This window comes from Bicyclus anynana, chromosome 27, assembly GCF_947172395.1.
Source record: "Bicyclus anynana chromosome 27, ilBicAnyn1.1, whole genome shotgun sequence".
Lineage (NCBI taxonomy): Eukaryota > Metazoa > Arthropoda > Insecta > Lepidoptera > Nymphalidae > Bicyclus > Bicyclus anynana.
Window position 1 is genome coordinate 968,361 of NC_069109.1, and position 72,089 is coordinate 1,040,449.

The window sequence follows — 72,089 nt, forward strand, 5'->3', positions numbered from 1 at the left end:
TCCATAATGTATTCTTTGTTAATAAAAAAAAGAATCTAATATTAAATAGAATGTATTACATTAATTTTAAAACGTCAAAAAATACATTTGGAAGTTAATGAGCGCAACGAATTAATATATAATTAATTCCATAACTAGCTATGTAAATTATAGCCACCATAACAATTAATTATCATGTTCTTTGTTAACCTATACCAGGGTTTCTCAAACTTTCGACTCCACGAACCCCTGTTAAAATTTCCAAGTGACAGCGAACCCCAGCGAAGTAATAAAAACCCCTTACTAAACCCCTCCCAGGATAAAAAAAAACACTGTTGAAGAAAATAAGGTTTTTATTTGAATAAAACACATAAAGTACCAAAAGAAATGTCTTTGTAATATTAATGTGAAGGGTGTGCTTGTTTCTTCACGCAAATGGATTAAATGTTAGGAGTAATTTTGGACAATTTTAACCTTCTTTTATTCTGACTCGATATCAGTTATCCAGCCACCATTACGTAAATCTTGTCGCGAACCCCCTGCCGTCGAAAAGCGAACCCCTAGGGGTTCGCGTACTCTACTTTGAGAAACCCTGATCTATACTAATTACTAGCAAATGTATACGCGTTTTCATCCGCATAGTTCCCGTTACCGTGAAAATACAGGGATAAAATATTGTCTATGTTCATCAGGAATAATGTAGGATTATAATAGTGCAAGAATTTCCTAAATCGGTTCAGAAGATAGTGTTTACCTTCTACAACCTCATGAACTTTTTTCACAAAGAAGTTTTCGTTGAATGTAATATATTATAATATGATATAATACAGGGTGATTCGGTCTTTAGTGCGGATATTTTTTTTCGTGGTTCTGTATCAATAATAGAATATAAATCTACAAACAGTTCGATACATTTTATGTAATTTTTTTTTTAATTTATGTCTCTAAAATAACAAAATAATGTACATATTATTACTAAACAAGATATATTCAGCTTAAAAGTGATCTGGTGACGTCCTTTAGGTATCAAACGAAAATAAAATAAACGCACAATAGGGTGACCCTAAAATTCTGTTCAAAAGTAAATAACTTTAGCTAACGTTAATTTTGTTATTTTTGAGTTAAAAAAAAAAAAAGAAAAAATACGTGATCATTAAATTTTGTTTATGTACAAAATATAAAAATATCCGCACTAAAAAAATTTTCTTCCTGTATATTATTACGGATTAGGCTTATTAATAGGCTTCAAAAACTTTAATATCTTGTAAATTTTAACATTCCTGCTTCGGTTTAGCAAGGCACTAGACGGGCTTTAGATTTTTATGACAAAATAATCAATTTAAAAAAATTTGAATTAGTAATTAATATAAAATAAATTTAATAATAAAAAAAAAATTAGTTAACCCTTAATTTAATATTTGTTAGTTACTTCATGAGGTGTTACAATGTATACATACAGACAGGTTAATTGTTTGTATTTAATTTTAAAAATAATCCAATAGTTATCTAGAGATTTCAAAATATGCCTATGTCATTTTGAGTTTAGAGTATTGAACCTAACAGTGAACCTTGCGGTACACCAGCTTACAAAGGATAAAACTTAGGACTATTCATCTTCTTTTATTTGGAAGATTCTATCAATCAATCCAAAGAAGCTAGCTGTATTTTAGTTTAGAATAGTAGCCCTGTATGATCTACCCTGTCGAAGGCTTGCTACACATCTAAGATTGCAAAAAATCAGTATTCTCTATTTCCAAGAGTTTTCCTATAATGGTTTTGCATATTCTATGATTATTTTCTATCTTTTTGTTGATTATTAAAATAATTTTGTTTTCTAAATTGCAGATTCTAGCTCTGGGCACTATGACATTAACATCTATATCAGTCGGGTTTGCGTACGGCCACTTGTCGGGCCTGGTCCGTGCTCTGCAGAAACATGAAGATGGAATTACGCTCAACGAAGGTCAAATATCTCTTATAGGTAAGCTTGAGCAATTGTCAGATAAATATTTTGTGCCAAGATCTTATAATTTATCTTTACTAATATTATAAGAAGGAAAGATGTGATTGTTTGAAACTATCGAACCGATTTCAAAAAATCCTTCATTGTGGGAAGCTACGCTGTCCCCGGGTGCTATAGGCTTTATTTTATCCCCGTATTCCTACGGGAACAGGAACTCGCGGGTAAAACAGCGTAGCATCTGCTAGTATTAATATAAAACAAATATACTCGTATATACTCGTACAATAATGAGATAGGTAGAGAGACAATAAACGATTGTTCATGACTTTTCATTCTACATTCATTTTTTTTTATTTTCAGCTGCCTGTATGATATTCTGCTGTACAGTGGGCATCACATTCCTCGCTTTTTGTGGCGACTCTATCGGCAGAAGATGGTGTAGCACACTCTTCTCTATCCCATTGCTGTTAAGCTGGATACTCGTGTACTTTGCAAGAGGATTCATACTTTTGATAGCTTCTAGAATACTCGCTGGAATCGCTGCTGGTGCGTTGACTGTACTCAATTTAGTGGCGGCAGCAGAGCTCACCTCACCGAAATCTAGGGCATTCTTCCAGAGTATAGTGTCAATGGTTGCACCAGCTCTGGGTACAGGATTGGGGCATGCTTTTGGTGTAATAATCCATTGGAGGACTTTAGCAATAGCTGGAATAATTCTGTCTGCTATCCATACATGTCTGCCATTATTTTGCGTCGAATCACCCCACTGGTTGGCATCTAGAGGTAAATTCGACGAATGTGAAGTCGCTTTCCGACAATTACACGGTCCAAAGCGTTCAGAAGCCGAATTGAGAATGTTAATAACATTTGAAAGCAATAAACAGAAGAGGACGACAGTTAACAACGGTTTCAAGAAAGTTGTTGCTGCGTTTAGAAAGAGATACTTATGGGGTTTGATTTTAATGAATTTCTTCATAAATGTGTATTATGCTGCCGCTGGGAAAGTAGTTTTTACTAATCTAGCGACTGTTATGTTGGAAGAAATGACTGGGACGTCTGATATTTTGTTATACACGCTATTGGTCGACGGTTTTATTGTAATAGGCACATGTATATCTTGTGCTTTGATAAGAAAGTTATCAGTACGTGTGCTTTTATTCTCATCTGGTGTAATTGCTAATTTGTTGTTAATTATTTTAAGTGCATGCTTATATTTTAAATCTAATGATGTTTATTTCCAATGGATAAACGTTAGTATTCTTGCATTCTATTATATTATAGTACATGCAGGTCCCTATCCTGTAATGGACATTTTGTTGGGTGAGATGTTCCCTTTGGAGATCAAGTTATACTGCTTCTTGTTGTCTACACCAGCGGTTGTCTCTACTGTAGTCGCTGGAATAATGTTTATGCCAAATCTAGTCACTGCTATCGGCTACCATGGGCTGTTCCTCCTCAATTCAGTCATCTCCTGCATCTGTATGGGTTACTTTTGGGTAACTTTACCAGAAACTAAGGGGAAGACGTTGCAAGAAATCGAAATTTACTTCAAAAAGAACGATTTTGACGAATGTAATGTTAGTTTTGATGATCAAGTAAAAACTTTTATATGATTTTTATTTTTTATTGTATATTTTTTGTGTTAGTTACCTCATAACTACGTGCTTTATTGACCAACTTTGAAAAACTGTTTTTTTTTTCTGAAAGAGTGATCCCAAATTGGTCCTATTTAATTTTGATTTTCATGAAAGTAAAGTACTTTTGTGTTAAAATTTAACTGAATAAAATCTTTTTTACAAAATTTACAAACTTCAAACAAAGAATTATTACTGATTAGCGTAATGTGATCACAAAGCGTCTCCACTCAGCAGTTAGCTGAGTCTGTCAGAAAACCTAATTATTCTTCCGTTATTTATGTGAGTTATTATCGAAAATTATCATACAACCATGGATATTATATTTATAGAACTTATTAATATTTTTTTCGTTTCTAATTTAAATATCTACTAGAAGTATTTAAATTAGAAACATCACATTCTTCTAACTGCCACTAAGCTTTAAGGTTATAATAACAGACACAATAAAGCTTAATTTGATTACGGGCCTGTAAGTTGCGGATGCTGATTTGTTCACATCCGCAGATGCGAATGCGGATGCGGATGTTGAAGATTTTATGTAAATAAAGTCTATTAATGAAGAATTAAAACAATGGTAACTTAATTATTAATATATTTTTATTGTAATAAATCAAACATAAGTACTTATTTTTATATTAAACGCCTACTGGTTCTTATATTAGTTGTGAAAATAGGAGCATTATACTTAATTGACAATGTAAATAGTTTCAAGAGTAAGGTTTCTAAAATGCTTATAGATAAATGTTTCTATAACTTAAATGAGTATTTAAATTACAAATTTTAATGATATTCTTTTTTTTTTTTTGACGTATGATAAATATTTTGACATAATTTTAATTGACATGTGTGTTTGACATAATTTTAATTCACATTTTAACATTTCACTGGTAATAATTACTTGACTTTGCACTAAATTTAACAAGGTTTAATAATTTTGACAGTATATATTATGACTATTATTTTATTTTATCTGTCACAGTAGTTTTGAGTTACATTTGTCATAATCATTGAATCTTAAAATGTTAAATTGTATAAGCTATTACATATGTTTTCTTTTTTTATTTGTTTGCTTTTAAATTAGGATTATACAAAGTCTATTTAAATTTTTCATACACCAAATTATTATGGTAGAGAGTATCAGGGTCTTATTATATTTAAGTAATCTTTGTAAACCTGCTTTCTGATGAATAAATAAATTATTATTATTATTATTATTAATAAAACATTACAGTAGTATTGCCGCTTTTTCTGATTCAAGGCGATAACGCAGAGGTTCCTAGATCCGCGCTACTAATTATGAGCTATGGTCCTAAAATAGGTAAATACGGTAGCCAATTAAATAAAGCCTCAATAGCTCAACGGTCAAACACTCATATTTTACCATTTTTAACAAAAAATTACGAGGTTCCTAATTCGGGTCTGTATTTTATATGCTATGCAATTACTCAAAGACCTGACCTAAAGGCTTGGACCGATTTGATTATATTATTTTTTTGTTTCAAAATATATACTCCTGTGGTGGTCTCAGTGTCATCATGTCAGGATTTCATGATGGGATTCAGGAGGTCATGGGGAACTTTAAAAATCGCATGGACGTCACCGCCTTCAAACTGATCTGCAAGGAAAACATATCATGGGTGGTGGTTCTATCCCCACCCCGTTGGTCTATTGTCGTACCCACTCCTAACACTGTCTTTCGCGACTAGTTGCACGGGAATGGGATGTTTTTTAAAGCATCTAAGCCTATAGTTAAAACGCCAATTATCAAATAAGACTTTTTAATTGTTCATTATTATTCAACACTTCCTCAATATCGAAGTTCTTCGTCTTAAAATACACCTCGATCTCTTGTAACGTCTTCCCTTTCGTTTCTGGCAGCCTTATGTAGAAGTACAGAAGACATACCGACATTATCATGGCATTTAAAAAGAATAGACCATGATAACCCATTAGATTCACAATATATGGAACCAGTAACACACATAAGAATATGGTAGCCATGATCATTGGGGAGGATATGAAGAAGAAAAACAATTTGAGCTCTAAGGGAAACAATTCACCCAAAATAATCTCGATAACAGGGTAAGGGCCAGCGTGGATGACTATGAAATAAGCAGCGAGCAATGTCACGTTGATCCATCTAAAATACGCTTCATCATTCTTGAAATACAAGCAAGCACTTAAAATTAACAGAATTGCAATCGAAACCAACGAAGATCTAAACAACGTCACCCTCACTGAAGCTCTTTTGACTAAAACACAAGATATCAAACTGCCCAATAAGACAAACGCATCTACTAATAAAGTAAACAGCAATATATCGGATGTACCGGTTACGTCTTTCAAAATAACAGTGGCTAAGGTACTAAATATCACTTTACCGGCCGCAGAATAGAACGCATACAAAAACGTAGTCATCAGCATCAAATCCCAGAAGTATCGCTTCTTGAAAACGTTTATCAGTTTCCTCAAAATGTTTTTAGACTTCATCTCCGTTGCTACCTTTTGTTTATTCTTCTCCACCTTGATCAACAAGCTCAACTCCTTCTCTGTATCAACGCCATTGCCGTGGAGTCTTCTAAAAGCTGTCTCACATTGTTCAAACCTCCCTTTTAACGCCAACCAATGTGGACTTTCATACCAGAAGTATGGTAGAATGACGTGGATTATAGCTAAGAATATTCCTATCAATGCTGAAGTTCTCCAATGCAGTAGTATCCCCAAAACATGGCCAAGTGTAATTCCCACTGTCGGAGACACGACGGTCGCTAAGCTGAGATGAAAACCACGTGTTTCCTGCGTCGCAAATTCTGCCACAACAGCCGTGTGTAGCACCATCAATGGACCTATAACAAATAAATGAATAATAATTCAATATTTATTGATTATACAAGCTTTTAATAAAATCCTACTAATATTATAAACGCGAAAGTTTGTATGGATGTTTAGATATATGTTTGGATGTTCGGATGTTTGTTACTCTATAACGCCGCTACTACTGAACCAATTTAGCTGAAACTTGGAATGGAAATAGATTTTACTCTGGATTAATACATAAGCTACTTTTCATCCCAGCAAAATTCATGGTTCCCGCGGGATTTGTGAAAAACTGAATTACACGCGGATGAAGTCGCGGGCGTCTAATAATAAAAAAAGTAATTTTAACCGACTTCCAAAAAGAAGGAGGTTCTACGTTTGGCTGTATGTATGTTTTTGAATGTATGTGAAGGGCGGCAAAGATTATCTTTGCCCGGAGCGTCAAAATTACTGGATCGGTCCCTATCAGTAGGCCTGTGATGGGTTCCACCACAAATTCGTGAAGAGACAAGAAAGAAAAGACAGTCGACTAACAGCAGCTGAACGAACCTCTGAAGCCATCGCGTCAACATAAACGCGAATTTCTAAGGAGTTGAAACAGCGCCATCTAGTGGCACTACTGCACAACTGTTTCAATTCCATATAAATTACGTTAACGCAATGGTAACAGTATGAAAATATTGAAAACTCCCACTAGGCACTATCTATAACTATTATAGTTTTAAAAAAATGCTCCTTTCTCACCTGTTGACAGACCTGCGAAAAACCTGGACAGTAAGATTACAGCAAAACTGTTCGCATTGTAAAGAAGTATCCAATTAAGGATAGAAGGTGTTGAACAGATGATATAGACCCATCTTCTACCAACTCTCTGGCCGACCATAGCCATATAAAGCAGACCGATTATGAAGAAAAGGTTCAGGAACGATGCTGAAATGGAAAAGAAAGCTGTTAAAGAGAAATCGGTTTTCGTATACATTTGGACCTGAAGTTACAAAACTGAAAGTAGGCCATAAATTAGTGCATTTAAGGAGATTTCATAAGGCCAATTTTCACGGAAATCTATAATGGCCTAATCGGTTAAAATTCTTAATGGCTTTTCCTGTAACATCAGTTAGGCAAATGGCTCTGTCTACGTCCTTTTATTCCGTGGCTCTATCCAATCCTGTGACGTCAGCCCATGCTCCTACCCATAGATATACTAGATGCTTCCATCCGATATATAAGAAGCTAAATCTATGATTATTTACAAAAAGAAAATGAAATTTTATTTATTGAATACCATGTCATTGTAACACATGTAAGTCGCATCCAGTAAGCTCTAATCTTTGTTTTATTAAAACTTGTCGTGTATTCTACGCAACAAGCATGTAATTTTGTAACTACCCGCATTTATAGCATTATTTGATTTTTTGTATGTAAAATTTAAATCTAATTAGTATGTACACTCGTAAATAATTATCTTAGTTCAGTTAATTGTAATTCTTTTGAGAAAATAAAGATCTGAAACCAGAGGAGCATCTCCATAGGCTAGTATCATAGCCGATTATGGAATTTGTTCTGTGGTGACTTTGGAAGTTAGCGGTTTTAATAGAAACTCAATATTGTATTAGTTTAAAACGTAATCTCATATTTTCTGCTGGATACCATTCATCGAAATCATGTTTCCAGTCAGACCCAGAGTCATCACAGTTTGTTCAGGTTGAGTAGATCGAAAGCGCAAACAAATATGGCCGTACTGGTGACGTCATAACACCTCTAGGGCTTTCAGTGAACGAAACCGGGAACGAATTATTGAATAAAAGTCTGATGCAAGAAGATGCATTGGTGGACGAAGGGGTGAATGTGGGCACATACCATCAATGCCCGTTTTTGAGATAAACCGTACTCACCTAATAAAGACATCTGTCCCTCAGTGAGGATGATACCATCTGCTTTACTCTGTAAAGCCACTATTAGTCCACCTACTTGTCCGTGTGTGTATCCGAAAGAGATGCTGGTCCAGTTTAAAGTGAATATCACTAGGAACTGAAAATTATTAATATATTATTAAAATAATGTATGTATGCTTATGTTACAAAGCACAATAGTTTTTATTAAGCAATCCGCGGATAAAACTGCGAGGCACAGCACATCTATTAAATTAATTACATAAAAAGCGTAGACAGAGATAACTTCGTTAATGCTTTGATTTCTAAACTGTTTGTGTCATTGTCAAACTGTCATCTTCGAATGAAACGTCAAATTTGATTTAATTTGACATTTCAGTGGATCAATAATACAGAAATTCTGTGTTGCGATTTTTATTAAAAATCTACATTTAACTGTGTATTTGAGGGGCGTTGGTTTTCCAAATCGATACGGAAACAGTTCACGTAAGTATTTATCTCCATTTACCTACTCTTTATTATGTTTTGGATGAGTTTTAAGAATCAATTTAAGTACAATGATTTTGACCTATTACACAAACTTTTCCTCCCCTTTCGACTGTTATCAAGACTTTTCTCCCCTAAATTGATGATTGTTTTAATTCGCTGCTTAATTCACTTCTTTATTTAATGATAATTGAGTGAGTGTAAGATTTATTTTAAATTGATTATCGCTATAATGGCAGTATAATGTACATAGGCCATAACTTAGCTATAAAATTTTTTTTTTGAAGTAACTTGAAAATTTTCTCAATTCTCTATGTCCGCACTGGGCCAGCATGGTGGAATAAGTAGCCTAACCCCTCTTTTTCTGAAAGGAGACTCAGGCTCAATAGTGAGAATATAGTAGTTTGTGATGAGGGACCGATTTTGAAAATTCTATTACTAGTAATAGAAATGCCACATTATTTGTGACTGTCATAGGCCATATTTTATCCCCATATTCTCCCAGGAATGGGAACTATACAGATTAAACTGTAGGTTCATCATCATTATTATTAACCCATATTCGGCTCACTGCTGAGCTCGAGTCTAATCCCAGAATGAGAGGGGTTAGGCCAATAGTCCACCACGCTGGCCCAATGCGGATTGGCAGACTTCACACACACAGAGAATTAAGAAAATTCTCTGGTATGCAGGTTAGAAGGTTAGGTTGAAGGAAAAAGGTATGCACCGTTTGAGACATGATATTTAATTTCTTAAAATGCACACAACTGAAAAGTTAGAGGTGCATGCCCCGGACTGGCTTCAAACCTGCACTCTCCGAAATCGGAGGCAGAGGTCATATCCACTGGGGTATCACGGCTCTTAGGTAACTAACTGTAGGTTGTCTTGTAGTAAATAATAAAACACAATCACCTTGTCCCAATTGATCTTTGCCCAGTATTCTTTTAAGTTACACATTGCTGATCTTCAATAATCCTTTCAAAATGAAACTCTTCATTGATTTTGGTAAAATATCTCAAATACTAGTTGAAGCTCTAAAATCTCACAAGGTTCCGTAACTGGTATCTGTATAAACAAGAGAAAATAAAACATTTAATTAATTAAGAGCCTCAATAGCTTAACGGTAAAGCGGGCTGACTCATCACAAAGGGGTGGTGGTTCGTCGTTTTCAATAATAGTCCAACCCCACCCCATTGGACTGTTATACCTACTCATAATACATTTTCTATTATGAGTAGGTACGTCTTTTTATATAAAGCATTTATAGGTTTATGACCTAACAAATGAACTAACTAAAAATGGCTATGTAGTTAGTCTGTACACCGTAGAAGTATGTGCGAGAGGATTACCAGCAAAATCTCTCTATGACTTGCTTAAAGACCTTGGCCTCTCTAGAGGTGCAGCTAGTTCTATATTAGAACGAGTATCCAAAGCTGCTCTAATAGGATCTTACCAAATGTGGCGGCAGGGAGAACAACACGAGCAGAGAACGGGGAGTGTTGATCGATCGTCAAGGAATCCCTTAACCCTACATCCTGTAGTCACAAGTCCTGGACTTTGCTTGGTGTTTTTCTCTCTACCACGCGATGGACCCCGGACCCGCACGGTGAATCCATGGAATGCTAAGATATTCTAGACTATAGATTATGCTAAGAAATCACCCATACAGGGCTCTTAGTCATGAGCTGGTTCTTGTGTGGCAAAATATATTTAACACCCAACCCCCCCCCCCCCCCCCATATACGCCTATACATTACCAATAGTCCAATAGTCCACTAGTCCAACAGTCCACTAGTCCAATAGTCCACTAGTCCAACAGTCCAGTCCTACACAAGATTCGTCACTTTCATGAAAGTCTTCTGGCAAAAAGTACTAGGAGAGCATAGCTACATAAGAGCTTAATATGTAGCCTTAACTCTATCTCTATGTACAGCACCATGGCAGACCCCTGGGTGATACAGCCCCACGAGCACTCCAAGTTTGCGGACCACTTCCGGAACCTGGGGCCCATAAATGGCACGCTGACTGGGGAGCAGGCCAAGAGGTTCATGCTGCAGGTTAGTAGGCAATGACCTTTATTACTAGCAATAAGGATTTCTTAGCACAATAGCACTTTTTATAATTAATAGGACAATTGATTGATAGATTGCTTTTCAGTGTAGCTGTCTAGTAATTTGTTTCCTTTTATGAATGGGACATTCATGATTTTTATGGTCTACCTACTGATCAGTTTGAAGGTGGTGCTGAGCTGAATATCACAAACATAGGTTTTCAGACAGTGTTCTTTCAGAAACGGCTTAAATTAACACATTGAAAAAACACAGACTCAAATTGAGTCAGGACTATTGGCCTAACCCCTCTCATTCGAAGAGGAGACTCTAGCTCAGCAGTGAGCCGAATATGGGTAGATAATGATGATGTACGATGCGGATATGTGGACACCAATCTTTAGTGTTAAATCATGTCTTAAGACTTGCTAACATTATAATATACACTTTAGGTTTTGTAGTATTAAAAAATCTCAGAATACAAATAAAATATATTTAACAAAAAAATTTAACCGACTTAAAAATCACAAAAATAAATAAAAAAAGCGAAAAATAACATCGCATGTGCTACCTTCTGATCACTTTGATAGCGGTGCCAAGCCAGTGACGTATTATTTAAAGCCGTTTCTGAAAGAACCACGGGAAAGAACTGTCTTTATATCCTAAAAGTTAGTTAGCTAGTTATTGCATCACTGTGTTGGTACCGCCTTCAAAGTTATCAGAAAGTAACACATGTGATGTTATTTTTCTTGCTTGTTAGTTTATTTTTGTGATTTTGAAGTCAGTTAAATTTTTTTGTTAAATATATTTCATTTTTCCGATTTTAGTGTGTGTATTTTTTTTCATGAAAATCGATTCAGTCATTTTGTGTTAAAATTAAAATAACGAAATTGCCCGTATTGTGGCGGTGAACGAAACGAATTTCGTTTATTCATTTGAACACAAAATTACTAAACCGATTTTCATGAAAATTAAATGGGACCAATCTCTTTCAAACAAAAAAAATAATTTTTAAAATTGGTTAAGAAATGACGAAGTTATGCGGCAACAAACATAAAAAAAGAAACATACGCATCGTATCGAGAACCTCCTCCTATTTTTGAAGTCAGTTAAAAAATCTACAAATTACCTTTTAAATAAGATTTTCAAATTAACTAATTATATTAATTTAAAAGTTAAATTAAACTTGAACATTTAATTATTTGCACGTCTACACGATTAACCGTTTTAAACTAAACTCAGTAACACGTGATTTTCTATTATATTTTAAACGTTTATTGTTACTTTTTAGCAAGTATAATTCAGTTAGGGTTCCGGTGGTCTTGTAGTTACGCCTGTCTGTCTGTTCGCGACTATTAATAAATAATAATCTATATTAATCTATACTAATATTATAAAGCTGAAGAGTTTGTTTGAACGCGCTAATCTCAGGAACTACTGGTCCGATTTGAAAAATTCTTTCAGTGTTAGATAGCCCATTTATCGAGGAAGGTTATAGGCTATATTATCCCCGTATTCCTACGGGAACGGGAACCACGTCGGTGAAACCGCGCGGATTAGCCAGTATTTTTACAAACTAAGTAACCCAACTGTAATGAAAATGAGATCTCTATGAAAAATTATCAATTATTATTATCTTTGGCATGCAAAATCAACTAGAACAAATGTATAAATTTAATTTTAGTTTTATGTCACTAAAGACATAATAACCTAATAAATAGCACAATAAAAAATATTTTATTTTTCATTAGCGCATGTAACGCAAAAGTCAATTTTATGTTCGCCATAATGACTGAGACCCGAGTTTACCGACTTTCATGTAAGCGGCGTTTACAGACGGCCTAGTTTGATACTGTGACTATCGCGTAAACGTAAACGCGAATTTCTAAGAAATCGAAACAGGCCTCCTTTGACGGCCTCCGTGGCGCAGTGGTATGCGCGGTGGATTTACAAAACGGAGGTCCTGGGTTCGATGTCCGGCTGGGCAGATTGAGATTTTCTTAATTTGTCCAGGTCTGGCTGGTGGGAGGCTTCGGCCGTGGCTAGTTACCACCCTACCGGCAAAGATTTAGCGTTTCGGTACGATGCCGTGTAGAAACCGAAAGGGGTGTGGATTTTCATCCTCCTCCTAACAAGTTAGCCCGCTTCCATCTTAGACTGCATCATCACTTACCATTAGGTGAGATTGTAGTCAAGGGCTAACTTGTAAAGAATAAAAAAAAACCGCTCCATCTAGTGGCACTACTGCACAACTGTTTCAACTCCATACAAATTCGCGTTTACGTTGACGCGATAGTCAAAACATAAAATGTATGAATACATAGTAGTATGAAAACATTGAAAACTCCCACTAGGCACACAGAACCGGCACGTCAAATATTGAACGTAATTTGAACAAGGAGCGTTTTTTTCCTGTTCACTAGACGCTTTTTGTCTCTGGTTTGTAAACCGAGAACGGCGAAGGAACGATCTATGACCGATTTATTTATTATCTACTAGCAGACGCCCGCGACTTCGTCCGCCCTTAGACCTCTTTAATCCGGCCCTTACAGTAGTATCGCTGTAAAAATGGAGTAACTTCTCCCGTTTTCCCAATATTTCCCTTCACTGCTCTGCTCCTATTGATCGTAGCGTGATGAAAAGTATACTATAACCTGCCCAGGAGTATGAAGAATAATTGTACCAAGTTTCGTTAAAATCAGTCGAGTAGTTTTTGTTTCTACAACGAACATACAGACAAAAATGTTACTGATTGCATTTTTGGCATCAGTATCGATCACTAATCACCCCTGATAGTTATTTTGGAAATATATTTCATGTACAGAATTGACCTCTCTACAGATTTATTTTATGTGTAGATTGAGAACAGCATTGCCAATTTGCGAGGAATCCTATCCTTCCTACTAATATTATTTTCTGTCTGAGTAGGTGCCGATAGCTCCCTGTGGAACCACTACGGCGTCACCGGGGGGGTCTAATATTATGAACGCGATAGTTTGTATGGATGTTTGGATGTTTGTTACTCTATAACGCCGCTACTACTGAAGCGATTTAACTGAAATTTGAAATGGATTTTACTCTGGATTGACACATAGACTACTTTTTATCCCGAAAAAATCCATGGTTTCCCGAGATTTGCGAAAACTGATGGATTTGATGATATGACTGTTTGTTACTCTTTCACGCCTCGACTACTGAACCGAGTTAGCTGAAATTTGGTATTGAGATATATAATAGCCTGGATTAACACATATGCTACTTTTATCCTGTAAAAATCCATGGTTCCCGAGGGATTTGTAAAAAACTAAAATCCACGCGGACGAAGTCGCGGGCGCCTGCTAGTATATAATAAACAAAGTATAAGTACGGAACACTACAATGCGCGTGCTGTGACGGATAGGATAAATGTAATACAATTCATCATTGAGGTTTATTGTAATTAAAAAATTTAATTGCAATTACATTTGGAATCTCAAGGTTTAACTTAAGGTTTTCCCCGATACGCAATAACTATGGGTATATAAATATAACACAAAGTATCATAATATATATCATCACTAGCTGACGCCGCGCGGTTTCACCCGCGTGGTTCTCGTTCCCGTAGGAATACGGGGATAATATATAGCCTATAACCTTCCTCGATAAATGGGCTATCTAACACTGAAAGAATTTTTCAAATCGGACCAGTAGTTCCTGAGATTAGCGCGTTCAATCAAACAAACAAACAAACAAACTCTTCAGATTTATAATAATAGTATATTAGTATATATATCATTATGAATAATTATTTTGTTCCTGGACCAAAGACTATAAAATAACCAGCCAAGTGCGAGTGGGACTCGCGCAAGAAGGGTTCCGTGACATTTGCATTGGTGCCTAAAGTTGTGCAGGTAGACTCCCAGGGGTCTATGAAAGACTCGGCGGGGGTCTGACGTGAAATAAAATGGGGGTTCACGATTCGTAGGCAGGGGTCCACGAATATATATCTGGTATCATACCGGAATCTCTTATGGAGATACATGTTTCCTTTTTTTTATTCTTTACAAGTTAGCCCTTGACTACAATCTCACCTGATGGTAAGTGATGATGTATTCTAAGATGGAAGCGGGCTAAATTGTTAGGAGGAGGATGAAAATCCACACTCCTTTCGGTTTCTACACGACATCGTACCGGAACGCTAAATCGCTTGGCGGTACGTCTTTGTCGGTAGGGTGGTAACTAGCCACGGCCGAAGCCTCCCACCAGCCAGACCTGGACCAATTAAGAAAATCTCAATCTGCCCAGCCGGGGATCGAACCCAGGACCTCCGTGTTGTAAATCCACCGCGCATACCACTGCGCCACGGAGGCCGTGTCCACTGCTTTTCGTTTTACATATATGTGACACTGATGTTGGTAATAAATATACATATATAAAAAAATCCGATAATTGAGAACCTCCTCCTTTTTTGAAGTCGGTTAAAAATTGTTTCTATAACGAACATACAGACAGACAGACAAAAAATAAATAAATAAAAATATAAAAATAGTTTATTTGAGTAACATTAATCAGTAACAAATAATAAAAGGCTCGAGTCTTCTTTTAAGAGTTGCTCTTCCATCGTCGTTATCTACCCATATTCGGCTCACTGCTGAGCTCGAGTCTCCTCTCAGAATGAGAGGGGTTAGGCCAATAGTCCACCACGCTGGTGCAATGCGGATTGGCAGACTTTACACACACAGAGAATTTAGAAATTCTCTAGTATGCAGGTTTCCTCGTGTTTTTCTTTCACCGTTTGAGACACGTGATATTTAATTTTTTTTAATATTTATGATATTTGTGATATTTGCTTTGCCATAACAAGCAGTAATAAAATTTTTTTAAATTAATCATAGTGGGTAAAAATTAAACTAATATATATAATAAGAACATGTGTGTGTGTGTCTGTGTGTTTGTTTGTGTGTGTGTTTGTGTTTGTTTGTGTGTGTGTTTGTGTTTGTTTGTGTGTGTGTTTGTGTTAGGTATCTGATTGCATTTTTGGCATCGGTATCGATCACTAATCACCCCCTGATAGTTATTTTGGAAATATATTTTATTGAGAATATAAATTAGAATATATTTTATTTTATTGAAATATATTTTATTGAGAATATAGGAAATATATTTTATTGAGAATATAGGAAATATATTTTATTGAGAATATAAATATAAATTAGAATGGGGATGATGACTAGGTTTGAATATATTGATTTTTATGATACATTCGGGTAAATAAGGTCAATGTTAACAAATTTATACATAAAAAGCAAAGATTGTCTGGATATTTGCAAAATAAATGAGATTATAAAATTTCATGAACTATTATAAATCTTTTATCGTAATTAGATGAAAATTCATACAGTTTTAGCTTCCTTACATTTAATGTGACATTTTTTAATATGTGAACTATAAACATAAACGCACAAATAACAAAGATATTAGTAATTTTGTTTGAACGCCCATACAAATCTAACGATCATTACCTACGACGTCATTAATTCGTACCATTATGGGCGTTTTTCAGGGATCCGCGTCAGCGCCGCAAATCTGACCCTTTAAATCCCTGTAGCTCCGAAAGTAATGATCGCAGATACCCTGTTACTTTTACAAAATTGCTTTACTATTAGGATACTCTTAATTTATATACAATTTAAAAAACTGTCATCAACCCTATTGGACATCTCTACAGATTTATTATAAGTATATATATATATATATATAGATTAGTATATAGTGACGTATTCGTATAAAATCTTAGACATAATATATTTTATGTGATACTAGCCGACGCCCGCGACTTCGTCCGCGTGAAACTTGGTGTAAACTTTCAACTATCCTTATCCTTCCCCTACCCTATCCCTACCATACCCTATCCCTACCCTACCCCACCCCTACCCTAAAGATTCAAGATTTTTGTAGATATTTATAAGATCTACAATTAATTAGAACATTTTATGGTTCTATCTTTAATAGTTTAGACAGCGTACGCAAAATAAGTAACTTTTCTGGTTGATTTTTTACATCTTGTGTCCGAAAACCCCAAATATCTTACGGAACCCTATTTTTTTCTAAAATAAAATTTAGCCTATGTTACTTGTGGATAGTGTAGCTTTCGATTGGTGAAAGAATTTTTAAAATCGGTCCAGTAGTTTTTGAGCCTATTCATTACAATCAAACAAACATACAAACAAATTTTTCCTCTTTATAATATTAGTATAGATAGTACAAAACCGTATTTACCTATGGTATGACAGAGTTTCAGCCAATAAGATAAGTCTCGCTGCTGCAGGCGGTATGGTTTGGTTGAGAAACGTTTACCGAAAGAGGTATGTGTCGCCCCCTCAGGCGTACATTACCGCAAGTCGTATATTTGTAATAATTTACATAACATTTACTAAATTAAATCAAATTCAAAGGGTAACGCGAATTTTTTTGCGCCTCAGTTTCGCACCAGTGAGCGGGTAAGTTGAAAACACCACACTTTATACATTTTGAGAATTATATTAATGACTAGCGGACGCCCGCGACTTCGTCTGCGTGAAACTCGATGTAAACTTCCAACTACTTCTACCCTACCCCTACCCTACGATGAAATTTTTCCTGAATTTTCTTTGCTATAAACCTCACGGAGCCCGAGACCTTTCCAACGAATGCAAAATCGTGGAAATCGGTTCGTGCTTTCTGGAGTTATAGCGTCAGGAAGGAAAACCTGACTTATTTTTATATAGTAGAAAGAAGATATAGAATATATTTACATTTATCTATAGCAGGGTTTCTCAAAGTGAGTAAACGCAAAGTACGCAAACCCTAGGGGTTCGCCATTTGACGGCAGGGGGTTTGTTACAAGATTTATTTATTTGTTTTATAACCAACAGCTATTACAATATCATATGATAATAATTTACATTGGAATAAATAAATATATATATTTTATTCTTTACAAGTTAGCCCTTGACTACAATATCACCTGATGGTAAGTGATGATGCAGTCTAAGATGGAAGCGTACTAACTTGTTAGGAGGAGGATGAAAATCCACACCCCTTTCGGTTTCTACACGACATCGTACCGGAAAGTTAAATCCAGCCACGGCTAAAGTCTCCCACCAGCCAGACCATTTAAGAATACCTTAACCGGAAATGGAATCCAGGACCTCTGACTTGTAAATCCATTGCGCATCAAAATATACATGCATCTTCCAAGTTAGCCCGCTTTCATCTTAGATTGCGTCATCGCTTACCATCAGGTGAGATCTCAGACCAATTATTGTAATAAAATAGGAATAAAATAACACAAGCTGAAATGATTAAACTGTATTTCAAATAACTTATTACTCATTCTTAAACAAATCGTTACTTTGGTAGATGGATAATACATTAATTAAATTTACTTCACGCCACTTAATCACATGTCCGCCTCTTTTACATAGAGTATATACCACAATACCAAACCAACCTCAGAATAAAACCATAATCATTAATAAACAGTACAGATTAAAACATTTATCTGGAAGAAGGAGTTTTTATATGTTGTCTTATGTATTTATAATTATTTAAATAATTAAAAATCTAACAATTGTATAGGACCTGCCTCGCTAGACGTTACTTTTCTGTCAAAGTATATGATCAACGATCTAATGCGATTATAAAAACTGTATCTATAGAATCGATGTTAGATAGTTCTAATCGTGTTCGTCGGTTAAAGAGCTCCGTAAAAATACCTTTTTGTGTTATTGAATTGTGTAAAAAACGGACAAAAACTTCTAGTTTAGTATAAGATTTAACCAAATCTAAGCTCGTTTTCCTCAGAAAATGACAGACAATTTTATTCGTGATTATAAGTGCGATACAAGTCCTTCTATAATTGGTCTGAGGGTGAGATAGTCAAGGATTGACTTCATGTTGAGAAAAAAAAATCTTACTTTGAATTCGTTTCTGTTCCAGTCCCAACTGCCTCCACCAGTTCTTGGTCAGATCTGGTCTCTCGCTGACACCAATGCTGACGGGAAACTTGACCTTAAGGAGTTTTCTATTGCATGCAAGGTAAGTCCATCATCATACTATCAGCGGATGCTTCCACAGGACCTTATCATCATGGACGGTCTTGCATGAGAGCCATGATAGCCCAGTGGATATGACCTCTGCCTCCATTCCGGAGGGTGTGGGCTCGAATCCGGTCCGGAGCATGCAACTCCAACGTTTCAGTTGTGTGCATTTTAAGAAATTAAATATCACGTGCCTCAAACGGTGAAGGAAAACATCGTGAGGAAACCTGCATACCAGAGAATTTTCTTAATTCTTTGCGTGTGTGAAGTCTGATAAAGCCTTCGCATTGGGCCAGCGTGGTGGACTATTGGCTTAGCAACTCTCATTCTGAGAGGAGACTCGAGCTCAGCATTGATATTAATAGCAATGATGTGGGTTGATAATGATGATGATGGTCATACATGGACTCCATCCATCCATCCATCCATCTTTTTGTCGGCTCTTCATGATACCAATTGGCTGCTTTGGATGCTGTGGATCTCTGAGCCAGGAGACTCTTTGACACAGACTCAACACTACTGGTGAAACTTCAAAGTTTTGAACATCGGCGGAAACGGGATCTCAGCGGCGTCACCGGGGGGTTTAGACGAGCGCTGAAGCATCGCCTGATGGGGCCCGAAGGCAGAAGCAGAGTAGATGGACGGAAAGACTCTAAGGGCGTCTCTTCTGAGACTTGGACCTCGGCTTAGAGGGCCATTCGGGAAGGGTGTTTTGGCCTGAGTGTATCAGTCCGGGCGCCCCCGAGATTGTGAGTTAAAAAAAGCTCACGTCTGGGTGACGTCAGATATCGGGGACCTCGTCTTCGCCGGCGAAGACGCTGTGTAGCTTGTGTTAGTGTTGCCTGGGAAGCATTGTCGTTCGTTATGTCATCGTCAAGATCGCAAAGGACGTTTTTTGGGCGTCTGGATCTACAATCAGCGTTGGAATTGGGGTGTAGTTGCAAGCCTCAACCACTAGTTAGTTGGGGTGGGTGGCGGCTCTCTCAAAATAAGTTTTCGAGAGCTGTTTCATATATTGGGCTATTATGGGGAGATCTAGGTCTCCGTTGGTCGTTATTGCGCTCAAACCACGGAGCATCTGTGGCATGACGCATGAATCGGTTCTAAATGACCTGAAGGGGTTTTAAAGTCGCCTTTGGGAGGTGGGCAAACACACACAAACACTACCGTTGGTCATTATTGGACGGATGCAGGTCTTGTAGAGAGTGACCTTGGAGCGGAGGGATAATTTGCTTTTGGAATCACAAAAGCAGCTCTTTTTCTGGCTTTCTGTATGTGAGTCGCGAAGCTCATGCGGGTATCAAAGGTCACACCTAGGTATTTGGCAATGCGTTGCCAGGGGATGGGTGCTCCGAGTAAGATGACCCCTTTTAAACTGAAACTGAATGTCGCGCAAGTTTCCTTGAGAAGAGCACTGATATTAGGGAATTTCCACCGATGTTTAAAGTTTTAAAGGTTGACATTGTTTTATAGGATACATTTAGGAAAGTCTGTTTAAGCTATTCGACGTTCCATTTTCGCCTTTTTGCCATCGCACCGCAAGACATCGGGTGGGTTTTCATTCAAAATTCATAAAATTTAATTTATTTTTACTATGGATTTTCAACTTTGTTTCAACATTAGCAATTATTCAACTAAATTCTCCTTTTTTTTCAGATAATAAACCTCAAACTACATGGTATAGAAATACCAAAGACCTTGCCTCCGTCTCTACTTGCATCATTAAGTCCAGGTAAATATATATAATCTTTATATCCAGACGAGTTTCCCATAGATATACGTCGCTAAAAATAGCCTATATTGCTCGCTGATAACGTACCTTTCCATTGGTGAAAGAATTTTCAAAATCGGTTATGTAGTTTTTTTAATTAAATTGTAAACACAGATTAAAGAATAAAAGGCAGATAGAGCGCAGTGTGTCATACGACGGTGTCGTAGCCGTTCCAAATACAAAATTTAAAAACGAATACATTCTCGAGTCAGTACGACACGAAGCGTCGCATCAGTAACTTTCAATTATCATCTCCTTACCCTTATCCCACTTAAGTGGGGTTGGAAAAATATGTCAATCTTTTCCATTCGTCTCTATTACTCGTCAACTCATCATCCACTCCTTTTACACACATGTCCTCTTTCACACAATCCAACCATCTCTTCTTTGGCCTTCCTCTCCTCTTATGACCTTCCACTTGCACATTCAACATTTTTCTAGTAATATGACTTTCCTCCCTACGCATTACATGTCCATACCAAGCTAACCTTCTACTCCTCAATTTTTCTGTCACTGGCGCCACCTTCAGACTTCCTCTTATATACTCATTCCTTATTTTATCTATTCTTGTCACACCACACATCCATCTCAGCATCAGTAACTTTCAATATTATTCAAGAAAAATGGCGTCTTATGTTTCTGAACAAAGAATATTTGCCATATCTTTTTAAATATGGCCAATATTTCCCTTCCCCACCAACTAGTCGACAGTGCTAGGAGTGGGTACGACAATAGACCAACGGGGCGGGGATCGAACCACCACCGCTCGGTGATGAGTCCGACCGCTCTTACTGTTGAGCTATTGAGGTACTGAATATTTTAAAAACTGTTCACAAAAACTAAACAAATAAGATGGAGTATTTTTATATTCGTAATTATTGATTGTTATATTAATTTACGTAATTGTTATTAGTGTTAAATTTTGAAAAACAAATGATGAAAAAAGTTTGTATATGCGGATGTCAAGGAGACGCGTGACATTTGTTTTTTTTTTTATGGGTTTCACCGGTCTCAACGCTGCTTGTATAGACTCATTCTGTATCATTCTTTATTCTGTGATTATAACACACAAATAAATATCAAATCTCTTCTTTATCTATACTACTAATATATAATAACTGAAGAGTTTGTTTGTTTGATTGAACGTGCTAATCTCAGGAACTACTGGTCCGATTTGAAAAATTCTTTCAGTGTTAGATAGCCCATTTATCGAGGAAGACTATAGGCTATATATTATCCCCGTACTCCTACGGGAACGAGAACCACGGGGGTAAAACTACGCGACGTCAGCTAGTATAAATATAAAATGTATGTTTGTTTTTCACAGGTGTCAAACAACAGTTCCCACCACCGAAACCACCTATACCACCCATGCCAAACATGAACCAACCCCTCATATCCAATCTACCCCAAGTTACCCCCCAAATACCCCCGCAACCCACCCAAAATCTTTTGGGAGATTTTAACACACCCTCTATACCAGCAAAACCTCCAGTACCTGATTTGATATCAGGAGTGAAACCCCCTATACCAGCGCAACCAATGATGCCAACCAACCAGTTGATCAACCAACCGATAACATCTCAACCGTTGATAAACCAAATCAACCAACCACTATCCAATATAAATCAACCATTGACTTTAATGCAACCGATGAATACAACACAAAATCTAATAAACACAACACAAAATCAACCTTTGACGTCAACTTTAATCAACTCGTCCCCACCGCAGTTGATCAACACTCAACCGAATCAATTCAATTCTCAAACGAATTTGATCAACTCTCCCCCCCATCAGATCAACTCGTCTCAACCGTTGGTAGGTATTAATCAACCACTAGTAGGATCTCCACTAGTGCCTAGTTCCCCTCCTCAAATGCCTTCAATACCTACTGGTACCACTATAGCCTCAGTCGTCAGTCCTCCTAAACCTGGAGTGACCAGTATAGCAGGTTCGATGCCCGGTCAACCAGTGACATCAACTCCCATCACGGCTGTCAAAAGTGACTCGTTTTCAAAACCAGGTAATAACTTTTTTTTTATTAACTACAATCTCACCTTGTAAAGGGACAAATAAGGGATGAAGACAGTTTTTTTAATTGTATATAAATTAAGAGTATGCTAATAGTAAAGCAATTTTGTAAAAGTAACAGGGTATCTGCGATCATTACTTTCGGAGCTACAGGGATTTAAAGGGTCATATTTGGCACGAATTAATGACGTCATTGATCATAATGTTCGTTACATTTGTATGGGTGTTCAAACAAAATACTATTATCTTTCTTATTTGTGCGTTTATGTTTATAGTTCATCTATTGAAAAATGTCACGGTTAATGTAAGTAAGATAAAAATGTATAAATTTTCGTCTAATTAAAATTTTTAATAGATTTTTATAATCTTTATTTATTTTGAAAATATCCAGACAATCTTTGCTTTTTACGTATAAATTAGTTAACATTGACCTTATTTACCCGAAAGTCTAATAAAAATCAATATATTCATCATCCCTATTACACAGTTTTGTATAATATAACTTAGTAGGTATATATACCAAAACAGAAGTCTATGTCAGGTTCTTTCTATGACAAATTTTATAAATGTATGTCTGTTTGTCCGCGCCTAACTCAAAGACTATAAAGTCAGATACGAAAAACCTTTTTATTTGATAAGATAAGTTATACTTGCAAGTTTCATAAAAATCGGTTCAGTAATTTCCTAGAGATATCTATACTAATATTATAAAGCTGAAGAGTTTGTTTGTTTGTTTATTTATTTGTTTGTTTGTTTGATTGAACGCGCTAATCTCAGGTACTACTGGTCCGATTTGAAAAATTATTTCAGTGTTAGATAGCCCATTAATCGAGGAAGGCTATAGGCTATATATTATCCCGGTATTCCTACGGGAACGGGAACCACGCGGGTGAAACCGCGCGGTGTCAGCTAGTAGTTAAATATGTTTGAAGTCAATTTATTTTTATTTAATTTTTACTGTTTTATTATAGGCTCACTGGTCACAAGTCCTACAGAGATGCCTATGGGGGTGGTCAGTCCACCCCCTGCCGTAGAGTGGGGGATCCCACAGCCGCAAAAACTCAAGTAAGTACCGTAGAAGTGAAAAAGACTAGTATGACGTCATTACAATCTCCTATGTATTACTGTAACCCTAGTACAATTCTGACAAATTGTACTAGGGATACAGAAATACAGAGTACTATGTCTCGTTGATCTATTGGTACTACGAGTGTGGGCAACTCAGACATCTTTCATACTATATATCTATGTATTTATGTCGCCCTGGTACATTTACTTGGTATAGTGGTTAGCTTTGTTAGTAATAAATTATAGCTGTTATTAAATATACCTTTATATAAATATAGCAATTGGCAGCTTTATAAATTCCATATTGGGAAAGTTTTAGTCTTAATTTATTTTAAAAGAAATGTATTATCTTCTAATAGAACACACAATAAAGTATATTAGGAAATCTTCAATAGAGACTCTGGCCCAGATATGGCACATTCTTCTGACACATTTTAGGAAATCTTCAATAGAGACTCCCAGATATATCACGATATTGTGACACATTGTGTGACATTTTTGACCCTTGATTCCTTTTTCTCGTGTCATGTAATTTGCTCAGTTCTATTCAAGCTTTTTGCAAACAATTGACCATAGGTACACACAACTGCCCAACGCGACGGACCGTGCCAAAATCGGCTCAGTGTCCCCGAACAAAGGCTTGCTCCATCATGCTGCAGTCACGTCTCCCGGAGTAGGCCCTGGCTCATATGTAGCCACTGACTCGCCCATTATTTAAATATAACATTTGGCAGCTCCACAAAATTCATATTAGGACATCTTTTGATCAACATATTTTGGCCCATATATGGCACATTCTTCTGACACATTGTGTGACATTTTTAACCCTTGATTCCCTCTTCTCATGACCCAGTTCTGTTCAAGCTTATTGCAAACAATTGCCTATAGGTACACTCAACTGTTCAACGCGACGGACCGTGCCGAAAGTGTCCGGAGCTTAGGCTCGCTCCATCATGTTGCAGTCGCGTCTCCCGCAGCAGACCCTGGCCCAGATATGGCCATTCACTCGATCATTATTTTAATTAAAGCACTTGGCAGCTCTATAAATGCCATATTACGAAATGTTTTGTTCAATAGAGATTCTAGCCCAGATATGGCACATTCTTCTGACACATTGTGTGTCATTTTTGACCCTTGATTTCCTTGTATCATGTCATTTGCCCAGTTCTATTCAAACTTTTTGCAAACAATTCACTATAGGTACACTCAACTGTTCAACGCGACGGACCGTGCCAAAACCGGCTCGGTGTCAGGTGCCCAGGCTCGCTCCATCATGCTGCAGTCGCGTCTCCCGCAGCAGACCCTGGCCCAAATATGGGCATTAGCTGACCTGGACTCTGATGGGAAACTTGGTGAGTGATGTCAACCCCATTATATCTAATTACCTTATATGGGTTTTATTTTGAATGAAACTGCTATTCTGCATGCATAAACTAAAGTGTTTTTCAGATAGCATGGGAACGGTGACAGTCGCCTGTAAGATGTTCATAATACGTACTGTTAACGTGAATCGTTTCAAGAGTGAAACGAGCTGTCACCCGCACCATCCCACTCTGGAAACAACTAGCCCTTCCAAGCCTAATGCATTCCGCCTTTTGGACAATTTAGGGTCTGAAACCTTGTATCTTGAACCTTCGATAGGATACTATTTAAACTGAGTTTTAGTATTTTTAAGAGCGCTGTGATATCCCAGTAGATATGACCTCCGCCTTTGATTTGGAGGGTGGAGGTTGCGGGGCATGCACCTCCAACTTTTCAGTTGTGTGCATTTTAAGAAATTAAATATCACTGTGTCTCAAACGGTGAAGGAAAACATCGTGAGGAAACCTGCATACCTGAGAATTTTCTCAGGATTTGAAGGATGCCAATCCGCATTGTGCCAGTGTGGTGGACTATCAGCCTAACCCCTCTCATTCTAAGAGGAGACTCGTGCTCAACAGTGAGCTGTATATGGGATGCTACGTGATATTGAAGATGATGACAGTTGTAAGCAACGGGCGGAAGCTAATATTGAATTGGAAGTGAGTAACGGTAGGCAATTAGCCATGTACAAACTGAAATGCACTTTATTGCATCGTAGCAAGAGTCGTATTTTGCTTGAGCGACGTTGCGGAATAACCCTTCTGTACTTATACTATTATGTTTTCTATGCAACTGCAAGATATCTATTAAATATAAATATAAATAAATATACTTAAACAATACACATCACTATCTAGCCCCAAAGTAAGCATACAGAGTAGCTTGTGTTATGGGTGCTAAGATAGTTGATATTATAATATTCATATACAATTATACACTACATATAAATACTTATATAATGTATAAATACACACAGACACTGGAAAACACCCATGCTCATCACACAAATATTTTCCAGCTGTGGGAATCGAACCCACGGCCGTGGATGCAGGAAGCAGGGCCACTACCCACTGCGCCACGCGGCTGTCAAATGACAATGATGAAGTGATGTATTGTTCGCAGGCTGTGAAGAATTCGTCCTGGCGATGTATTTGTGCGAGAGGGCCACTCAGGGGGAGGCTCCCCCTGCCAAACTCCCCGTTGAGCTCATCCCCCCTACTTTTAGGTAAGTATTTGACGTCACATCTAAAAACTATTCACCCAAATATCTTAGTGTACGTGTAAAATTTGATTTGATTTGATTTTATTCACCCAAGAATCTTAGTGTATACTTCTTAAAAAGAGGAAAAATTTGATTTGATTAGATTTTTCGTTTTTAACTCGAAACTATCCTTCGGATTTTTAAGCTACTGCGTAACTTATCGCGGGCTTTGACCGCGGCGACCGAATTAAAAAATTTCGTAACGAAAATAAACCTAACATTTTTATTTTATTTATGCAGTTTTTTATTTATTAGTTTGTTATTTATTTTAATAAAATAAATAAATAATTATAATAGGCTACTTGCCTCTTTTGTAAACAGTGTTTAAACTGAATTATGGAAGTATTGTAAGCTATATTTTATTTTGTCCCGTCAATAATAAGCAGTAAAAATTTTAATACAAATGAATAAATATCTACGTAAAATTTTTGCCGCCGAAACGCAACACAATTGACGTCATACATAGAGATAACAGCATGATTGGCGTTTGCAGTAATGTGACATATCACGACACCGCAAGCGCCAATCACAAATCGATGCCTTGTAGCGAATGACGTCACAGTTTATGATTGGCGTTTGCGGTGACGTGATAAAAATACAATTTTGTTTTATAAAAATATTACAATTACTAGATTATTTTCACAAATAAAAATGTGATTAGAGTTTCTAGGCATCTAAACTGCCTCTTTGCAAAAAAATCTTCTTAGTTTTGTACAGCAGGCGAGTAGCCTATTGCATAAGTTGATTAAAATGCTATGCAATGGCAGTCTGACACGTATTTTTATTCTTAGGAGGAGGATGAAAACCCACACCCATTTCGGTTAAAATAGAGTTTTTCTTTTTATTTATTTTATACACATATGTCATATATAAACATTACAGGCTTAACCTAATGTGTTTATATAAACTATCTATAATGACTGCATTACTTGTACGTATCTGCTAAAAGTCCTGTGAAATTCAGCAGGCGAGGAGAAAAACAAATCTACGCCCGCATCCCACTCCAATACCCCGCTTAGCAAAGCCAACGCGCGAACAAAAGGTGACTCGCGGACTTTGCACCAACCTACATGTTGGAATAGTAAATAGCCTCATTTTTCGTGCCCTTTTTTGTATATTGGGTATGTGGAACGAAACTAACTCTAGCACTGAAGGGTTAGACAATTCCCCCCTAGTCAGTCGGAAGAAGTAATCCGCAAGCTACGCTACGTCTCATCTCTTTTTTCTCGTTTTTAAAAGACTTCTGTTAAAAAATAAAGATATATGCTTATAGACGCGACTCAGTGTCGAGTATCGGCAGCAACAAGTCGTACGAAGAGAGACGGAGGGAGAACTTGGCGCGGGGACAGGCAGAGTTGGAGAGGAGACGCTCGCAACTTGCCGACGCGCAGATGAAGGAGAAGGTACAACTCTTACTGAAATATACTACAGGGTGTCCCATTTCAGCCTAAAAATTGAGGATTTTCATGTTTTCCATACAGAATTTTTGGCAAAGACCTCAAAAATAGTTATAATACCTTAGATTTTTTATGAAGGTAAAACTCCTATCAATAGAAACTCATAATTCTGACTGTACTGTCTAATCTGTCATATGTAATGTGTAATCAGTCTGTAAATGAAATAGTAATTACTATTTCAGCTTTAAAATGGAGGATTTTCCATACATCATCATCATCACATCAGCCGATGGAGTCCACTGCAGGACGTAGGCCTTTTGTAGGGACTTCCAAACATCACGATACTGAGCCGCCTGCATCCAGCGAGTCTTGCGCAAAAACTTTAACAAGGGTTAAACCATTTTTGAAGTTTTTATGTTGGTTTTTTTTAGGCTTATTTTGTAGTTATTGGAATGTTATGATCGATAATATGGTAAATTTATGTTTTTACATGCTTCCAAAGGAAGAGGAGGTAAGTTTTGCTTGAATCAAATTATAAATACTTACAAACTATACTCCAAACCGTTTTTTGAAATTAGAGCAATCATAAGGGATTAAAAATCGAATAATTGTTTAATGTCCCAGGCGGAGAGAGAGCGCAAGGAGAGAGAGGAAGCGGAGAAGAAAGAGAAGTTGCGTCTCGAAGCGCAGAAGAAGGAACAAGAAGAGTTGCAACGGAAACAGAAAGAAGAACAGGTAATTAGGAATTTTACAAAATCATCCTATCATTATGTTATATAGATTTTTGGGGACTTTAATATCTCATAAGTTTTTTTCAAAAATTTCAAGAATTATACTTTGGTTTAAAACGAATCGCCTATGTACCCATTTTCATAAAACTCTATAAAACCTGCTTAAGTTTAATTTATTCTCCTTCAGTTTGCTAAAGTTTATACCAATTTATTCTGTCAATTATTATTAATTTTGCAGGAGAAACGCGAGGCGGCCAGAAAAGAGATGGAGAGGCAATGTCAATTGGAGTGGGAGAAGAAGAGGTGAGTGTTTACTATATACATAGAGATACTAATATTATAAAGCTGAATAGTTTGTTTGGTTGAACGCGCTAATCTCATAAAGAAGAAAATTGAATTGATTTCTTGATCGACTTGAATTTTGTCTTGGATAGTCCATTTACCAAAAAGAAACGCTACAACCAATAGAAGCAGGGCATAAAAGAAAAATATGGCGAAACAGAATATACCTTTTAACAGCTTCCGCGTAAACAGTTGCAGTTGCTCAAACATAATGGATTTGCCCCCCCTCTTCTGACCATATATAGGACCTGCCTCGCTAGAGGTATGTAGAAACCGAAAGGGGTGCAGATTTTCGTCCTCCTCCTAACAAGTTAGCCCGATTCCATCTTAGATTGCATCATCACTTATATATTTATGAAGGCCGTGATAACCCAGTGGATGCGACCTCTGCCTCCGATTCCGGAGGGTGTGGGCTCGAATCCGGTCCGGGGCATGCACCTCCAACTTTTCAGTTGTGTGCATTTTAAGAAATTAAATATCACGTGTCTCAGACGGTGAAGGAAAACATCGTGAGGAAACCTGCATACCAGAGAATTATCTTCATTCTCAGCGTGTGTGAAGTCTGCCAATCCGCATTGGGTCAGCGTGGTGGACTACTGGCCTAACCCCTCTCATTCTGAGAGGAGACTTGAGCTCAGCAGTGAGCCGAATATGGGTTGATGACGATATATATTTATTGGTGTTAAATATTTTCGATGTGAGTTCCCGGTTTACCTCGTCCCCCTCAAAAAACGACAGACAATTTTGTTGGTAAATTTATTTGCGATGCAATAATTGATCTCAGAAAGCCCCCCCCCCCACACAAATAACGCTTTTTAAAAAAAAACTATAAGCTTTTACATTTTTGTCAAGGGTTACTTATTCATCAAAACTATTCCAGGACAAGGGAGCTGGAAGCCCTGCGCACGGAGGAGCAGACCAAGGTGCTGAGCCTCAAGTCAAGGAGCCAAGCTCTATCCGCCGAGCTCAACTCGGCCACGCTCAGAGCTGGCAACTTGGCCAAGCAGATCCGAGACACCAGGACCTCGGTCGCAGCCGCCAAGTGCACCATCGACTCCATGCGGTGAGTGCCAAGTGTTGCCACGCTCTGTCGGCCGAGCTCAGCTGACAGCTGGCAACTTGGCCGAGCAGATCCGAGACACCAGGAACTCGGTCGCAGCCGCCAAGTGCACCATCGACTCCATGCGGTGAGTGCCAAGTGTTGCCAAGTTATGTCGACAGAGCTCAGCTCACAGCTGGCAACTTGGCCGAGCAGATCCGAGACACCAGGACCTCGGTCGCAGCCGCCAAGTGCACCATCGACTCCATGCGGTGAGTGCCAAGTGTTGCCAAGCTCTGTCGGCTGAGCTCAGCTCACAGCTGGCAACTTGGCCAAGCAGATCCAAAACACCAGGACCTCGGTCGCAGCCGCCAAGTGCACCATCGACTCCATGCGGTGAGTGCCAAGTGTTGCCGAGCTCTGTCGGCTGAGCTCAGCTCACAGCTGGCAACTTGGCCGAGCAGATCCGAGACACCAGGACCTCGGTCGCAGCCGCCAAGTGCACCATCGACTCCATGCGGTGAGTGCCAAGTGTTGCCGAGCTCTGTCGGCTGAGCTCAGCTCACAGCTGGCAACTTGGCCGAGCAGATCCGCGACACCAGGACTTCGGTCGCAGCCGCCAAGTGCACCATCGACTCCATGCGGTGAGTGCCAAGTGTTCCCAAGCTCCGAGAAAGTCTGGTATACTAGGAGTAAGTCCAAGAGACAGCAGAGGACGTAGGAGGATAGAGGTAGATAAAATTCTTGAAAAGCTGGCAACGCATTAGGCACTTGTATTGCCCGCCACCTATAATTTTAAACCCATATTGGGCTCACTGCCGAGCTCGAGTCTCCTCTCAGTATGAGAAGGGCTCAGAACGTATTCTGGGAACGCCTACGAAATTCGATGTAGACAAGGTCATAAATTTCCTTATTTCAAATGGTAAACAACGACATGGGCGAGGGATTATGAACCCTATGTCTGTACTAATAGGGTTCTCCGTAACAATATTGAGATGTGATGAAATAATCTTGTATTGTTCCAGCTCTGACCGCGACACCAGTATGTCAGAGATGCAGCAACTGAAGGCGCGCGTAAAGGAACTGAACGCCAAACAAATTGCCCTCAACAAGGAGAAGGCAGAACTGGACGCCAAGGCGAAAGCCTCCGAGGGTGCTGGCGAAGACGGGAAGCTGAGCATGATGGAGGTCACACTCAAACAGTTGAGGGACAAGGTAATAAACATTCTAGGACCCCGCAAGACACCAGATAACGACATAAAGTGGTACAACGGCTGTGTTGACCCAACTTGGAGAAGGCAGAATTGGACACGAGGGTGTCCATCATCCTCAAACAGTTGAAGGACAAGGTACTAAATATTCTAGGACCCATCAAGACACCAGCAAAAGACACTTAAGGAGACTACGGCTGTATTGACTAAACTTGGAGAAGACAGAATTGGACATTGGAGACACGAGGGTGTCCGTCATCCTCAAATAGTTGAAGGACAAGGTAATAAACATTCCAGGACCCATCGAGACACTAGCAAAAGACATAAAGAGATACAACTTCTGTATTGACTCAACATGGAGAAGGCAGAAATGGAGCCAAGACGTCTGTCGTCCTCAAACAGTTGAGGGACAAGGTAATATACATTCCAGGATCCCTCAAGATACCAGCAAAAGACACTTAAGGAGACTACTGCTGTATTGACTGAACTTGGTGAAGGCAGAATTGGATACGAGGTTCCCCATCATCCTCAAACAGTTGAGGGACAAGGTAACAAACATTCCATGACCCATCAAGACACCAGCAAATGACAAAGAGATACAACAACTGTGTTTATTCAACTTGGAGAAGGCAGAATTGGACACGAGGTTGTCCATCATCCTCAAACAGTGGAGGGACAAGGTAATAAATGTTCCAGGACCCATCGAGACAGCAGCAAAATACACAAAGTGATACAACAACTGTGTTGATTCAACATGGAGAAGGCAGAATTGGATATGAGGGTGTCCGTCATCCTCAAACAGTTGAGGGACAAGGTAATAAATATTTCAGGAACCATCAAGACACCAGCAAAAGACATAAAGAGATACAACGGTTGTTGGCTCAACATGGAGAAGGCAGAAATGGAGCGAAGGCACCTGTAATCCTCAAACAGTTGAAGAACAAGGTAATAAACATTCCAGGACCCCTCAAGACACCAGCAAATGACAAAGAGATACAACTTCTGTATTGACTCAACATGGAGAAGGCAGAAATGGAGCGAAGGCGTCTGTAATCCTCAAACAGTTGAAGAACAAGGTAATAAACATTCCAGGACCCCTCAAGACACCAGCAAATGACAATTGTAGTCAAGCACAAGCACAATCTTTCATTTAAAAAAATCCTTTTGAGATTATAAACCTTAAAGAACATTCCAGTGGCAGATTAAAAGAAAGAAAAGAAAAATGTGTTTATTTCGAATTTATGCCACACATCACTATATCACCAGTACACCATGACATCCAGGACAATACCCTGCGATGTGTGGCATAACCCAGAAAATGGCCCCAGCTCAGCACAATGCTACGTGACCATTTGAATTTGGACACGTTGCGCTGATTTTCAGTTGGATCTACAGATTGGGTAACCTAAACTATACCTACACTGACATTAAACTGAAAAATAAACTTAATAATAAATAACCAAAAGGAACGAAGGAGATTAATGGCATCCATTTTCTATCCCCAGGTGGATGCAGCCAAAGCGGTGGTGGAAAGCAAGAAGGCGGACTTGGAAGCCAACAAGGCGCAGCTGGCAGAGATGTCTGCCACGGTCAGCCAACTGAGCGACAAGTGTGAGACGGTGTGGAAGCTATACGAGCAGCGACGAGACGAGTATACCAGGAACAGGAGCACCGCGCCCGCTGACTCCGCCTGGCAAGCTAGTGAGTGTCTTTTTAAGGTCCTTTATCACCTAGGGCAGAAACGATGTATTTCCAACTGCATTTATACAATTACGACATTGCAATTACGACATACGACAAGATGGTGAGTCCCTTTACACCTAGGGCAGAAACAATGTCTTTCCAACCCGCTCTATTGTTAGACGAATAAACGAGAAACAGAAGCACCGCATTAGCTAATGGCATCTGCCACGGTGAGTCTTTTTCTTAATATCCTAAAACCCAGCCAAAAAACAATTTTAGAGCAAAAAAATTGTGTTTTCCAACTAGATCTATGACATTTATACAATGAAACGAATATGCGAGAATCAGTAGTACCGCGCTCTTTACCGCTGCATGGCAGTCATTATCACCTTGGGCGGAAGATACACGAGGAACAGGAAAATTGCGCTCGCTGATGCCGCTTAGCAATATGATAAGTCGTTTAAAGCCCTTTGACACACCGAGGGCAGTAAGTTACCATAATACCTAGGGCAGAAAAGTCGTGTTTTCCAACCAGGTTTATTCGAGCAATAGGAAGGTTAAATTGAGGAGGACACAAGTGGTGGAACGAAAATTTGAGCGCCATCTGAGATGAGACTCATGCTCAACAGTCAGTCGAATATATTGACTTTCCAAATCTCTGAAAAATCAATATATTCAAAGGTAGTCCCAATTATGTATTTTTTTCCTCAGATGCCGACTGGGGTACTTCGGACGAAGCATGGGGTGCCTCTGAAGAACCCCCCGCCGCCGAAAGTGCTTGGGGAGATGCTCCCTCTACTAACGGTAATTATTATATGGAAAGATTTATTTATAGTGTTTATCTATACTTATAATAAATCTGTAGAGAGGTCAATTCTGTACATGAAATATATTTCCGAAATAGCTATCAGGGGGTGATTAGTGATCGATACTGATGCCAAAAATGCAATCAGTAAAATTTTAGTCTGTCTGTCTGTATGTTCGTTATAGAAACAAAAACTACTCGACGGATTTTAACGAAACTTGGTACAATTATTCTTCATACTCCTGGGCAGGTTATAGTATACTTCTCATCACGCTACGATCAATAGGAGCAGAGCAGTGAAGGGAAGTGTTGGGAAAACGGGAGAAGTTACTCCATTTTTTAAGCTTCCGTCGCCGTCGCGTGCTAGGATAGGGGTAGAGTAAGGGTAGGGTAGGGTTAGGGTAGTAGTAGAGTAACCATAGGATAGAGTACCCTACGGTAGGGGTAGGATAGGGGTTCGGTAGGGATAGAGTAGGGGTAAGGTTGGGGTAGGGTAAAAGTAGGATTTCACGCGGACGAAGTCGCGGGCGTCCGCTAGTTTATTATATTAGTTATTATTATTTAGTGAATAGTACTTATTTATTGTATTGCAACATCCCATCTCACAGGATATTTAGATTATTTATGTCTAATTTGCCTGGAAGAGATCACTATTATAAGGTTGTCTTTTGCGTATTCAAAAAAAATCAAAAATCATTTATTTCAAGTAGGCTCAGTTTACAAGCACTTTTGACACGTCAGTTGACTATTTGTAAAGATTCTACCACCGGTTCGGAAGGCAGGTTCTGCTGAGAAGATACCGGCAAGAAACTCAACAGTTGCTCTTTTGAAAAAGTCATACAGTATTATAATTTACTAGCGGACTCCCGCGACTCGATGTAAATTTTCAACTACCCCTTTAAAATTTGTAAAATAAAAAAATGGTTGTTGTGCCTCACTCGACATAGATAGGTATAATGTGTCGCGGACTTTTTTGTATATATTTATAAGATCTACAATTAATTAGATCATTTTATGGTTCTATCCTTTATAGTTTAGACAGCGTACGCAAAATAAGTAACTTTTCTGGTTGATTTTTTACACCTTGTGTCCGAAAAACCCAAATATCTTACGGAACCCTATTTTTTTCCAAAATAAAATTTAGCATATGTTACTTGTGGATAATGTAGCTTTCGAATTGTGAAAGAATTTTTTAAATCGGTCCAGTAGTTTCTGAGCCTATTCATTACAAACAAACAAACAAACATACAAACAAAGTTTTCCTCTTTATATTATTAATAATTTACAATGACAACAACATGATGACAACATTACAATTTCTTATAGTTTTATTTCCTGTGTGAAGGTGGAAGCTGATCCAACGGCCTCCAGGCATCTTTATCATTAAGGAACTCATCAATGTTGTAGTAACCTCGACTAAGTAAATGTTTTTAACACATTACTTAAAGCTATGCATTGGCAGGTCCATCACAGTCTTGGGGATCTTGTTATAGAAGAGTACACCCAAACCTACAAAAGATCTTTTTCAGTTTTGTTCACAAATCCCACGAAAAGCATAGATTTTCCGTATGTCTATATGAAAATCCAGGGTATAATCTATCTCCATCATCGATCTCGATCGATATTAAACTTAAACAAGCACGCACACTCTCATGTACACATGCACCCTCTCGCACTTTCACACACACACTATGTAAATATATTAAGTTTTAATTGTATTTGTAACTCAAATTATATATAAATTGGAAAAATTATAAGTTATGTATAAATTTGATTATATAAGCTACCTTATAAACTTAATCGCAATTTAATACTAATTTTTTAATTGTAAATTATTAGTTATTGCAGCTAAAATATTGTAATCTTCGTTCGTGAAGAGATGGTGGTTGTAACACAAAACCTTTTACAGTTTTTAGCACAACTGCCGTTTCAACCTATTCTGTATAAAAATGTTTTTTGCTCAATAAATCATTTATTCATTTATTAAAAAGTGGATGCACAAAGCAAAAAAAAAACCGTTTCCACTCAATGAGTGCCAAACGCAACTTCTTGGCACTCAATTCAAGTTTGCATTTGCAAATTCAACCTTAAACTTAATACTTAAGGTTGAATTTGCTCTGATTCTATTGAATATTGGACTATATGTAAAGGATTTATACTACAGCCTTTCTTGATGAGTAGTTTACCGCCAAGCGATTTAGCGTTCCGGTACGATGTCGTGTAGAAACCGAAAGGGGTGTGAAATATCATCCTCCTAACAAGTTAGCCCGCTTCCATTTTAGATTGCATCATCACTTACCATCAGGTGAAATCAAGTCAACTTGTAAAGATTCTCTACAGTATCTCTACTGAAGCAATTTTAATTTATTTTATCACTATAAAGCCACGTTATCTGTGAATGACATATGCTATGTTTATTGCAGCCACAGAAGTGGTGTCGACCACCACAGCGGTGACCACTAGCACGCCAAAGTGGCGCTGTGTCTACGAGTTCACCGCCAGGACTGCTGACGAGTTGAGCTTGCAGCCCGGCGACTTGGTGAGTCATCATTATCCCACATTCAGCTCACTATTGAGCACGAGTCTCCTCTCAGAATGAGAGGGGTTAGGCCAATAGTCCACCACGCTGACCCAATTGGCAGACTTGACAGACGCAGAGAATTGACATAATTCTCTGGTATGCAGGTTTCCTCACGATGTTTTCCTTCACCGTTTGAGACACGTGATATTTAATTTCTCAAAATGCATGACTTGGTGAGTGGTCATCGTTAATGCTAAAAAAAAACTATTTTGCATAGCACCGCCTTCAAACTGATCTAGATTTTTTTATACATTATATAAGTATTTATATGTAGTATATAAATGTATATGAATATTATAATATCAACTATCTTAGTACCCATAACACAAGCTGCTCTGTATGCTTACTTTGGGGCTAGATAGTGATGTGTATTGTTTAAGTATATTTATTTATTTAAAAAAGAAAAAAATGAGAAAGGACGAAAGGTACGATGTTATTTTTGTTAAAAAAATTATTGAACCCTTCGCTTCGATCGTGGTCATACTTCTTTTCCAATGCAATAAATAACAATTTATTATTGTAATGGGGATGATGACTAGGTTTGAATATATTGATTTTTATGATACATTCGGGTAAATAAGGTCAATGTTAACTAATTTATACATAAAAAGCAAGATTGTCTGGATATTTGCAAATTTAATAAGATTATCAAAATCTATTAAATATCTTTTATCGTAATTAGATCAAAATTTATACAGTTTTAGCTTCCTTACATTAAATGTGACATTTTAAATAAATGAACTATAAACATAAACGCACAAATAACAAAGATATTAGTAATTTTGTTTGAACGCGCATACAAATCTAACGATCATTAATTGTCTACGACGTCATAAGTTCGTACCATTTTGTATGGGGCGTTTTTCAGGGATCCGCGGCAGCGCCGCAAATCTGACTTTTTAAATCCCTGTAGCTCCGAAAGTAATGATCGCAGATACCCTGTTACTTTTACAAAATTGCTTTACAATTAGCATACTCTTAATTTATATACAATTTAAAAAACTGTCATGATCTCTATTATGTTATTATTAATCAGGTGAGCGAGGCGACGGCACCCCGAGGGGACGCTGAGCCAGGCTGGAGATGGGGCACTGCCAGAGGTATGATCTAAATCATTTGTTTATAGAAACCATAGTCATAGGGTGAAAATATTATTAGGGATACTGGAACAAAATATTTTTTTTCAACTAGCCATAGTTATCCATTGGTACGCCTATGATATCAACCAGATATATAGACAAACGCCCCTATAGGCCCCGCCCCCCAAAAATCGCCAAAAATCAACAAAGGAGATGGTCCATTTCAGGTTTACTCTTGAGATTTAAAAAATACAAGGATTTTATTAAAATTTACTAAAATGAATAAATCTAAGTAAATAAATAAAATAACCCAAGTTTTTGACTTATATATCAAGATGGCGCCCATAGAGCAACTATGATATGACAATTGACAGCAAACGTCAAACCGATTACTGCATTGAAAACGTCATCAATCCGCCATTGTTACCCTTAATAGTGTTGCATTTTTTTGGGAAATAATGAATATTATTTCGGAAGAATTAAAGTAAAATGGTAGATTAGTGTAATCAAAAATAGTTAAAAAAAATATCTCGCAGAAACGCGGAACTTAGCATCGGCACGAGCCAACACGAGATCGAGTGACGTCATATCAGTCTCAGACTATTTCCTACACGATGTATTTAATGGATGGACCCTTATTCCAATGTGCTATGCGAAATTAATATTATTAATATAAGTCAACTAGCCTATTGCGGTTGCTGGATTGAAATAATTTATTTCAAGTAGCCATTCGTTATATTCGGCTCACTGCTGAGCTCGAGTCACCTCATCTGTTTAATCAAGTTAAACAGACACTAAATGTCTGTTTAACTTGATTATATATGTATATTGTATTGCAGGTCAGTCGGGCTGGTTCCCAGAGTCGTACGTGGAAGACATCAATACTATACAGGCGTACGCAGAGGTCATCGAACCGCTGGAGACTAAGACGCAACTCGAAGGTAAACTTAAAGTCCGGCCGCTCAGAAATTGCGTTTCATACACCTGTCAATGTCACTTGTCTATAATGACTAGGTTTGAATATATTGATTTTTATGATACACTAGCTGGTTCCCGTTTCACCCGCGTGGTTCCCGTTCCCGTAGGAATACGGGGATAATATATAGCCTATAGCCTTCCTCGATCAATGGGCTATCTAACACTGAATTTTTGAAATCGGACCTGTATCAGTTCTTGAGATTAGCGCGTTCAATCAAACAAACAAACTTTTCAGCTTTATAATATTAGTATAGATTCAGGTAAATAAGGAAAATGTTAACTAATTTATACATAAAAAGCAAAGATTGTCTGGATAATCGTAATTAGATGAAAATTCATACAGTTTTAGCTTCCTTACATTTATTGCGACATTTTTTAATATTTGAACTATAAACACAAACGCACAAATAACAAAGATATTAGTAATTTTGTTTGAACGCACATACAAATCTAACGATCATTAATTACCTACCACGTCATTAAATCGTACCTTTTTGTATGGGTTTTTCAGGGATCCGCAAATCTGATCCTTTAAATCCCTGTAGCTCCGAAAGTAATGATCGCAGATACCCTGTTACTTTTACAAAATTGCTTTACTATTAGCATACTCTTAATTTATATAAACTATGCACAAAAATTAAGGGAGCAGAAAAAAAATCCAAATTTTTGGGGGATTTTCAACAGGCTGTAACTTATACAAAAATGGTCGTACAGCAAAAAAATAAAAAGCAAATTGTAGCTCTAAGTGTTTAGTTTTTGGATCTGAGTTTGAAATTTTTTTTTTGAAAATATTTTTCGTGTAATCATAAGAAAACCACCGAAAAAAAAATTTTCGAAATTTTTTTGTTTTTTTTTAATCTACGGACGTGGAAAAAATTTTTTCGACTCTACCTCCATATGGACCGGATAGCTTGTTTATTCAGATTTAATTTCGTTTTTTTAAATCTCGATACAAGCATTTCTCGCTGAGATATCGATGTTTTAATGGAAAAAGATCATTTTATCTTTGATTACCAATATCTCAGCAACCAATGATCGCACAGAAATTTTGAGGTTGGTTTCAAAAACTTGAATAAACTCTCTACAAGGATTGGCAATTGAATTTTGAAAAAAAAATTTTTTTTCAATCATTACATGAATTTGAAAAAGCATCCAAAAAAGGGCTTTTTGTCGTTTTTTGGAAAATCAAGCGCCCAATCAAAAATATTGCGGAAACCACTGACGTTAAGTGTGCCTTTTACTGTTCAATATACCCACAAAAACCCTACAAAGTTTCAATTCAATCCAGCCAACCGTTTTTTTTTCCCACTTGATCGAATTTTTGAAAAAATTAAAGGAGCAAGAATTTAGCTCTGAAAATGTCATAATTTACGCTTTTGTGCTTGCGCACGTGTATGTGTGTAGTTTTATCAGAGATTGAGACCCTGTGGTTCGTCACTTCCACACACACAGCTACAATTTGCTTTTTATTTTTTTGCTGTACGACCATTTTTGTATAAGTTACAGCCTGTTGAAAATCCCCCAAAAATTTGGATTGTTTTTCTGCTCCCTTAATTTTTGTGCATAGTATACAATATAAAAAACTGTCATCATCCCTATTGTTAATTAATTAATTGTTAATAAACTTAGCCTTAATACGTTTATTGTAAGTTGGCATAATTAGTACAGGAGATGGTTCATTTCGGGTCCACTGTTGTACCCCGTATCATTAAAATTTAAAAAATACAACGATTTTATTAAAATGTAAATAAGTGAATAAATCTAACGAAATAAAAAGAAGTAAATAAAGTTAAAACCCAAGTTTTTGAGTTAAATCAAGATGGCGCCCTTAGCGCAACTATAACATGACAATTGACAGCAAACGTCAAATCGACTACTGCATTGAAAACCCTTATGAGTGTAGCATTTCTTGGGAGAGAATGAATATTATTTCGAAAGTATTAAAGTAAATTCGTAGATTTGTATAATCAAAAATAGTTAAAAAAAAATATTTTCTTTTATTTCCGCCAGGGTACAATGACTGATCCTGGGCTCCATACAATTTTGGACCATCTCGTTTTTAATGTCATTACTCGTAAGGTTAATAAATGATATTTAAATATCTCACTGACGTTAACATTATCTCTCTCATTGACATTGACTTTGACAAGTGTCAGAAATGCGTTTTTTTTTTTCAATTCTGAGCGGTTGGATTCCAATCAATCTGTCATGAAATCCCATTCATTTCGACAAGTATCAGAAACGCGGTTTTTCAATTTCTGAGCGGTTGGATTTCAATCAATCTACAGTCAGAAACGCGGTTTTTTTTTTTTCAATTTCTGAGCGGTTGGATTTCAACTAACCAAATGCTGTCATTTTGAGACCTATCTATGTCTCAGACCAACTATTGTATAGGACCTGCCTCGCTAATTTTCTGTCAAAGTATATGATCAACGATCTAATGCGATTATAAAAAACTGTCTCTATAGTATCGATGTTTCATAGTTGTAATCGTATTCGTCGGTTAAAGAGCTCCGTAAAAAGTACCTTTTTGTGTAGTTGTATAATGTAAAAAACCCTTCAAAACAAAAAGAATTTTTAAAATCGGTCCATAAATGACAAAATTTATGGCTGGACATACATAAAAAAAAAAAACATACATACAGCCGAACGTAGAACCTCCTCCTTTTTGGAAGTCGGTTAAAAACGGGCAAAAACTTAGAGTTTAGTAAAAGATATATACCAAATCTAAGCTCGTTTTCCTTAGAAAATGACAGAAAACGTTCGTTTCGTTCGTTCGTTCATCGTTTGTGAATATGGGTCCTTCTATAATTGGTCTGAGATCTATGTAGAAAGCTGACTCAAAACTATGTTTTTTTTAATTTCCAGGTATAGCAGAAGTACCAGAAGCAGAGATTACCAACGACCTGGGTGGAGCGATGCCTACTGTCGGTGAGTTCTTGTATACATAGTAATTATAGACCGGATAGCCCAGTGGATATGACCTCTACCGATTCGGAGAGTGTAGGTTCGAATCCGGGGCATGCACCTCTTTTCAGTTGTGTGCATTTTAAGAAATTAAATATCACGTGTCTCAAACGGTGAAGGAAAACATCGTGAGGAAACCTGCATACCAGGGAATTTTCTTAATTCTCTGCGTGTGTGAAGTCTGCCAATCCGCATTGGGCCAGCGTGGTGGACTATTGGCCTAACCACTTTCAGACTGAGAGGAGACTTGAGCTCAGTAGTGAGCCGAATATGGGTTGTTACTGATGATGACGGGTAGATCGCAACCAAGGGCTAAATTGTCGTTGAAAAAGTCCTCATGATAATTTGATATCATTTGATACCCATATTGCAGTATTCTAAAATTTTTTTTTTATTTTCACCGCACATTTCATTTTTTTTTAATTTGATAATTAAAAAAAAACTAACACGACGACTGTGAGATGCTACAGAATCGCGGTGAAAATATAAAAAAAAAATTGACATGATGACAATGACAAATCTATTGATATTTGATATAATTGTTCGGATATATTTGAGGTAATAATAGTACATTATGATATAAGTGCGGTAAGTTGAAAATCACAGCCGAGGCGATATTGCAGCTCGAGCCGTAGGCGAGAGCTATAGTAAGAGGCTGTAATTATCAAAGCGCACGTATGTCATACGAGGTTTGCCACTTTGAACACACTATCTGAAAATGAATTTGCATCTTTGTTTTCCTTAAGATGACATTTTGATACGCTTCACATTTTTGCATAGATACCAAAGTTCGTGCGTTATTTTTAGACAAATGATCAAAACAGCCAGTATTACTGGTATCTATAATATAAAAATGAATCGCAAAATGCGTTGGTAAGCGCATAACTCAACAACGCCTGGACCAATTTGGTAAATTTTTTTTTAAATTGTTCGTTGAAGTTCAAGGATGGTTTTTACGGCGAGAAAAATTAGAATAATTGCCGGAAAAACCATAAAAATATCCCTTTTCTTTTTCCCATACAAATGTTTTTTAACTAAAACGTAGTCAATTTGAGCTTTATTGTTATTGTATAAAGTTCATATTAATAATAATTAGAAAACGGGGTAGGGGTAGGGTAGTGGTAGGGTAGGGGTAGGGTAGAGTAGGAGTAGGGTAGAGGTAGGGTAGGGGTAGTTGAAAGTTTACATCGAGTTTCACGCGGACGAAGTCGCGGGCATCCGCTAGTTACTAATAAAGTAAATTAATATTTTTGTGTTTATGTTACAGATAAATGTTTGATATTATATAAAATAATTAAATGTTTTTTTTTTTATTATTTGTCCATAAATAATGAAAAAAACTAAATTTAACGTAATTCAAGGATTTTTTAAATTCATCCCTTAAAGTGGTGAAATAGGGGTTGTAGTCCCGGCGTCTGCTAGTATTAAATAATATAACCCTCAAATCCACAGAAGGTGGTGACTTCTACATAGCGGCGTACCCCTACGTGTCCTCGGAGTCGGGAGACCTGACCTTCGAGGCTGGCGAGAGGATCGAGGTGATGAGGAGGGACGGCGACTGGTGGACCGGCAGGATCGGCATACGGTACGGGAGACTAATACTTGGGCCTCAGACTAATTACACAAAGATCTGCCTCACTAGATGTAACTTTTTTGTCAAAGTATATGATCAACTAATCTAATTTTTTTATTTGATCTAGTTCATACAATCGATACTGAAGCCAAAAATATGTTTTTTTTTTTTAATTTTTTGTGTGTCTGCCTGTAGGTACATGTTTTTTGTTAACCGAGCATCACACTGAAACAACTGAATGAATTCAAATGATTTGAGACCATAATAGCGAGAACCTTATGTTAGGGGTGGTGAGAAAAGAAACTCGAGGTTCACAAACACACCACTTTAATAACACAACTCTTCGATTATAATCACAAAAACTGAGCCCGCCTCATCCATGAAGCCACGTTTTTATACCTTTCCAACGGAATAAACAACAAGAACAAAATAGTCAAACATCAATCTCTTATCTATACGGATATTGACATAACTTCATTTATGAATTATGTCAATATACATTTTTAAATCTATTCATTTATTTTAGTTTAGTTTCGTATATTTTAGTTTAGTTTTAAGAACAAAGAATTACTCGTCATTATACGTCATGGTACCTACGTATATTGACAACACTACAGTTATAACCAGATTGTAACATATAATGTAGCATATCGGTTAATACAAATGCCTTCTTATTTAATTTTCTAACACTTATAGGATTTTTTTATTGCGAAAATTAAATCAGAGTTGGATGAAATATTGGGGTTGAAAGTTTTTAAGGAAAGTCCTTACTTTTTAGAGTTACAGTTATAACAATTTGTGCATGGATCATGAAAATAATTAAAAATGTAATTGTGATTCAAGAATTTTTAAATTTCAACCCTTAAAGTGGTGAAATAGGGGTTGAAAGTTTACATTGATTTCTATGCGGACGAAGTCGCGCGCGTCCGCTAGTTATAAATTAATGAATTAATGAATAAATCCCCAGCACGGGCATATTCCCGTCCAACTACGTCACAAAGGACGCGACGACCAGCGGTGACGTCATGTCCGCCATACCCGAGGCGCGCGAGCCGCCCGCCGAGCCGCAGGACACGTACGCCCAACCGCAGCCGCAGCCGCAACCGCAGCCAGAACCGCAGCCGCAACCTGAGCCGCAGGTGAGACTCTCATAGAATTATAACTGAGTATATCATCATCGCTCAAGCACTGATAGAGTTGTAATACGTAGACACGCATTTACAAATAGTACAAGAGCCGGCATAAAAATGTATACCCTCATCTGTTATTTATTTGGGATAAGAAATAAATTATGGAAATTTATGACAGATTATTTATCTATACTAATATTACAAAGCTGAAGAGTTTGTTTATTTGATTGTTTGATTGAACGCGCTAATCTCAGGAACTACTGCTCCGATTTGAAAAATTCTTTCAGTGTTAGATAGCCCATTTATCGAGGAAGGCTATATATTATTCCCGTATTCCTACGGGAACGGGAACCACGCGAGTGAAACGGCGCGGCGTCAGCTAGTTTATATAAAGGAAAACTTACAGCTAAATACAAAAATAATAAAAATAACAACATAGAAAAAATAATGTCGCAAATAATTTTCATATATTAGATAGCAAGCTCGCAAGGAAAGATACAATACATAATCCAATATGATAAAAGAGATAATGATAATAATAATAATAGACATAAATTTAAAAAAAAATGCGAAAGAGGAAAAAACAACAAAACTAAAGTGATATGTAAACAAGCTAGCTTAACATAAACAAGTTAAAGTACTGTTTGGCCAGTGATTTACGAGTATTAAATTATTAGTATTTTTTTTATTTAATTAAATTAATCTCCTTCCCTTACTGATTCTTTAAAAAAAAATAAAAAGTAAACATTGCCTGCTTTCTGCAACTGCAACTGTGGGTTTGGCAGATATAAACAGTTGAGTAATGTTATTTATGTATATTTATATATACCTTCATGAGTTATTTCGTTCGTTACCCATATTTGGTTCATAGCTGAGCTCGAGTCTCCTCTCAGAATGAGAGGGGTTAGGCCAATAGTCCACCACGGTGGCCCAATGCACACACGCAAAGAATTAAAAATTCTCTGGTATGCAGGTTTCCTCACGATGTTTTTCTTTCATCGTTTGAGACACGTGATATTTAATTATTTAGAGTTATTTAGTCGTCTATTAAGTCAAATGAAAGCTTATTTTATGTTTGATTTAACTGTATTAGGTTGCCTTCATGGTTTCTAGATTTTGTATGAAAAATTTTATTTGGCCACAATTGAACTAAGTAACCTATTTGCAATGTGCAATGTATTACTAATAAAAAACAGATGAGGGTGTATATTCCTAATGCCGGCTTTTAGACTAAGAGGCTAGATAGCGATGTGTGATTTGTCCTTTACAAATAAATATACCTACTTAAAATAGTATATCTAAATATAATAAGTATACCAACTTCGTCCTAAAGTCAATTATCTATATAAATCATTGATATTGATAAAGTTGACCAATGATAATTTTATACTATAGATCGGTTACGTCCCTTCAAAATCATCGAAAAAAGTGATCCGAACAATAGGATACAATACTGATTGATCCGTTATTTATTTATGTACTACCTCCTCTATCCTACCCCTACCCTACCACTACCCTACCCTACCCCTACAAAAAAAAGTATCCTATGTCCTTCTCCTGGCTCTAAACTACCTCCCTGCCAATTTTCAGCTAAATCGGTTCAGCCGTTCTTGAGTTATAAGTGCAGTAACTAACACGACTTTCTTTTATATATATAGAGACAAATAATTAGCAATAAAATAATATTGTGACTATAAATTGAGATGTAAGCTATCCTATCTTTCAAGTTGGATCAAAATGCACACGGAATGCAAATCAAATTTAAAATCGGTTTAGTAGTTTAGGAGTCCATCGCGGACAAACACGTGACTCGAAATTTTTATATATATAAAGATATGTAGTTTTTACACTTCCTGGACACACAACTCGACATTGTAGACGATATTCAGTTATTATTTGTTTAAATAACGTTCTTTGTTGACCACAACTAACATTGAGATGTGGAAATTTCCTCTTTTGAACGCCTCATTTTTCATGAACTAGTAACACATCTAACAGTATTTAACATCATTGGTTGAAATGTATTTCGGCTTGGTGTACTATCATTTAGTGTTCTTTTTTGATATACGAGTACTTAGTGAAACAGAAGTTTTATATGTGAAAAAAAAATACAAACAAACATACGAACACATAACACTGTATATAATTAGTAACAATACTTCAAATATATTAAAATTGTTTTACAAAATAACCTTAATATGGACTTTGACCTTGATAATACCCTCTAATATAAATAGAATCGAATCTATCGATCGAAATCATTAAAGACAATGGGGATGATGACTAGGTTTGAATATATTGATTTTTATGATACATTCGGGTACATAGGGTCAATGTTAACTAATTTATACATAAAAAGCAAAGATTAACTGGATATTTGCAAAATAAATAAGATTATAAAATTTCAAAATCTATTAAAAATCTTTTATCGTAATTAGATAAAAGTTCATACAGTTTTAGCTTCCTTACATTAAATGTGACATTTTTTAATATATGAACTATAAACATAAACGCACAAATAACAAAGATATTAGTAATTTTGTTTGAACGCACATACAAATCTAACGATCATTACATTACCAACGACGTCATTAGTTCGTGCCATTTTGTATGGGGCGTGTTTCAGGGATCCGCGGCAGCGCCGCAAATCTGACCCTTTAAATCCCTGTAACTCCGAAAGTAATGATCGCAGATACCCTGTTACTTTTACAAAATTGCTTTACTATTAGCATACTCTTAATTTATATACAATTTAAAAAACTGTCATCATCCCTATTATTGTGAACCCTAAAAAGAATAAATTTTTATGATTAAAGGTTATTTGTAAAATACCATACATATTACTTACCATTAATTACTTACCATTCAAAAAACTGCAACAAAATATACTTACCCATCAAACTTACTCATCAAAAGATACAACAAGAGAAGGCAAGCGTTGTCCACACTCAACCCGCCGCCGAGCCGATGCCGACTTCGCCTCCCTACAACGCAGAACTTGTGCAGGTAAGCACTCATATCGCAGGTAAACACTCATATTACAGGTAAACACTCATACTAAAGGTAAACACTCATTGATTTCGGGTAAATTACCGTCTGTACAACTTCAACATTAATAAATTCAAATTTAGCGCCAATTATAACCGAAGAAGCACACAAAAATACAAAAATAAATTTAAAAAACATTAAAACTAAAAATTTTGCAAGCAAAGGCGACCTTATAAGCAATCTACACGAGGCCATCGTCCATCGAATGTAGTTTTAAACAGACAATATGATTTATTGTCATACAACATTTTGTATGTGCGGACAATGTCTAATTAGGGCATTATTAGCACACTCATTTTCATTAGATAGTTGTTATAGAATTCTCTATTTTCGCTAATTATTTTCTACATATTTGTCTACGTAAACGCATATTTTACTAATCAAGTTAGTATTGTTCCCATGCATATAGGTAAGTAATTATTTTACATTGACTTTCATTACACTTATGGGCCTCAAACAAATGCACTACTAAACCATAAAATCATGTAGAATACAAATATAGTCCCAACGTAGTACATATGGCTGTCTTAAAATTTTTCAATATAAACACTTACCTTTGAGTCAACACTTCACATGACGTAACCAACATAAACTTACCTGTCAAACTTACCTATCAAAAGATGCAACAAGACAAAACAAGCGTTGGACACAGCCAGCCAACGGCTGAGCCTACGCCATCGCCGCCATACCACGCTGAAATTGTTCAGGTAAGCTTTCATATAACAGGTAAACACTCATTTTTCATATACAAACTCATATTTTTTAATATATTCAGTATTTGTTTTCTTTTATTACCTAATTTCAAGTTAATTTTTGAATGCAATACGATCTCCCCTGATGTTAATAGAAGAAGCAGTTTCAGTTGATATCTGGTGTTTATGTTTGAACTACGCAGTTTCTTCAGCATAAATCCTGTTCCCGAGGGAATACAGGGCTAAAATATTTCCCATGTAACTCGCAGATAATGTCGTTTTGGTGAAAGAATTTTCAAAATCGGTCTGTAGTTATTACAAAGTAGTAAATCATTATCTATACGATATACTATTATACTATATATACAATATACAATATACTATTATACTATATATATTATAAATCTGAAGAGTTTGAACTGAACTACTGGTCTGATTTGAAAAATTCTTTCAATGTTAGATAGCCCATTTATCGAGGAAGGCTATATATTATCCCCGTATTCCTACGGAAATGTGAACCACGCGGGTGAAACCGCGCGGCGTCAGCCATTCTTTATAATATTAGTGTAGATTACAACAGAGAAATATTGAACATTCCAAGCTCGTGTCAGTTTAGGGCTTTTTATTTCTAATGTGGTCCAGAGAAGGTTTTGCGGTAGGCATTGATTTAGCATGCCGCGTTGAAACCGTCACAGTAAACCCGCTTATATCTTTGAGTGCAGTTACTCAACATCTGGTGAGATCGCGGTCAAAGCTTGTCATTGAATAATTCCCCTCAAAGCTATCATATCTTCCACAGGAGCAAAAGTCCTCAACTCCTATATCATCAGAGGTGGCAGCGATCACCGAGTCAGCGGCCGCGCCCGGCGGGCCTCGCCCGGCCTCGTCGGCCCGCCGGGACTCTGGTCGGGACTCCGCCACTTCCAGGCGAAAACATGAGGTCGCTCAGGCTTTGGCCAACTATACGGCTACTAGGTGAGAAGTGATACAAATCTTTATTGAACTAGGGTTTGAGGATTTAGAATTAAACACCTGGTGACTCGTATGAGACTTCATTCAACTCCTTAATACGAGTATGAATACACACTTCCAAACGTAGGCAATTCGTAGTTCAAAATCGTAGCCGAGTTCACTGTTGTTCACTTATATCGCTTGTGTCACTTGGATGTTATTTCGCTTCGCTCTGACCCTGACCTCCAATCCAACAGTTTTTTGAGTATCTTGGAAGCAAATATACTCATGTTCTAAGAATCAAGTAACACGGACTTCATAATGGTATTCCAGACACGTCGCTATTTTTGTGACGCCGCGTATTTGATTCTGTTTGTATCGACATTGTAAAATACTTAACAGCCTAACATTCAAGTGTATTAAAGCCGCATAATTTCTGGTCCTTCGAGCCGGTTGGGATTCGTTTGCCTAAAAATGCCTAGTCATTGTTTGAAAGCTATTGAAGTTTTAAGAATCAGGAAACAAAATTCATAAGGTATTTCAGACTCTAGCTGCTTATATTAAGGTGCATATAAAGGGCCAGCTAAGTCATTATAAAATACTTACCAGCCTAACATTAAATTATATTAAACCCACACAATTTTTGGTCCTTCGAGCCGAATGGTCTGTCTAAAAGTGCCTAATCATTGTTTTAGAACTTTTTCTTTGTTACACTTTTGACAGAGTGGTCGTCGAGTCGGTCGGTCGAGTTTTACAGCTGCTCAAGGTATAAAAATCAGGAAATATTTTTCATCCCGGAAAATCCAAATTTGTGAAAAACTAAATTCCATGCGCACGTAGGCGCGCGCGTCCTCTACTACTTACATAAAGTGTATTAAAGCCGCACAATTTTTGGTCCTTCGAGCCGGATGGTACACGTCTCAAAGATCGTTGTTTTAAAAGTTATAAGAATCAGGAAACAGGCTTCATTTAGGTTTTCCAGACTATATCTGCTTATATGAAGGTACGTATCTGACTGTATGTTTGTCTGCAGCTCAGAGCAGCTGTCGCTGATGAAGGGCCAGCTCTAACATTGTAAAATCCTACTAATATTATAAACGCGAAAGTTTGTATGGATGTTTGTCACTCTTTAACGCCGCATCTACTGAACCGATTTGGCTGAAATTTGGAATGGAAATGTATTTTACTCTTGATCAACAAATAGACTACTTTTCATGCCGGAATAATCCATAGTTTTCGAGGAATTTGTGAAAAATTAAATTCCACGCGGACGTAGGCGCGCGTCCTCTACTTCTTACATAAAGTGTATTAAAGCCGCACAATTTTTGGTCCTTCGAGCCGGATGGGATACGTCTCAAATGTCGTTGTTTTAAAAGTTATAAGAATCAGGAAACGGGCTTCATTTAGTTATTCCAGACCATAGCTGCTTATATGAAGGTACGTATCTAACTGTATGTTTGTCTGCAGCTCAGAGCAGCTGTCATTGATGAAGGGCCAGCTGCTGATAGTTCGCAAGAAGGCGGACAGCGGCTGGTGGGAGGGCGAGCTGCAGGCTAAGGGCAGGAACAGGCAGAGCGGCTGGTTCCCCGCCAGCTATGTCAAGGTACTGAAGTAAAATTTTCTTTAAACTTTTTTCCTTAAAGTACGAGGAAATAGATATTTATCATATTAATTGATTATGAAACACGGCTAAAACTCACGTGATATTACATCGGAGTATGCCCGACTAGTTTCAAACCCATACGGGGCCCTTAGTCATGAGCTGGTTCTTGCATCGCGGCAGGATCCAAACTGATCAGATCAGATCCAAACTGATCAGTTTGGATCGTGCCGCGATGCAAGAACCAGCTCATGACTAAGGGCCCCGTATGGGTTCGAAACTACATACATACTCCGAGCTAATATCACGTGAGTTTTAGCCGTGTTTCATAATCAATTAATATGAATAACACTCACGATAGTTTAAATTCTAAAATAAGATATTTATCACAGAGAGAAAATTAAAAAAAAAATTCTAAATACTATTCGATGCTTAAAAGTCACTTCTAACTATAATACCATACCGTATAAGTGTTAATGTAGAGGTTACGGGGGATAGGGGGCGCCTAAATGGTAAAGAACAACAAAAGAAATTTCTTTTTAACCGACTTCAAAAAGGAGGAGGTTCTCAATTCGGTCGGTATTTTTTTTTATGGGAGTATGATTTTAGAAGTTATCGATATTCTGTTACCTACTACTAAAATCCTAGTCGACCGTAAACTGTATTGCACCTGATTTTCAATTGGTCACTGCAGAGTATGGTCGAGATCTGCGCGTTCCATACTTACTTTGGACTCACAATTGGTACCTAAAATTATTATTAGGAGCCTAGAGCAAACAGGAGAGGCGCCATAATTGGATCTCGCTCCGTTCTTAAATTTACTCCGGGCCAGCGCTGGTTACGGGAAGGCAAAACAATTGAGTGTAGTTAGGGTAAGGGCTTAGGGTAGGGTAGGGAAGAAGTGCACATAAATCAAAGCTAACCTTGGGGTCCGCTAATGTTAAAAAATCCGCTTATGTTAAAAAACTTATTTTGCCAGTTACTACAATCGTCCGGACGCACGTCGGGTCGCACCACGCCCGTCATGTCTAAAATGGACACCGTGCCTACTGAGACTGTCATAGACAAGGTACGTCATAAGACAAGCTCCAATGGGGATGATGAGACTAGGTTTGAATATATTGATTTTTATGATACATTCGGGTAAATAAGGTCAATGTTAACTCATTTATACATAAAAAGCAAAGATTGACTGGATATTTACAAAATAAAAGAGATTATAAAATTTCAAATCTATTAAAAATATTTTATCGTAATTAAATGAAAATTCATTAGATGAAAATACGACGTCATTAGTTCGTACCATTTTGTATGGGGCGTTTTTCAGGGATCCGCAAATCTGACCCTTTAAATCCCTGTAGCTCCGAAAGTAATGATCGCAGATACCCTGTTACTTTTACAAAATTGCTTTACTATTAGTATACTCTTAATTTATATACAATTTAAAGAACTGTCATCATCCCTATTCTTGTTCATTTATTTTGTCTGTAATATACCTTTTCCATTGAAAGCAATTAATAAGTGATTAATGAAAATCCATAACACATTTACGGTTGACTCGTATCAAATATTGAAACTTCTTAATATAAACATGAATATATCGATATAAATTAATGAAATATATCGATGTAAATTAATGAAATATATCGATGTAAATTAATGAAATATATCGATGTAAATTAATGAAATATATCGATGTAAATTAATGAAATATATCGATGTAAATTAATGAAATATATCGATGTAAATTAATGAAATATATCGATGTAAATTAATAAAATATATCGATGTAAATTAATGAAATATATCGATGTAAATTAATGAAATATATCGATGTAAATTAATGAAATATATCGATGTAAATTAATGAAATATATCGATGTAATTTAATGAAATATATCGATGTAAATTAATGAAATATATCGATGTAAATTAATGAAATATATCGATGTAAATTAATGAAATATATCGATGTAAATTAATGAAATATATCGATGTAAATTAATGAAATATATCGATGTAAATTAATGAAATATATCGATGTAAATTAATGAAATATATCGATGTAATTTAATGAAATATATCGATGTAAATTAATGAAATATATCGATGTAAATTAATGAAATATATCGATGTAAATTAATGAAATATATCGATGTAAATTAATGAAATATATCGATGTAAATTAATGAAATATATCGATATAAATTAATGAAATATATCGATATAAATTAATGAAATATATCGATGTAAATTAATGAAATATATCGGTATAAATTAATGAAATATATCGATATAAATTAATGAAATATATCGATGTGAATTAATGAAATATATCGATGTAAATTAATGAAATATATCGATATAAATTAATGAAATATATGGATGTAAATTAGTAAAATATATCGGTATAAATTAATGAAATATATCGATATAAATTAATGAAATATATCGATGTAAATTATGAAATATATCGATGTAAATTAATGAAATATATCGATATAAATTAATGAAATATATCGATGTAAATTATTTAAATATATCGATGTAAATTAATGAAATATATCGATGTATATTAATGAAATATATCGGTATAAATTAATGATATATATCGATGTAAATTAATGAAATATATCGATATAAATTAATAATATATATCGATGTAAATTAATGAAATATATCGATATAAATTAATAAAATATATCGATGTAAATTAATGAAATATATCGATGTAAATTAATGAAAGTTAAAGATTTCTTAGGAACGTTATACCATACTATATACAAAATTATACTAAATTTGATATGAGTGAACTAGCCTACTGTACCCTGATAAATATATAAAAAAATGTCTGTCCGTGCGTCAGGTGATAGCGCTGTACCCGTACGCGGCGCAGAACGCGGACGAGCTGAGCTTCGAGAAGGACGACATCATCGCCGTCACCGACCGCTCTCAGGACCCCGCCTGGTGGCAAGGTATATCTGGAGACTAGCTGACGCCGCGTGGTTCTCGTTCCCGTAGGAATACGGGGATAATAGTAGACGATATGACGTCGCTCGATCTCGTGTTGGCTCGTGCCGACGCTAGGTGGGGCGACTTGTTTCAGTAAAGAGTAGGGAGTTAGAGAGGGGTAGGGAAAATAATAGTCTGAGAGGGATATGACGTCGCTCGATCTCATGTTGGCTCGTGCCGACGCTGGGTGGCGCGATTTGTTTCAGTAAAGAGTAGGGAGTTAGAGAGGGGTAGAGATAATAGTAGGAAATAATAGTCTGAGACGAATATGACGTCGCTCTATCTCGTGTTGGCTCGTGCTTACGCTAGGTGGTGCGATTTGTTTCAGTAAAGAGTAGGGAGTTTGAGAGGGGTAGGGATAATAGTAGGAAATTGTAGTCTAAGCCGGATATGACGTCGCTCTATCTCGTGTTGACTCTTGCTGACGCTAGGTGGTTCCGTAATGAGTAGGGAGTTAGAGAGGGGTACCGATCGGTTGGTGCCTTATGGACGGCTTCAGTATTCTCGTGGCGTTCGAGACGGCCACATTTCTTGTTGTGTAATTCTTTATAGGTTACTTGGGATAGGCGGGGAGAGTGACTTGAGTGGAAAAGGGGAGTGTTTGTTAACAGTCAAAGGATCCTTTAACCCTACACACATCGTTCACAAGTGCGTGACTTCACTCAAGGTCATTCTCTGCCAATCGGTCTTATTTTGATTACAGTTTGATTTGTTAAGTTGTCTTGACAAATGTTGTGAAACCTTTATTCAACATTGGTTTTCTTTTTTCATATTTTTTCAAATCCACTTTTGAAGCTTCTGTTTAAAATATAGCCTTCCTCGATAAATGGGCTATCTGACACTGAAAGAATTTCTCAAATCGGACCAGTAGTTCCTGAGATTAGCGCGTTCAAACAAACAAACAAACTCTTCAGCTTTATAATATTAGTATAGAAAGTATAGATAACGATATAATTAGTGAAGATAAATAGACAAAGGAGTAACCCAGTCCCCACACCAAAAGTTAAAAATTGACCACAAATTAGAACATATAAGAAACTCTCATGTGGTCAATTTTCAGAAAAATTTATGTTAGTTATATCAGCTAAATTACTTGATACATTTTGATCTCTTCTTTATGAAAGCTCTTTGACAATAAATTATCATTGTCAAATTAATGACCTCTGCCTCCGATTCCGGAGGGTGTGGGTTCGAATCCGGTCCGGGGCATGCACCTCCAACTTTTCAGTTGTGTGCATTTTAAGAAATATCACGTGTCTCAAACGGTGAAGGAAACCATCGTGAGGAAACCTGCATACCAGAGAATTTTCTCAATTCTCTGCGTGTGTGAAGTCTGCCAATCCGCATTGGTCCAGCGTGGTGGACTATTGGCCTAACCCCTCTGATTCCCAGAGGAGACTCGAGCTCAGCAGTGAGCCGAATATGGGTTGATAATGATGATTAAATACGATTTTATTAATTTTTCAGGAGAGCTGCGTGGGATGACTGGTCTCTTCCCAAGCAACTATGTCACTAAGTTAGTTAACTAAACAATGGATTTAGTTTAAATATACTTGGCTTCTCGAAAAATATATAATTAAGATTAATTAAAGTAGAACTTGCTCATACAAAACCATTGATAACTTTATTAAAAAAACCAAAAAAATAAATAGTTATATATGTCGTAAAAAAATGCGTAGATTCATTAATAAAAATATGGACAGAACCACTGACCTAACCTTGGTCATCGGCTCTGCCAATTACAATAGGTATGCTATGCTTAACCTCACTAATCGCTTACACAATACTACTCTTAATTTTACTATTTTACCCTGGTAGTTGTGGTAGAGGAAGTACATCGAGCAAGTCCCAGGACTTGTGACCATTGGGTGTGGTTTAAAGGCGCCTTTTAATACTAGTAAACACTCACCAACCCTGCCCGACGTGCTCTCCATGCCCACAGTAAACAATTTAAGATCAATAATTACTTCATCACGAAACATTATCGAACAAAATCACTAACGCGACAAGCAGCATGACGCCTCAAGCTGCTCAACAAAGAATTGAACCAATTAATAGCCCAAGTCACTAATTACTTTCCTTTTCTTAATAACACTACTTAACACTTCACTATTTCACTATACTTAACAAGTAGATTGTAGAAGACGATTATTCCATCTTAAAAACGCGATTAGAACTGAATTACTAAATCAGTAGACTACGGAGACAGACGGAGGCAGGATGCCTCACTAGAGTGAATACACAGTGACGGTACACGCGTACGCGCCATTTGGGACGCGATGCCATTGGATGAGAGTTACGTGACGTTACGTTTCCTATTGGTCGATCGCCGCCACGTTCGTTATGGTGGTAACGTTTTACAATCTTAATTACTTCAAGAGTAAATAATCAAAACCTAATTACATGAAAACTTGCTTCTAAATTTATTAAATTAATTAACGTAGATTTTGCTGACCATTACGACAGCAAAATCTCAACACAGAACCTAAAGAATTTCTTTTCTACTGCTGTCACCTGTCATCATTACTTGAGAGACTAATTATTAATTAAATCAAAACGGAATAGTATTTTGACTGCAAAATGATCAGACCACTAGATAACAAGTCGATTCGAAATAACCACAGAGCAAACATGACAACTATTAGGTCTGAGGCCATAGAGCCCTCAGTGAGCCAAGCTTCCCCGGCGACACGGCCATACTGACGTGCGGTGCGTGCTCTGCAGCGCCTCCAGTTCTTTTCTGTAAATAAAAAAAAAATTCTGAAGCTAGATACTTTCACAATTAACCTAGGCTTTGTTTGAATCTAGAAACTTGTGTTTTTCGAATAGTTAGTTACCTTAAACAAGGCTTCACTTCAGTATCTAAAATTAAAATGTTTAGTTATCTTGGCTGAACTATAAGTGTGACAACACAAACTTGCTATGAATGTTGAGAAAGAGAATATTCATAAGTTTATTTCATATTGACACTGCTTGCTACACGCGACAACAGCTAATGATTCATATGTACACTGCTCGCTCCACGCGACAACAGATAATAATAATTTATATTGACACTGCTCGCTCCACGCGACAACAGATAAATATTATAATTATAAAATAAGTGAGTATGTTGTGTTTTAAGTGTACACGTAGACACTGCTCATAATTTTCATATGAATACAGTTATAACGTGGTGTGTAGTATAGGTAGGGAATCAGGTGAGATAGATCCACGTAGAAGGCTCTAGGGGAGTTTGGGAAGGTCGATGCTGTGGTGCTAAGCGGTTATCTAGCGCCGTGGTCCACAGGGGATAGACAAGGTTGGTCGTTATACAAGGCACCTCAGGCCAACGACATCTTTTGGTGGTCGCTGGTCGGCTCCATACGCCAACGACATATTTTGAGTGCCACATGGCATCTTTTGGTGGTCGCTGGTCGGCTCCATACGCCAACGACATCTTTTGAGTGCCACATGGCATCTTTTATTAGTTATGAACGACTCCACGCCGCCAATAAGTAAAATTATAAATATTCTCATTACTCTTTCTTTTAAAGTGTTTGTGATGATGTTTGTGTAAATGTTAAAATAATTGAAACTATATTCACCGGGAATAAATAGTCCACGCAGTGGTCGATGTAGTAGACGACACAGGCAGCACGCCAGCTCCAGCGGTCGCAATAGCCGCAGGCTGCAACGACTGCGGAAATAGTAGCGGGCTGCGCGGCTGTAGTGGCGTTAGACGTTTGACACCGTTGATACCAGAGGCGGTACGGCCGCCAGAAGATCACCAGGGCGAGCAGGTCGCCTCAATTGGTTATCTGTGACCCTGCAAGGCCTCCAATGACGACCAGATACCGCTCTTGAGCACTCTGTGTACTTCACTATAAGGATTGCTAAACAAAGGTGAAGCGACGTTTGGTTGTTTTTAATTAAAACCAAGTAGTCTACTTACTAATAGTGGTTTTTTTTTTTTACCACCGCCTCGGCCATTCTACTTTGGATGTAAACATGCAGGGCTTCTATATCGATGACCCTACTGTCAAAGTCAACTAGATTAAGAAGTTTAGGTACTACACAATTTTGACTACATACAAGAAGTGTTAACGAAGCTATACCAAAGATTGTATGTACTTCACAGTAAAAAGAGCATTGCAAATAACCAAAGATAGTATTTCGTTACCTGGAGTCACTATGTGTAGTTCGTTGCAATGTCTGTCACAATAACTCTTGGAAGCTTCTGAGGAATTGTCTTCCATCATCAATAATTATTTTGGGGATGTAAAGAGTCGGACAAGTTCTTAAAGTAAACCCTTGGTACAATCTGAATTAAATGAAAAGTAAGAGACGCAATCTAACTAAGGAAAATGCCGTACGCCACGTAAACGCAATATCTATTTTGAAATTATCGGTAAAAGATTCGCACACTCGGCTCAAACCGTCGCGGTTTTTAACTAAAAGTACTCGACTCGCAAACGCATAACGTTTGCAAACGATAAATTTTAAAAGTAACGTAATAAGTTTGCAACGTAATGAACATTTCTCAATTTTTTTTTTTTTTTTTTTTTTTTTTTTTTTTTTTTTTTTTTTTTTTTTTTTTTTTTTTTCTTTTTTCTTTTTCTTTTCTTTTCTCTTTGTCTTTTACGTTATTACATTATTTATTTGGATGCGATATGGCGACACGGGCATCACGGCAACCATTGCCGATTCAACTCAATGACGCATCAATATTAAATTGTCAAAACTATTTTACGGTTTTAAGTCCAACTTAGTTACCACAAGAAAAAGTGAGGGTAGTTATCAAATAAAATTAATTTCATCAGGAATTTCACAAATTACAAATAAAGTTGCACTTTCATTGTCAATGTCAGGATTTGGTACAGATTGACCGGCAGAAAGGGATCGCTGGAGCGATCCCACTTCTGATGTCGTAAAAAAATGCGTAGATTCATTAATAAAAATATGGACAGAACCACTGACCTAACCTTGGTCATCGGCTCTGCCAATTACAATAGGTATGCTATGCTTAACCTCACTAATCGCTTACACAATACTACTCTTAATTTTACTATTTTACCCTGGTAGTTGTGGTAGAGGAAGTACATCGAGCAAGTCCCAGGACTTGTGACCATTGGGTGTGGTTTAAAGGCGCCTTTTAATACTAGTAAACACTCACCAACCCTGCCCGACGTGCTCTCCATGCCCACAGTAAACAATTTAAGATCAATAATTACTTCATCACGAAACATTATCGAACAAAATCACTAACGCGACAAGCAGCATGACGCCTCAAGCTGCTCAACAAAGAATTGAACCAATTAATAGCCCAAGTCACTAATTACTTTCCTTTTCTTAATAACACTACTTAACACTTCACTATTTCACTATACTTAACAAGTAGATTGTAGAAGACGATTATTCCATCTTAAAAACGCGATTAGAACTGAATTACTAAATCAGTAGACTACGGAGACAGACGGAGGCAGGATGCCTCACTAGAGTGAATACACAGTGACGGTACACGCGTACGCGCCATTTGGGACGCGATGCCATTGGATGAGAGTTACGTGACGTTACGTTTCCTATTGGTCGATCGCCGCCACGTTCGTTATGGTGGTAACGTTTTACAATCTTAATTACTTCAAGAGTAAATAATCAAAACCTAATTACATGAAAACTTGCTTCTAAATTTATTAAATTAATTAACGTAGATTTTGCTGACCATTACGACAGCAAAATCTCAACACAGAACCTAAAGAATTTCTTTTCTACTGCTGTCACCTGTCATCATTACTTGAGAGACTAATTATTAATTAAATCAAAACGGAATAGTATTTTGACTGCAAAATGATCAGACCACTAGATAACAAGTCGATTCGAAATAACCACAGAGCAAACATGACAACTATTAGGTCTGAGGCCATAGAGCCCTCAGTGAGCCAAGCTTCCCCGGCGACATATATAAGTATATATTCAATATAAACACATTCTGAATTCATATTGTATTTGGATGCATAGACGTAGTAAAAAATCCAGACACCGTCTCTGCCAGTTCGCATATATACCAGCGGCGAAGAGTTCATACAAGCCGATTCCCGCCGGGTTACCCTTAAAAATTCAAACATAATGTCGGAAAACCCGGAGTTCGTATCGCATTATATGAATTTCCTTTACTTTGGGACGGCTTACGTTCATCTAAATTCCATCCTTCGCCACTGATATATACATACACGGCCGCCATTAATTTCCTATATCAGGCAAAATTATGTTTTCCTATGTACTCAGACCAATTATAGAAGGACCTGTATCGCACTCATAGTCACGATCAAAATTGTCTGTCATTTTCTGAGGAAAACGAGCTTAGATTTGGTATATATTTTATACTAAACTAGATGTTTTTGCCCGTTTTTTACACAATTCAATTACATAAAAAGGTATTTTTACGGAGCTCTATAACCGACGAACACGGTTACATCTATTTAACATCGATACTATAGAGACAGTTTCTATAATCGCATTAGATCGTTGATCATATACTTTGACAGAAAAGTAACGTTTAGCGAGGCAGGTCCTATACAATAATTGGTCTGAGCTTACAATGGTACTGACACCACTTGTCTATTTGCTTTTCTGTCTTCATACTGTACCAACTGAATATTATTGCTGCAGCTAGAAGCTTGTTTTCGAAGATTTTGAATTAAAAAAATCGTTAAAACTATGCCCTGTAGTTGTTATTCGTATATTTATATGGTTATTTGTATTGTAATTGGTTTTATTTATATTTGTAACGTATTCTTATGACTTTTATCCTCTTAAAGTATTAATAAAAATACTCGTTGATTATCATTTTATGTATTTTAATTTTATATAATTATAATTAGGTAATTTAATTTTACTTCCTTTCATCGACATTCCAGATATTTTCAAAAATATCTCATGTTTTTTTTTATATATAATCCAGTATTCGTTTATAAATATTTGTTTTTTATGTTTAACATTTACTTGATTTTACTAAACTTTCCGGAAGGTAATAGTTTTCTTTTCAAAGGTATTTTTTTTTTATTACTGATTTCACAGCTTTAGACTTCACGTTTTTAGTACAAAATGTTGCCAGCGTTTAATCTTTAGATAATGTTATTGTAAATTGTTTATTCGTTTTATGATAATGATTGTTTAGTGATAATTACATTTATAATCACGTATTATTGTAGTTTTAGAAATAAATGTTACAATTATGAGTTGATTTTACTTCCTCATTTATTTATTACTTCTTTTTTTTTAAATTTTTAACAATATAAGTATAAAATACAAAACATTATTAAAAATTTATAAAAAAAATTCACCCTCCCGCTGCGGGACATTTGAATGTCCAAGCAACCGGTGGTCAGGGCTCCAGAGTGAGGAACCTCCTCACAATACGCGTCGTCTCAAGAATCACTGCCTTCTGTATCCGACTCTTGATCCAACAGTTAAGTGAAAGCTTCTTAAGATGTTGGTCGAAGCTTTTCGCTATAAGACCATTGACTGAAACAACTATCGGAACAATAATAGTTGTGAGTTGAGTTTTATTTTTATGAATATTGATATAATGGTAGCTGCATTGACCTCTTACAATAAAGGGACACACAATCTTGTAGAAAATGACAGTTTTTTTTACAAAAACGGAGGTCCTGGGTTCGATCCCCGACTGGGTCGATTGAGATTTTCTTAATTGGTTCAGGTCTGTCTGGTGGGAGGCTTTAGCCGTAGCTGGTTACCACCCTACCGGCAAAGACGTACTGCCAAGCGATTTAGCGTTCCGGTACGATGTCGTGTAGAAACCGAAAGGTGTGTGTTAGCCCGCTTCCATCTTATACTACATCATCACTTACCACCAGGTGAGATTGCAGTCTAGGGGTAACTTATAAAAAAAATAGTTAAAATTGGCCAATTTTGCTTTGACAGTTTTAGAATTATTGGTAAAGAAAATTATACTTGAAGTCCTTTGAATATAGTACAATATTCAATGAAATCCCAAATTCAACCTTAAGGATTGAGTATAAGGTTGAATTTGCAAATGCGACTACTTGGATTGAGTGCCAAGATGTAGTGTTCGGCACTCATTGATTGGGAACGTTTTTTGGTCGCTGATTGTGCGTCCACTTTTTAATAGGAGATCGATGGGTAGCTGTGATAACCTTCTATACCTAACCCCAGCCAATAGTCCAATAGTCCGGAATCCATACATTTTTTACAACTGATTACTGATTGATAACAAGTTAATCTTCCGTGAATAGCTTCATCTCGATGAGACGATCAACTTTTTTATTGACGAAAATTCTGGTAGCTAAGTTACTAAGAAATGAAAATTTCTGAGCGTCACAACGAGATAATGTACCACGCAATTCGTAGAACATTGTGGCTGTCAAGTTGTTTAACTATTAATTAAGCAACAGTAAAAAAAAACAGCTGGGTAGTTTTAATAACCTCGTTATATTTTATACAAGTTAGGAGGAGGGTAATTTATGAAAAGTTGTTACTAACTAAATTTTTTTTACTGTTGATTAATTAAATAGTTGCAAAAACCAGCTTTTTTTATTCTTTAGTTAGCCCTTGACTACAATCTCACTTGTAAGTGATGATGCAATCTAAGATGGAAGCGGGCTAACTTGTTAGGAGAAGAATGAAAACCCGTACTATATCGCTTGGCGGTACGTCTTTGTCGGTAGGGTGGTAACTAGCCACGGTCGAAGCCTCCCACCAGCTAGACGTGGACCAATTAAGAAAACCTCAATCGCCCCAGCCGGGGATCGAACCCAGGACCTCCGTCTTGTAAATCCACCGTGCATACCACTGCGCCACAGAGGCCGTCAAAAAACTCATGACTAAGGGCCCCGTATGGGTTCGAAACTAGTCGAACATACACCGACGTTGTATCAAGTGAGTTTTAGCAGTTTCATAATCAATTATTATGAATAACACTCACGATAGTTTAAATTCTAAAATAATGCTACTGATTTGAATAATTAAAATTCTTCTTTCTTGTCTATGGCACATAGTACTGTGATTCTTTCTCGTCTATGGCACATAGTACTGCGATTCTTTCTTGTCTATGGCACATAGTACTGTGATTCTTTCTTGTCTATGGCACATAGTACTGTGATTCTTTCTTGTCTATGGCACATAGTACTGTGATTCTTTCTTATCTATGCCACATTGTACTGCGATTGTTATCTTTGTACTGCTGTTATTAATAGCAGTTTTGAGCTCTTGACTGACTGCAAGAGCAATCTATGTATGGCCGGCCCTGTGGTCATCAAAAGGGTGGTAATACTGCACTAGATTTTGCAGTTCATCATCATCATCATCATCACATCAGCCGATGGAGTCCACTGCAGGACATAGACCTTTTGTAGACACTTCCAAACATCACGATACTGAGCCATCTGCAGCCAGCTCCAGATTTTGCTGTTAGTTTGCCTCAGTTGTTCCGAAACATAGTCAACTCAATAAGGAAAAACAAATAAAACACAGTTAAATTTTGCACTTTTTTTTGTATTTTCATAATTACTTTATCCAACATCATATAAATAGTACCATCTCTAAATTGCGAATAAAACAAAGTTGCCATTTAAAAAAAACATTTTTTAATACAGCAACATCGCCTTACAACAAGTCAGAGTTGCCAACAACTAAAAACAAATTAAAGACATGGGGAATCTCTTTCTTCAATTTGAATAAAAATTATACATAATCTTTTCAACGCAACTAGGGGAGAGTAAATGTCTTTTATTTCTTTTTTTTTTTTTTAATTATAGTTATTTTCTTTTTGGTTATCGAAAACGCGATTTTCGACGAAAGATATTTAGACAAAGTTATCTCTTGGTGCGTATATTCGTCTATATCTAGGGTTGCCACTCCTAAAATACATCAAATTTTATTATAAAGTAGAAATATTATTTCTGGTATTAAGGAACATGCATATAATGTTGTCAATATTTTTAATTACAGTTTGTTTCATGTAGGATGGTGCGTATTACCGTATATACCGTACCCATGCTATCTGAAAAACACTTTAATTTTCATTATATTTTGCAAAACTACTATGAAAATTAAATCAGGAACTTCAACATTATTTGTTGCAAATGAAATACTTATTACTTAGGAGCCATTTAAGTATTATGTAAGCAGATTTAAGACAATTATTTACCCCCCTTTTCAAAAATAAGCAAAGCTTAAACGCCCTTCCTTCCCCCCCAATAGTGCATACATAATACTTGAACGATCCCTTACTTCAAAATAAAGTGGACCAAATCACTAATACTCAAAGTTCATTTTACTTCGAAGTAAATTAATGCTTAAATTTTAATTCTTAAATATGGCCATTAAAGTTAAATATTCGACAAATACATGTTAACGTGCCATACTACCGAACCATGACGTCACAAATGTCACAAACGCCGATTATTAGCCAAAACTTTGTAAGATGACGTCACCGTTCGAACGAACCAATAGCGAACGTTTCTATTTTGCGGGCATTTTATACATACATTTTTTAATAATTTAAATTCATAACTGACTACACTAAAATATAAATATTATATAAGAATATGTATCAAGTAAAATAAAGAAAAATAAAATCATACATTTAATAACCAAACGTATCTACTTTATATTTAACAAAATAATGTGGCAACCCTAATGGAAACGTTTTTAACGTTTATAAAATCCCCGGATTATCGACACTGAATACAATTTTTGATGTCAAAACATACTATGTTTAATTGAACGCGTTAATCTCAGAAACTACTGGTCCGATTTTAAAAATTCTTTCAGTGTTAGATAGCCCATTGATCGGGGAAGGCTATAGGCTATATAATATTCCCGTATTCCTACGGGAACGGGAACCACGAGGGTGAAACCCCGCGGCGTCAGCTAGTTGGTTATATTTATAAACATGGATTAAGATTTAAAACCTCAATTTTCTTCAAAATAAAAAGTGGACCTAAACATTACTACATAAGGTTCACTTTACTTTGAAGAAAATTTAAGTTCTTTAATCCATGTTTATTTATGACCGTCAGTGTTTCGATTCCATAAAAAAAGGGCATTGTTTTATTATGGCTGGTGGGAGGCTTCGGCCGTGGCTAATTACCACCCTACCGACAAAGACGTACCGCCAAGCGATTTAGCGTTCCGGTACGATGTCCCTACCGACAAAGACGTACCGCCAAGCGATTTAGCGTTCCGGTACGATGTCGTGTAGAAACCGAAAGGGGTGTGGATTTTCAACCTCCTCCTAACAAGTTAGTCCGCTTCCATCTTAGGTTGCATCATCACTTACCATCAGGTGAGATTGTAGTCAAGGGCTAACTTGTAAAGAATCAAAGTGTCAGTATCGCGTATTGCCCGCCGCTGTACTGCAGTGTCGTTCCACGAATATAACCATGTTACTCGCTGATAATGTAGCTTTCCATTTGTAATAGAATTTTTAAAATAGGCTCAGCAGTTTCGAAGTACTAAGTGTCTTCAGTAACGTAACTCAATTGTCAGTATCGCGTGTTCCCCCCCCCCTCTCCTTGTAATCCCCCCCCCTGTGGTGCGCGGTGGAGGTCTCCGTTGGTGTACTATTGGTGTCGCGAGGAGTTGGCGGCACTGTCTCTATGGTCCCGCCAGTGTCGCTCCACGAATTTCCTAATATAGTTGTATGGTTTGGAGTCTTGCTCGCCTAGCACGTTCTCTACCTGCGGGGATAGAAACAATCAATGGCTCAACCGTAGACTACAGTAATCCCATTAGATCATTGATCATATACTTTGACAGAAAAGTAATGTCTAGGGAGGCAGGTCCTTATGTAATAGTCAATATTAACTAATTTATACATAAAAAACAAAGATTGTCTCTGATGGAGTCCACTGCAGGACATAGGCCTTTTGTAAAAACTTCCAAACATCACAATACTGAGCCACCTGCGTCCAGCGAATCCCTGCGATTCGCTTGATGTCCACCTAATGGGGGGTCTTTGTACAGGGTAGAGACCTTTGTAGTACAGGGTCGCCATTCCAGCACTTTGGGACCCCAACGTCCATCGGTTCTTCGAAATTTGTACCCCGCCCATTGCCACTTCAGCTTCCCAATTCATTAAGCTATGTCTGTGACTTCATTCATAAGCTATATCAGTGATTTTGTTTCATGAACAGGACTGACAGGAACGAAGAACCGAAACTCTTCGTACACATCCAAGGGACATCAACTATGTATGAATGCAGACCTCTGCGATACCTTGCAGTTCTATGGTAAAAAGGTGAAGAGGGAACTAGATTGAATAGTTCCTCAAATAAAATAAATTATTCTCTGAAATAAATCCTATAGAACACAGACAGACAGGCAACTTTTCCGCGATGGTCCAATGATTGCAAATTTGCACTAGTTAACACCTCATGACTTTTCGTCGGACCTCAAAGTGATTACGTAAAATGTTGCCAGGTCTAGTTGTTGGGGTTGGCAGTGGATTCTCTGCCGGAGATTCTTAACACCCCTTACTCTGTCGTTACCGTAACCGCTACCAGAGCCAGGAATAGAGGGGCTGCCAGGGACTATTTATTTATTTATTTATTTATTTAATATCAAGCAATACCACACATTACATTATACAATATAATAATAATACAAGTTACATTTTATTACATAATGCAAGTTATGGATACCCAGTTTGGGCGTAGCCTTTTGTCGAGTGAGTGATAGGGAGACCGATTTTATTTTTTGTTTTTATTTATCATTCAAGTAGTCATTTACCGTGTAATAGCACTTTTCGACCAGAAAGTCCCTTAATTTCTTTTTGAAAGCAATATCTTTCTCCTCATTACGTATACGGTCTGGAAGGTTATTGTAAATTTTTTATGACATTGCGTATGGGCCAGAGCTGTGGAGTATTAATTTTGAAAAAGGGTAAATTAGTTTATTTTCGTTTTTTTCGCGGAAGCGCCGTGGTTTATAAGAGTTTTCGACTTTTTTGTAAAAATGAAAATTTTTTCTTACAAATTTACATATTTCAAAAATATATATGCAGGGCAGGGTCAATATTTTTAGTTGTTTGAAATACGGTTGGCATGATTCAGTCTTACTTATATGTACGAGGATGCGTATACACTTTTTTTGAAGTATAAACAAATCTTGGGCGTTTGTGCTAGGAGCTGTGTTGTGTTTTTACGGTCCATCACAAAGTTTTGCCCAGTACTGACCACGCTGGGTAAGCAGGTCAGAGCTAGATTACTCGCACCAGTGTCGCTGCTGGCCAACACTGGCCTGAGGCATTTATTAATCTAGCCTGTGGGAATGGATATACCGCCATTCGTCGGTACCACATTACATTACCGATGAACCTTCTAGCTCAGCGTATAAAATATATTTACTTACCTTGTAAGGAGGTGTAATAGTGACTTCGTTGTATACTCTGATACTCTGGCCCGACCACGACACGTCGTCTATGACGCGAGCAATGGCCAGGAACAGTCTCTGACCCTCGGGGTCCAGGCATGCCGATAGAGCTGATACCTGGAATATTAAAGTGAGAACCTCATTAAAATAAAATAAAATAAAAATAGCCTTTGTTCTCTGATTGCTGAATACATACAATATACCTAATACTATTACTTAATTTATATACTAGAGCAATCAGGTTGTCCTTCGACATAGGCCTCCTCCAGAATTTTCCACTCTACTCGATCTCTGGCCTTTCCTCGCCATCCTTTCGGCAGGTCATCCTCCCATCTCTTATGTGGTCGCCCTTGCCTCCTTTTCCCATCTCTGGGGTACCATTGCATGACCTCTTTGGACCATTTTTCTTTCGAGGATCTCAACACATGTCCCGTCCAGCACCACTTGAGAACCTCATTAATTGTATTACAATTAGTGAAAATAATGGAATAATTGCAATTGTTGGTTGCATTGCATTGTTGCAAACATCATTTGGCAATTCAAAACTTTTTTAAATAACATAAATGATGATCAAACTTGGATGCTTCCTTCAAACTTAAGTGATTATTGGATGATGCAATAGTTGGCCAGATCATATACCTTCTTAATTCTGACAGGCTTTACATTTCCAAAAAAAAAAGCTTAGCTTAACATTACAGTTAACTAACTTCTCAATTTTTTTTTTTTTTTTTTTTTTTTTTTTTTTTTTTTTTTTTTTTTTTTTTTTTTTTTTCCGGTTCCGGTTGTCAAAACAGTAACAGTGCGTAAACAGTGCTCCCAGTTTTTAATTAAGAAATCTAGTGATAAAACATCAACTCACTACTGAAAGTGGCATAAAATCACAACATACAGGCCGAATATTTGAAATTGATCGGAAAAGCGTGTGAAAATAGGAATTTAACCCTGGAAAACAACATCACAAACTTCACCAAAACTTGAGGTTAGAAAATTTCGATATTCGTTGTCAACAATTTTGACGTTAGCACTTAAAAACGTCTGACAGTGACAACTGACATTTCAATATCCACAGACAACCTTAAATACGGTAGTGCCAACTTTACGGACGAAAAAAGTACGTTCCATTTCACTTATACTACAACATTTTGTCTCTGCACTATGGATGTCAGTGGTATCTCGGAGGATATGTTAAAATTATTTCAAATGATGAAAATTGAATTAGAGAAACACACAACTATAATTACACAGAATGTAACCGACACTTTAATGCTTACCTTAGAGAATAAAATTCAACCTTTATTGGATGAAAATAAATATCTCAGATCTGAAGTAGAAATACTAAACAAAAAGATAAAATATCTAGAAAACTCGGGTAAGAAAAATAATATAATATTACATGGCATTCAGGAAACGGAGAACAACTACGAGGAATTGTTTATCCTCATAAAAGAGGTTTTGAGAAACTTGGGTGTCAGTATAGAGACATTTGAAATAAATAAATGTTATAGACTAGGTAAAAAACAAATGGGAGGCAAAACTAGACCTATATTAATTACTTTTACTTCATTTAATAAAAGAGTAGAAGTGATGAAAAATAAATCAAAAATGCCAAAAAATACTTACATTACTGATGATGTCACAAAAGAAACGTTAGAATTACGAAAAAATCTGCAACAACAGTTAAAGAATGAAAAAGAAAAAGGAAACGAAGCATACATCAAGAATAACAAAATTATAATAAGAGAAAAATCAGAGGCCGAAAAAAGGAAAAGAGAAATATCTTTGTCGCCGAAGAGTACATTAACAAAATGCCAACTCGCTAAGGAGAAAGATACTACAGGCCCGGCTAAAATGCACAAAACAGACGCATATGCATATATGAGAGCAAGATCTTACTCTTTGTCAGAAAAAAACACACAACACCAAAAGGCATAGGAATTATTTGACACCGGAAACGTGACGAAAGGAATAAATATCAATACAACATCTGCATATACAAGTAAAAAACAAATCCCCAACACGGATGGTCACCGCGGGGATATAGACCACAACCCCCAAGAGCTTAAATCTGATACACTTGACAAACCAACAACAAATAAACAAGACTCTGTTAACAAAATTCAATCACAAAGAAATAGATTGAACATAGCTACACTTAATACAAGAACTCTAAGAACCCAAGAATCCTTATCAGAATTAGAAAATGCTTTGGAAACTGTGAACTGGGATATTTTAGGCCTCAGTGAAGTGAGAAGAGCGGAAGAAAAAATAGAAGAACATGACAACTACATATTTTACTACAAAAATATAACAGCAGGGTTATATGGAGTGGGATTTATAATTAAAAAATACCTGAAAAACGAAATAATAGAGTTCCAAGGAGTGTCGGACAGGATCGCTATTTTAAATATTAATTTGCCTGGCTTTAAACAACCAACTTCAATAGTACAAATATATGCTCCGACGGAGATTGCCAAAGATGAAATAAAAAACGATTTCTACAGTAAACTTAACCAAATCATGCTGAGTCTACAAAAAACAATAATCATAATGGGAGATTTTAATGGGCAAATAGGAAAGAGAGGAGTTCATGAAGATCGTATACTTGGACCATTCACAACTGGAAAACGGAATGATAATGGACAACGACTAATAAACTTTGTCTTGGAAAATAACCTACATATTATGAATAGCTACTACAAAAAAAGCCCTAATCGAAAATGGACATGGGTGTCACCTAACGGGAGGGTAAAAAATGAAATAGATTACATTGTTACAAACAGACCAAAGCTATTTTCCAATGTGGGCATTATAAACCAACTTAACTTTAACACAAACCATAGACTACTTCGTGGAGAATTATACACAAGAGAACATAAGAAATCAAGAAAAAACATACAAAATACAAAGGAATCAATACTTCTACCACTTCCGCAAAATGTTCTTGAATCTTTAGACAAAAACCTAGAAAAAATAATTAATCTCACCAAAATCCAAGACAAATACGATTCTCTAGAGAAGGAATTAAAAAATTCCGCCCAAATAACTAAAATAAATAAGGTCAAGAAAGACAAATTAGGTCCTGTAGCAAGAAAGTTAATAACACAAAGAAAATCATTGTTTACAGACAGGAAAAACAACAGACACGAGATAACAAAACTAAGTAAAGATATTAACTTAAACATCAGAAAACACAGACTAAATTCTAGAACAGACACACTTATTCACTACATAGAAAAATCAGGAGGAATCAAAAAAGCACAGAATGAATTAAAAGAGAGTTTAAATTGGATTGAAGGCATGAAGCATCATAGATACAAGAAAAGCAAAACAAATAGAATTGATATACTAAATATAGCAACAGAATACTACCGAGAATTATACTCTGACAGTGAAATCTCAGCAGCCTATCAACCAGATGGTTACAATAAAACGAACGAGGAAGAGATCCCGTGCATACTAAGAGAAGAAGTCAACAAGGCTATTAATTCACAAAAGAGAGGAAAAGCGCCAGGAGAAGATGGTATATCGAATGAACTGTTATTAGGAACATCAGAAGTTACAATGAACACTATCACTGATCTATTCAATGAGATATTGCGCACAGAGTATATACCTCATCAGTGGACTCAGTCAACAATAATATTAATTCATAAAAAAGGGAAAAAAGATGAAATATCTAATTACAGACCAATCAGTTTGATGTCAAATTTGTACAAAATATTTTCAAAAATATTGTTAGACCGTTTTACCTTGACCTTGGATGAAAACCAACCCAAAGAACAAGCAGGATTTCGGAGTGACTACTCGACAATAGATCACATACACACTATAAAACAAGTGATTCAAAAATGTAAAGAATATGGTATTACCTTCTATTTGGCATTTGTAGATTATAACAAAGCATTTGACTCATTAAAACACACAAAAATATGGGAAGCCCTAGAAACACAAGGTGTGCATAAAAAATACATACGTGTAATAATCAACATATATAGGAACATGAAAGCAAAAATAAGAACAGAGAGAGAAGGGGAATACTTTCCGATACAAAGAGGAGTGAGACAAGGGGACCCAATGTCACCCAAGCTTTTTTCAGCAGTACTTGAACACGTATTTAGACGACTCAATTGGGATGATTATGGACTAAATGTAAATGGGGTGAAACTAAACCACCTAAGATTCGCGGACGATCTAATCCTAATTTCTGAAGATCCAAGTGGCTTGCAAAATATGTTAACTCAGCTTGTGTATGAAAGTGAGAAAGTAGGATTGTCGATGAACCTTGATAAAACCAAAGTTATGACAAATCGTACAAATATCCCAATATCCATCAATGGCAGTACAGTAGCATATGTGAACGAATATATATATCTCGGACAGATTATATCTCCTGAAGACCTTACTCTGAAAGAAGTGAATAACAGAATTAATTTAGCGTGGAAGAGATACTGGTCGTTAAAAGATATAATGAAAAACCCTCACGTGCCGCTCAAATTAAAAAGAAAAACCTTTGATTCATGTATTCTACCAGTTTTGACATATGGATGCCAAACATGGAGCCTAACAAAACAACATATACGCAAACTTGAAGTCTGTCAGCATAGCATGGAACGCAGCATACTTAATATAAAATTAAGAGATAAAATTAAACTCTTTACTATAAGAAACGTAACTAAAATAACTGATGTCACATACTGCATTAAAAAGCTGAAATGGAAGTGGGCAGGACATTTGTTTCGAAGTAAGAAGGATAAATGGTCAAGAGACATAACAGCTTGGTGCCCAAGGCACCAGAAAAGAAACAGAGGAAGACAGCGTCGTAGATGGGAGGACGATGTCATAAAAATAGCAGGTGTCGCTTGGAATAGACAAGCAAATAACCGTTCAGTGTGGCGGGCTCTAGGGGAGGCCTATGCTGTAAAGCAAGACAATCTCAACACGCCGGTGTCAATCAAATAAATTTGTAAATAATTTTAAGATATTTGTGATTGTTTAATAAAGGCTATTATTATTATTATTATTATTATAACTTCTCAATTGGTGAAGAAAAAACATTGTGTGGAAACCTGCCTGTGAAAACTTGGGAATTTTCTAAGTTCTATGTGTTTGAAGTCTGTCAATCCGCATTGGGCTAGAGTGGTGGATTATTAGCCTTACCCCTCTCATACTGAGAGGAGACTCATGCTCAACAGTAAATGATTGTCATATATACTAATCACTATATAAAATAATTGTTACTAAAGTGTTTTTCAGACAGCACGGGTATGGTGACAGTTGCCTGTATGATGTTCATAATACGTCCTATTATAGTGAATTGTGGCATACTTTCAAGAGTGAAACAAACTGTCACCTGCACCATTCTACATGAAACAACGTGTAATACCTAAGTTCATCATTAACTACCCATAGTCATACTCACAGAATGAGAGGAGTTAATTATACTACAACCTTTCTTGATGAATAGTTTACTAACAAACAAATTAAAAATGATCCTTAGTCA

At 36.8% G+C, this 72,089-nt stretch overlaps 2 protein-coding genes across 5 annotated transcripts in view; one reads left to right on the plus strand and one right to left on the minus strand.

The window, feature by feature from the left end:
• Positions 1-8,652: 8,652 nt before the first annotated feature.
• Positions 8,653-54,864, plus strand: LOC112056467 (intersectin-1). Of its 4 annotated transcripts, XM_052890283.1 has the most exons (28): positions 8,653-8,771; positions 10,705-10,828; positions 18,779-18,877; positions 20,536-20,611; positions 21,978-22,676; positions 23,656-23,749; positions 24,953-25,104; positions 26,237-26,339; positions 27,649-27,778; positions 28,397-28,507; positions 28,742-28,806; positions 29,726-29,908; positions 30,910-31,099; positions 32,601-32,796; positions 33,490-33,582; positions 36,007-36,122; positions 37,201-37,264; positions 38,083-38,184; positions 41,090-41,152; positions 42,641-42,773; positions 43,729-43,900; positions 46,808-46,897; positions 47,560-47,646; positions 48,431-48,606; positions 50,050-50,185; positions 51,162-51,251; positions 53,049-53,157; positions 54,662-54,864. In XM_052890283.1, exons 2-28 carry the CDS (start codon positions 10,709-10,711, stop codon positions 54,721-54,723), a joined length of 3,711 nt encoding a protein of 1,236 aa, XP_052746243.1. In that variant the 5' UTR covers positions 8,653-8,771; positions 10,705-10,708; the 3' UTR covers positions 54,724-54,864. The 4 variants fall into 4 exon arrangements, with proteins under 4 accessions (XP_052746243.1, XP_052746244.1, XP_052746245.1 ...); XM_052890284.1 differs by lacking the exon at positions 47,560-47,646; XM_052890285.1 differs by lacking the exons at positions 46,808-46,897; positions 47,560-47,646.
• Positions 54,865-63,699: 8,835 nt separating this feature from the next.
• Positions 63,700-72,089, minus strand: part of LOC112049561 (protein LSM12) — a 10,228-nt gene continuing 1,838 nt past the window's right edge. The window contains exons 2-3 of the mRNA XM_024087503.2: positions 66,569-66,706; positions 63,700-64,896 (exon numbers count right to left, since the gene is read on the minus strand). Coding sequence (XP_023943271.1) covers positions 64,780-64,896; positions 66,569-66,706 — 255 coding nt within the window. The 3' untranslated portion in view covers positions 63,700-64,779. The remainder of the gene's footprint in view (positions 64,897-66,568; positions 66,707-72,089) is intronic.

What these genes read in the sequence shown, in the direction of transcription:
- LOC112056467 (XM_052890283.1), top strand. Translation starts at nt 10,709, where the DNA reads ATGGCAGACCCCTGGGTGATACAGCCCCACGAGCACTCCAAGTTTGCG. An exon ending in AGTTTTCTATTGCATGCAAG is followed by an intron (nt 18,878 to 20,535) that starts GTAAGTCCATCA and finishes CTTTTTTTTCAG; the next exon opens with ATAATAAACCTCAAACTACA. An exon ending in GGACTCTGATGGGAAACTTG is followed by an intron (nt 25,105 to 26,236) that starts GTGAGTGATGTC and finishes TATTGTTCGCAG; the next exon opens with GCTGTGAAGAATTCGTCCTG.